This window comes from Hyaena hyaena, unplaced genomic scaffold, assembly GCF_003009895.1.
Source record: "Hyaena hyaena isolate Hyena2069 unplaced genomic scaffold, ASM300989v1 scaffold_968, whole genome shotgun sequence".
Classification (NCBI taxonomy): Eukaryota; Metazoa; Chordata; class Mammalia; order Carnivora; family Hyaenidae; genus Hyaena; species Hyaena hyaena.
The window spans coordinates 250,303-321,145 of NW_024081602.1; the positions used below are offsets into that span (position 1 = coordinate 250,303).

The 70,843-nt window shown below is 50.0% G+C and overlaps 1 protein-coding gene across 1 annotated transcript; it reads left to right on the plus strand.

Moving 5' to 3' along the window:
- Positions 1-11,285: 11,285 nt before the first annotated feature.
- RXRG (retinoid X receptor gamma) lies at positions 11,286-56,666 on the plus strand. Its single transcript, XM_039221247.1, has 10 exons — positions 11,286-11,341; positions 28,655-28,902; positions 38,279-38,423; positions 39,781-39,960; positions 45,722-45,882; positions 45,997-46,126; positions 47,410-47,542; positions 48,759-48,850; positions 50,709-50,814; positions 56,519-56,666. Exons 1-10 carry the CDS (start codon positions 11,293-11,295, stop codon positions 56,664-56,666), a joined length of 1,392 nt encoding a protein of 463 aa, XP_039077178.1. The 5' UTR covers positions 11,286-11,292.
- Positions 56,667-70,843: the final 14,177 nt, after the last annotated feature.

Consider the following 70,843-nt stretch of genomic DNA (forward strand, 5'->3'; position numbering starts at 1 on the left):
TTAAGGCGGGAGGGGGCAGCCTCAGCCTCAGACGCAGGCTTTCATTAGGCGTCAGAAAGGCTCCAGTCCTTAAATATCTGTGCCCAGCCTGCTGATGTGTCTGAAATTCCCCCATAAGAGTCGCTGGTGTTTGGGCAATTCCAGAAATAACGCTGTATTAACAGCTGCTCATGGGTGATGTCACAGGCAGCCAGAACAGCCTTCCTCTTCCCGCATGCCATCGCACCAGGAGACTGCTTCTAGATCTGCCCACCCCCCCACCCCCCGCCCCCCCCTTCAGACCCTGTAACCACGTCTCTAACTCGACATATCCTGAGACTGCTTTTTGCCAGGCTTTTCCTCTTCATCCGGTCCTTCGTATACTGAATGCTTTCAACTATTTCTTGTCTCTTGGGCCTGCTTTCTTCCAACTAAGTCTTTCCGAAACTTGTAGCTGCAAGCAAGCACCACTTCACCCCTACTTTACCTTCACACTCAACCCATTTTCCAGAATCTTTGTCTGACCAGAGCCCGGAACAACCTGCTTGCCAGACACAGGCGTTTGGATAGTTCAAGAATTGCATCTTCCACATTAAAAGCATAGGTTGGGGGGGGGGGTGCCTGAGTGACTTGATTGATTAAGTATTGGAATCCTGATTTGGCTTGGGTCATGCGTGATCTTGTGGTTTGTGAGGTTAAGCCCCGTGTCAGGCTCTAGGCTGACAACTCAGAGCCTGCTTGATATTCTCTCTCTCCTTCTCTCTCTGCCCCCCCCCCCACCAGCTCATGCTCTCTCTCAAAGTAAATAAACACACACTTTAAAAAATTTAAATATTGTGTTCTTTCTACCACGTTTCACTTGAAAGATGAAATTCTGTGGTTTTTTTTATAGTTTTTAAATGTTTGCTTTATTTTTGAGAGAGAGAGAGAGAACAAGCAGGGGATGGGCAGAGAGAGGGACAGAGGATCCAATGCAGGCTCTGTGCTGACAGCAGAGGAGCCCGACACGGGGCTCAAACCTGTGAACTGTGAGATCGTGACCTGAGCCAAAGTTGGATACTTAACCAACTGAGCCACCGAGGTGCCCCCGTTTTTTTTTTTTTTTAATGTGTATTTACGTATTTTGAGAGAGAGAGAATGTGTGTGAGGGAGGGGCAGAGAGAGAGAGAGGGAGAGAGAATCCCAAGCAGGCTCCATGGCTGATAGCATGGAGCCAAATGCAGGACTTGATCTCATGAACCATGAGATCATGACCTGAGCAGAAATCAAGAGTCAGATGCTTAACTGACTGAGCCACCCGGGTGCCCTGAGAGAACACAGTATTTACAAAAGTCAAAAGAATTTCCTAAGCTTGACTCCACTACTTACAATAACTGTGACTTTCAGGCAGAGAAGGACAAATATCATATGTTTGCACGTATAGAAGGATTAGGAGGAACTTGACGGAGGAACAAGGGGGAGAAGAAGGGCGGAAATGGTGGGGGAAAGGGAGAGAGGCAAACCATGAGAGACTCTTGAATGCTGACAAAAACTGAGGACTGATGGATGTGGGGGGGGAGGGGGGATGGGCATGGAGGAGGACACTTGTGGGGATGAGCACTGAGTGTTATGTGGAAACTAATTTGACAATAAACTATTAAAAAAAAAAATAACTGTGACTTTAGGAACCAGGCTGTAAAAAGACACTACTGTTGGCCTTACAGAGTAGCCAGGGGGCACGATGAGTAACCTCTAGCACTGAGACAGGGCGCACACTCCGGTTGAGATTTGGCCTTCTTTGGGTGCCGTTCCGTAGGCTGCACATTTCACTGCTTCTAGGAATCACCTGTGGGGCTTGTTAGAGATGCTCACGCCCAGGGCCCCTCTAGCTTCCGAGGCTCTGATTCAGAAGGTCCACACAGGGTCTAGAAATCGCTGGGTGTGACAAGCCCCGCAGACAAGTGCCTGGACCCTTTGAGCTACCCCTGCTGCAGGGGCTGGACATCTCAGACCCCGACTCCCTGCACTGATTCCCTTCAGTGTCCCCCATGGCTGATTCCCACTAAACTGGGCCCAGTGTGTCTTCTGAGACTATGCTCATACACTAAATACAGAGATTTCTCCAACTCGGTCCGATATTACTTAACATTGGCTTTAACACCTTCCTCATACCACACTCTTGCCCTAATCAACAATTTCTCTACCTTTATCTATTTTGATTCATTTTTGCCATTAGGCAGAGTTACCTGAATGCGGGTGGTTAGTGCAGCTCTCACTCAATTCCTTCAGAAACTGAATACTTTCTGGCCTTTTGGGATTAGCTGCCTGGATGATACAGTGTTGGCTTTTGGCAGTAAGAGGACTATATCTTGGCTGAACACTAACTCAAAAGGCCTTCCCTGTTACAGAGACCATCATGACAGCAAGATAAATTCTCAAGTCCTGATATCCAACATCCCTTCTGACTGCATCCCCCCGTGGGCTTGCTCTTAATAATATTTCATACCTGCTTATAAACAAGCTATAAAAGCATGTCGTAGACTATTGGGTGCTATACACATGAGAAAATTCCTTACCGTTGCCTATATAATTGCAAGGCCTTTCTGTGATATCAGTGCCTGAGAACAGAACAAGGTGGGCTTTGCCTAAGTCCTCCTTTGTGGCATCTCCATGCCCAGTGGATCTTGCAAGGGGACAAAATAGTGGTTTTGCTGCCATACGGAGCCCACGGCCTGGCGCTCATAAGTGAAAACCCCATCAAATATAACAGAGACTAGCCTTTATGTAAATATAGCTCTACAAGTGGTGAGGCCTTTGGGCTGTGTGGAGGGTAATGGTGACGCCCCGGACGTCATCATTGGCCCATCCTGCTCAGCTGCCAGGGATGATAATCTGCCTCCTTCAGCCACTGGAGGGTATATTTAGAGCCTCTTCCCCAGGAGTGAGCTGGATCTGAAAATAGATTGCTTGGCCTGCGTGCGATTGGGCGGCAGCCTCTAAATCTACACCTGAGTGTATGTAGCCAGTAGCCAGGTCAATACATGTCTACTCAACAGAATGCAAATGCCAGTGGCCTGGTCTTGGGGGCTGGGCTCTACTCTGGGGTCTCTTCTTGCCTCTCGGGACTGGAGTGGGTCTTCCTGAGGTCTTGCGCTGACATCCACCTCTTTGGCTGTGACTCCTTGGATCTGGACCCAGTCTGGATTAGAGTGTCCCACATTTGAACTCCTGGCCCTCTCTGGAAGGGACCAGATGTTTCCCTCTGGTCTCCGCTCTGTGTGATCACAGTTGTTCTGTGTCCTGAGAGCTCCCATGTGCTTTGCAGCTGTGGTCGGGCTGTTTATGACAGGGAGGGTTTTATGACCTTCATTTGACGGGGGACCAAGGCACAAAGTCATCCATGTAACTGTTTTTTTCTACCTTGAGGATTTTATGACAATGTTATTTAGTTTGGAGTTAAGGGCGGTTAAACGTTACCCTTAATTTCATAGCTTATGTCCCCACGAGAGCAGGGATAGAGTCTGTCCTGGTCATAGTTGTAATCTTAGCATCCATCAATAAGCATTTATTAAGCACTCACTGTGTACAAAGCAAAATGCTAGATTCTTTGATATTATAAAGATGAAGAAGAAGTTGTCCCTATACTTAAGAAGAAGACTCCGATTTAATAAGTAATTATGATACAAAGGGAAATTAAACTAGCGCCGTAATAAATATTTAAGCAAGTTTTTTTGGAGAATGGTGGAAATATTAACTATTTGTAAGGGCAGATTGATGGAGGAGACAGCCTTTAGGTAGTGCCTTTATTTTATTTTTTATTTAAAAAATTTTTAATGTTTTATTTATTTCTGAGAGAGAGAGACAGCGTAAGCAAGGGAGGGTCAGAGAGAGAGGGAGACACAAAATCTGAAACAAGCTCCAGGCTGAGTTGGCTGTCAGCACAGAGCCCAATGTGGGGCTTGAACCCACGAACTGCGAGATTATGACCTGAGCCAAAGTCGGACGCTTAACCAACTGAGCCACCCAGGCACCCCTCTTTTTTTAAGGTTTATTAATTTTGAGAGAGAGAGAGAGAAAGTGGGGGAGGAAAGAGAATCCCAAGCAGGCTCCATGCTCAGTGGGGAGCTGGACGTGGGGCTCGATCCCACAATCCTGGCACCTGAGCTGAAACCAAGAGCCAGATGCTCAACTGACTAAGGCACGTAGGCGCCCCAGACGCCTTTAATGAGTAAGATTTTGATGGCACAGGGGGTGGGGTGTGAGCATAATACCAGCAAGCCTCAAGGCAGTATATGCTAAATCCACACAGCGGCCAGCCTCAGCCGCCACATATCCTGCTAAGAACTTCTTGGGTTCATAAGTTCCAACTGTGGGTACCAGCAAACGGGCAAAGTGGATCTTCCTGGTTCCTTGGAACTATCCTGGGACGCGATTTCTCATTTTTTGCTGATGAGTCCTTCTTAGCTTCTGGTTAAAGGAAAGTTCTCTTTCTTTAAGTCAGTATTTCCCAAATTCATCTTAGCTGCGCATTGAATCACCTGGGGTTCTGTAAGCAGTTCCAAAGCCTAGACCCCAACCCCAAGCCAATTAAGTAATCTCTGGAGGTGGATAAAAGCTTCTGTAATTTTTTTTTAAGCTTCCTGGGTAATTCTAATGCCAGGTTTGGGAACAACCCCCTTAGGGCAAATTTGACTCCCCTGGTCTCGCTAGTAACTGGAATAATTAGCTACGATACAAACTGGTTGCAAAGCCGTGGATGACACCTTACAGGTAGAGTGTGGGCCTATGGACACATCTGAGGCCTTATGGAAATGGCTCACTTGTGGGTGATAGCTGAGACAGTTTTAAAGCTGCTCAGTGTTCTTTCTTAAAAAATTTTTTAAGAAAAATTTATTTTTTATTTTTTATTTATTTCTGAGAGAGAGAGAGACAGCGTGAGCAGAGAAGGGTCAGAGAGAGAGGGAGACACAGAATTGGAAACAGTCTCCAGGCTCAGAGCTAGCTGTCAGCACAGAGCCCGATACGGGGCTCGAACCCATGAACTGTGAGATCGTGACCTGAGCTGAAGTTAGACGCTTAACCGAATGAGCCACCCAGGTGCCCCTTTCTTTCTTTCTTTCTTTCTTTCTGTCTTTCTGTCTTTCTGTCTTTCTGTCTTTCTGTCTTTCTGTCTGTCTGTCTGTCTGTCTGTCTTTCTGTCTTTCTGTCTTTTTTTAAATTTTTAATGTTTTTTATTTTACTCAGTGCTCTTTCTGACTCAGGCACCTCATTTCTGTCCTCGGAGGCTCTCAGTCGCCACGACAGATGTATTGTAGGAATGCCAGGATCAAGCCTGTCCACACATGGTGAACGGCTCCAGGAGAAGGAGCCCGTGCAAATGAAATTTGGGTTGTAAAAAACTGTTGGAGCCTGGGAACGCTCACCTCCTCATGCCTAGTGCCCTGGGAGAGGTCAGCATAATCAACAAATATTTATTCATTCATTCATCAGTAGTGCAGTTACTGGGTTTCTATTAGGCGTGAGACTCTGTTGTGAAGGCGGTTGGAGCTACAGAAATGACTCATGCTCTGATGCCAGTTATTTAGGGTTTCCTGTCTAGTAATTAGGCTTTTCAGACGCATTCATGATGATCATACAAGAAGGAACATGTTGAGCGACTCAAGAATGGTTCCAATCACAGGCTGTGGGACTCGGGAGAGAGTAATTCAGACGGAGGGCCACCTAAAATTGCCCATGAGAATGGCCTTGGGGAATGGTGACATTCAGACAGAGAATGGAAAAGGGGGAGGCTATTGTGAGCAGAGGGGCTCTGCTCACAATATGAATGAACACATCCACGAAGATGGATTACTGGGGTGGCTCCATTGGGAAACAGTGAGTTATCTGAACTTGACCAGCAGGTGAAGGGGAGACAAAGCCAGGAAAGGAGGTTTCTAGAAGCACACAGTTGACATGGCATGTTGAGCACAGAATCAGGGGTGAGACTTTGCACACACAGAACTGTTGGAGGCTGGATCCTCTAAAGAGGAGCCCCAAACATTGTACTCACTGGCTTCTTGAATACACTGAGCTCATTCCCTCCTCAAGGCTATTAGCTCTATTGGTATACCCTCCCTCCACCTTCTCCTTTCTCCCCAACTGAATCTTATTCGTCCTTTAGATCTGAGTACAACTGTCATTTCCTCAAAGAAGTCTCCCTGACCTTTCAATTTAAATTAGATTTCCCTGCCAGAGTCCCTCATCTCATCCAGTTACTTTCCGTCAAAGCACTTACCATGGCTTATAATGATATATTTATGTCTGTGACTATTTGTTTGATATCCATCTCCTCCATCAGCCTGCATAAGCTCCATGAGGTCAGGGACTTGATGTATCTTGTCTCATGGCGTATCCCCAGTGATTGAGAGGCAAGACACTCTCAGTAAGTATCGACTGAATGGTAATTGAATGAGTGAGTGACAGCGAAGGGAGAAAAAAACAATATGGAAGTCAGAACCTCCCACCCTGCAACACACAATACAATACTAGAAACACATTGTTATTATTGTTATTTTTTAATGTTTTTATTTTATTTTTGAGAGAGAGAATGTGATTGAGGGAGGGACAAAGAGAGAGGGAGACACAGAATCTGAAGCAGGTTCCGGGCTCTGAGCTGTCAGCACAGAGCCCGACGTGGAGCTCAACCCCAAGAACTGTGAGATCATGACCTGTGCTGAAGTCAGCTGCTCAAGTGGCTGAGCCACCCAGGCCCCCATAGAAACACACTGTTGATAAGAGAAGGATCAAAGTCTACTGAAAGACATGATGGCTGAGAGTCAGAATTGGGGGCCTGGTTTCTATACTCATTTCTGTCGCTTCCTATTTGTGAGACTGCACCTGAAATCAGACTTCTGAGAGTAGCTACCATTCCTTCTCTGACTTCACAACCTTGGATTCGAACGCCTCATTTATAAAATAGGGTAGCATGCTCTGTCCTGTTTAACTCTCATATTTGGGGAAACACATTGAAACTTTACATGTTATTATGCAGGTGAAGCACTACATAAATATAAAAATTTTAATCCATATAATTAGCGTGGAGTTATTGGTGTCTAAATTTTATATCTAATAAATGGCTTTGGTTTTTTATGTGTATTTACTGCAAAATATTATTTTCTGTTGCCATTGGTCAGAAGCGCATCTGCGCGCGCGCGCGCACACACACACACACACACACACACACACACACATATACAGAGACCAGCGATAAAGCTATATCCTTTTATTACCAGGGTGAATATGAGATATGCTGAGTCTGTGTCAAACATACTAGTGAAAACACATGCCCTTTTCATTTACTCAAAGGCACTAATGGCTTTAATAAAAGCAGAACATATCACTTAAGAGGAATAGATAATTAGCCTTGACAAGAAGTGAGATCAGAATTCTTATGAATGAATTAGCTAATTCCCACTATGGACATCGAGTCTTTGGGTTTTCATTTGACATCCTAGTGAGAATCCAGTAACAGCTGGAGGCGGTGGAAAGCCTGAAGTCAGTGGGGTTGTCTGGGAAGGGCTGATGTTGTTATGTCCATAATGGTCTTAGACAAGACACAGTGGTGCCCGCAAAAAACGTGGATTAGAAAGAAAAGCCACGTTCATGTTTCTTGTGCTTGAGGCAAAGTGTATGGCTTGCTATAGAATGTTAAATCCCATGGAAGGCATCACAAGGAAAACATGCCGGGATATTTTGGTATGAGCGTATCTAGCATGTTTTAAATGCGAAAGCATTTATTGAGCACCTCCTGTGTTCTAGCAGTTATGTGGAAAAACCATTTATGTGGCAAGCGGGTGGGAGAAGGTGAATGGCGTGAGCAACGGAGCGGGCGTCGGGATGGACACGCTTGCTCCCAGAGTGAGCAAAGTAGCCAGACCAGAAGGGCCCACTGGCGAAAGGAAAGAAAAAAGAACAGCAACAACAAGCAAATGAACAAGAACATATGACTTTCTCATATGTGTATAGAACACTCTAGAGTGTAAAACAAAAATCCCCAAACCAAACCCAAACATGGCACATATACTCCTCTCGTCACCTTGGATCAGGAGACACAAGCCGCAGACACGTCAGGGAGGTGAGGGGTGTGGTTATTTCCCCCCAGAGAATACATGAGCTTGCCCAAGTTCACACAGCTGGAGGGTGGGGGGGCTGGTGGCCGCTCTCCCAGGGCACGTTCCTCCGGGTAGAGCTTCAATGGTAAGGATTTTGGTCTTTATTCTGTGAGGAAAAGCAGACAGGTACCTAGCTTAGCAAAAGGGGAAGAAAATAGAGTCTCCCTCAAACTGCTGACTGAGCATCTTGACACCGACCTTGAACAAAGCTCTAAGGAGCACTTTTTTATTATTTTATTAAAAATTTTTTTAAAATATTTATTTCTGAGCACGCGTGAGAGAGAGAGAGAGCATGAACAGGGGAAGGGGCAGAGAGAGAGGGAGATACAGAATCTGAAGCAGGCTCCAGGCTCTGAGCTGTCAGCACAGAGCCTAACGTGGGGCTCAAACCCATAAACCATGAGATCATGACCTGAGTTGAAGTGGGACGCTTAACTGACTAAGCCACCCAGACACCCCAAGGAGAGCTATTTAAAGGATGGTTTTTGAGTACTTGGAAGGACCCGTGCCAGTGCTTGTTCACCAAAAAGCCAGTTGGGCCAGAATAACTCATTTCTTTCTCGGGCAGGCACATCTAGTACCAAGAGTACTTTTGTAAGATGCTTGCTTCAGATACTCCTGTGGATAAAACGGACCATTGTGGAATGTGTGGTGGATTCATTTGCATTTAATTTTAAAGCTGAAGGAGATTTGGGAACTCATCTGGCCCTGTTCCGTCATTTTACAAATGAGTAAAAAGAAACAAGGGATAAAGGGACCTGCCTAAGTTACATTATCAGTCGTCAAAATAGCAGATACATATTGAGTGTTAATTATGTGCCCGGCATACTCTAAGTGATTAACACGCATGGACTTAGTAATCCTCATAACAAACCTACGTGGTCACCCAGGCGCAGGGAGATTCAGTAACTTGCCAATATTATGAGGCTGTGAGTGACAGAACAGAGATTTGTACCCAGCAAGGCTGAGCTGCTTCCTCTGCAGACACAGCCTCTCAACTAGTTGCTCTATGACTAGTGTTATCTGAGCAAAGGGTCGTGGAGCTAACAGACGTCCTGGTGGTGGGCTGTAAGATGTCCTTCCTATGTCCTTTCCAATATTTTTGTCCACGAGTTAGACAAAATGTAGAAACAGTTCATCAGATCTTCAGGAGTCATGAACCGGGGGTGGGGGTTAGGGAGGGAGACAAACCCACTGGACGGAAGAAGCAGGACCCGGGAGGATTCAGGGTGATGAATGAACCCAAATATTTTCATTGCAGGGGAATATAGAACAATATTGCCTGTGGATCCCCAAACCAGTCGCCCAAGAATAGGCTGGGGAATGTGTATAAGGGAGAATACAACTGGGTGGGGGGGGGGTCACTTGTTAAGTTTGTTCTATGTGGATTAATATGTGCGGCTGCCCGGAAGCCCATGCGGGTAGGCAAAGAGTCCACCTGTATCTACACTGCCCGTGTTTACGCTGGTTCTCAGCCGATGCCCTGAGTCCAGCACCCAGCCAAGGGAGCCCCAGGCGCACCAGCCTTCGGTGACAGCCTGCACCCATCTTCCTCTTTCCCGACCAACTTTTGCTCTGATCTTCATCTTGGCCTTTCTCCTCCCTCATCACCCAGGTGCCCTTCCCATCTCTGGGCCTTTATTCTTAAGGTTTTTTTTTTTTTTTCTTTCCTGGGTTCTCTTAGCATTTGAATCTTGATTTTTTTTTTACCTTGGGGCCTTGAATTGGCTCGGGTCTCTGTGCCATGTGGCATCCGGGGCAAACCCCTCACCCGGTCTCAGCCCCTCAGAGCCCAGCCCAAGCCCCGGCTGGGTGCCTTCCGACAGCACCTCCGCTGCCCTGCTGACAGACCCCACGAAGAGGAGATTTGGGTCATATCTGATGTGTTGTATTCAAGTCTAGCCGACCCCCCTCCATGAGGGTCTCCATACATTGAAGTCTGTTCCTAGAAAAAGAGTAGGTTGTGGCTAGGCTGGAATTCTTGGTGATGCATGGAGGGGTTGAAAGATGCAAGAGTGTCTAGAGAAGTCGGTTATCGGCACGGGAGATTGATCTGTGAATTTGCAGAAGGTCCCGCCGTGAAAGACTCCACGGGCTCCTCCGCTGTGGCTGCAGGGATCGCCCCAAAGCCTGCTGGCAGTAGCTGCAGAGAGAAGGCAGATTTCAGCTCAATAAAAAACTTTCTTACGGTAAGAGCGATCCAGAAATGGAATGGGATAGTAGTGAGCTCTCCGTTATCGGAGGAGTTCAAGCAGTGGCTCGTCAGGAAAGCTGTGTAACAGCTCCAAACAGCAAAGGGATACTTAGGCTCTTTGATGTGTAGCTGAGTTTCACCCACGAGAGTCTCTGGTTTGGTGACGACTCCGTGGTGTTTTTTGAACGGGTGGCTTGATGACAGCGGCATATAAGGTGATTGTGTGGCTTCAGTGACCCACCGCCATGTCTAGCCAGAGTGTCCTCCCTCCTTGCACACTCTCCGTGGGAGCGAGCGCTGGGTCCCAACTGCACCTGTCTGCTTGCCCGGCTGCAGCCCAGACAAATGTTCCTGGCCACCCCGAAGGGATGCTTGGGCTGACTTTCCACAGCTGGGGACACAGTCTCGCACTTTCCCAATGTTGCAATTACGGAAGGGGATCTGTTCTCTCTTGTCTCCCCCCGCCCCCCCCCCCCAACCAAGTGCACCAGACTGACGGGACAGAAGCCGGAGTGAGAAAAAGCGCTGGAATCAAACCCCATTGGATTTGTGTGTGGGTGGGTGCAGGGCAAGGAGGAGGCCCCCAGCCCCCGCAGCCTCCCCCCTCTCCCCCTCCCCACCCCGGGGGCGGTCGCACAGGGATCCTCTTCCCGGGATAATAGGAGTGAATCAAAGCATCAAGAGCCCCTGGTGGCGGGCGCGCCGTGCGTGGTTACTGACAGGCACCAGCTGCCGCGCAGCCCGGACGCGCTATGTGGCCGCTCCGAGCGACAGGCGGATTCCAGACTAATCCCGGAGGGCTGGCCCAGCCCGAGCTGCCCGGGCTGCGAGGAAGCGATGACCACTCCTGTTAGCCCAAGTTGAAGGCAGCCAGGCTGCGCTCCGGAGCCCGGGAGGCCGTGCTTTTCGGAAAAGGCAAGAGAGAGAGCGAGCGAGCGAGCGAGAGCGAGCGAGAGCGAGCGAGAGAGGAACATGAACTGAAGAGTAAACATGTATGGGAATTATTCTCACTTCATGAAGTTTCCCACAGGCTTTGGCGGTGAGTGCTGCACTTGGGCCCCGGGGTTGGGGGTGGGGGCCTGGCTGGACAGAGCCCCCGGGGGATCCGGCAATGTGGACAAGGCAGGGTGGTGCGTTAGCAGGAGGGCATGGATGTAGATAAGCGAGCGGTGGTGTTTCCCCTGTGAGTGTGTCTGGGCTGTGCAGGAGGGAGGGAGGGAGAGGGGATGGTCAGAGGTGAGGGTCTGTGCAGATCTGCATGAGGGAGCAGAAGGGAGGGCGTGCAAACATTCTAAGGAGCCTTCAAACCCACCTGCTTGAGAATCTGTCTGAGACCCAGACGGAATAAGAGCATTGTTCGAAGCCAGTGTGTTTGTGTGAGTGTGAAAAGTGCAAGAGTCAAAGGGAATTACCATGATGTACCTGTTATCCAACTGGTCATGAGAAAAACGTGAGCGAGGCTTCGCCAGTCGGTTGAGGGTCCCTGGGATACTTCGTAAGGAGGGCGTGCTTGTTTTATCTAAAAGCAAATCTCCCTATAATTGGATTTTTGCAAAGAAAACGTAGCACTTTCATTTGCCAGGGTGTTTTCCTTCCTCTGCGGTCTTCCCTTTTGATTTGCTAATAGCCTCGCGCCCCCTCCCTGAAGCTGCTCCCAGTGCCGTCGCCAGGGTCCGGCTGTCACTTGTACTCTGAGGGTGGGATCTGGGGGCGGGGGTCTGGGCTCTTGGAACTGGGAGACTGGAGATCCGAGTTGCCAGCCAGCCAGGGCAGCCCTGGGGCACCCTCCACAGGGGCTGCCTCAATGGGAGACCTGGGGCTCCGTCCATTCAGCGGCAGAAACTGCCCAGCCGCCCAGCTTTGAATAAACGGAACCAACAGCTGACCAGCTGGCCTCTCACTTGTCAGCCGGTGGCACGTAGCTTGTGTTCTCGGGAGCCGAAGAGAAGCTTTCGCCCTGCGGATGCTGGCAGACAGGACAAAGCAGAAATTCTTGTTAGGTCTTGAGAACCGCCAAGTCCCTGCTCTCCCAACCGACCCCCTGCGTGGACAGATCAGCAATTCATCTGAGGGCTAGGGAGTAAAGCTTGCCCACTTCGCCGGGCAGAAGCCTCTGTGAGGCGTGGAGGGGCCTTGCAAGGTGGATGTGGGTCCCTGCCCAGGAGGCGCGGGGCCAGGGGGCTTGCTTGGTCATTTAGGGCGCACTGGGTAGTTTTGTGAGCCAAGCATGGTGTTAGGTTCTGGGAAGACAGATGGGAAGGAGACAAGGTAGGCTTATTACACAGACGCGTTGTAATATTTCTTGCTGTGTGTTCTCTCGGAAGCAGGAGGAGGCTGTTGCTGGGACACACCGGGTGGGGGGCCACGGAGATGTTCCTGGAAGAGGTGATGGTTAAATTACTGGGGTCAATCTTGTGATCTGACCCAGTTAGAGTGGTGGCCAAGGCTGTGACCGGGACATCTGATCTCCGGTTTATAGTTGGGTCCTGGGTGTGAAAAGCCTTCTCAGCTCCCATCTTGGTCCCATTCACAGCTGAGAAACACTTTTTCCTTTTCCTTCTGAATTCAGTTGGCTGAGGACCGTGCTTGTCCGTGCGATTCTTGGCGCCCTCCACCCCCCCGCCCCCCGCCCCCACCAAGGTCTGTGAGGTCATGGCTTCATGAAAGCCATGGAAACCCCTGAGACAGTGGGAGCGAATGACAGGGTGGAAGGTGGAAAGGTCTAGGGAGGAAGCTGAGAGAAAGGCTGGATAAAGAGGGTCTATCCCCAAATTCAGCGGGGGCTGCCTGCTGGAATCTTGGAATGTTAGCCTTCCTAAGGAACCTCGGAAGAGCTTCTGAGACCTCTCATTTTACAAGGTGGAAACTGAGGTCTCCAGAAGGCAAGGACTCATCTAAGGTTATGTGGGGTTGAGTGGGAGAGAAAAGCCCCCGACTCAAACTTACCCTAATACTCCCTCAATCTAAAAAAAGCACGAGAGAGAGAGAGATATTGAGAGCTGTACTTGGTTCATTTACTAGCTGTGTGACATTCCACAGGATATTGAACCTCTCTGAGCCTCAGTGCCTTCACCTCTAAAATGGAGTTGATCAGCCCAGCATCGAAGTATTGTTTGGAGAATTAAATGTGCTAACACTCGGCAAAGCAGCCCTATAGTGTTGTCCATATATTGGGTACTTAATAAAAGTTAATATTTTCACCCCCTCCATTTTGCTCGAGGTAGTAACAGGCAAATTCATGTAAAAATCCAACATTCCTGTAGAATAATGAATTAGGAATCTGGGGAAGTAAAATTCAAACCACAAGGACCCACACACTTTGTGGGTCCAGATTTCAGCATGGTGGAAACTCCAGTATTGAGCGTCGTAAGTAGGGTTCAGACGAAAGGAAGCGAGCACAGCCAGGGAGGCTGATAGGACCCAGGAACAGAGCCAAGAGGGCAATGAGGTTGTTGAACTGTCTCCCTCTGATGCGACTTTTCCTTGTTCCTGACGGAGGAAGAGAGTGATTTTGTTTAGTTCTGTTGATGTTTTCCATTTGGTTTGCACGCGCCCGTGGAGAGGCTGCTGAGATGTTGAGCGGAAGCTCAGCCCCCGCTATGGGGAGGTCTGTCTGAGAACTTGCCTGTGGTGAGGGAGAAACACCCCCCCCCTCCTCGCAGGAACGGGGGAAACTGAGGACTGCGGTGGCTGTCACCTGCACCCTCAACACGGAGAGCCACCCTGGACACATGCAATGATTTGGCACACGCCCCCCTCCTCCCCTGCCTTTTTATATATTAACAAATGGAACTACAAGCAGCTCCTGCGATTTGCATGAGGCTCTCTGGGGACCCAGAGTCACCCTTGGGAAATAACACAAGGGTTTGCGTCTGAGGCTGTGCTTACCAGATGTGAGATCCTCAGCCCCTCAGTGAACAAGGGACTGGCCAAGCTGCCAAAGGGTGGCGACTCCCTGGGCAGCAGTGACCTCCCAGAGGTGCCCAATCTCCATGCTCTTGGCCCTGCCCTGTGATGAGGAGAGAACCCTTCTCTCCTTCTCTGCCAAGTCCTGGCTTTTCCAGCTGCTCAGGAAGAGATTTGTTTGGATGAGACAGTCGCTACCTCGAAGAAGACGGCAAGACAAAGCCTGTAATTCCCCCACCGCTTGTGCGGTAATCCTCAGGGCGACAAGTTGATCAGGAGATGGGACGTGGGGAGGGGACTCGCAGTTCAGTCACCAGGCACGCTGGCCGCGGCACTCGTGAAGGGCCAGCTACCCTCATAAGCATGTGCACTCTCAGCTCGTTCAGTCCTCAGGACAACCTTCTGAGTAGCCACCGTGATTATCACACTCCTGTTACAGACGAGGAAACTGAGGCATTGCACAGTGAAGTAACTTGCTGAAGGTCTCGTAGCTAGAAAATAGCCCTGCTGAGGATTTAACGTTTATTTATTTTTGAGAGATAGAGAGCGAGTGAGGAAGGGGCAGAGAGAGAAAGAGAGACAGACAGACAGAATCTGAAGCAGGCTATAGGCTCTGAGCTGTCAGCACAGAGCTGGCGACGGGGCTCGAACTCGGGAATGGTGAGATCATGACCTGAGCCGAAGTCGGACGCTTAACCGATCGATCAGGGGACCTCTGGAGCATAATTGGTGCTTCTCCTGGAGGCCTGCTGATTTGCAAGAGCCCTGCCCAGCTGACCTTGAGCATTTGTGTAGAACACTGCTTCTTACCCAAGAATAGCCATGGTGGGGTGGTTTGGACATACGGGTACACATGAGCACATGTGTATGAGTGGGGGGAACAATACAATGTGTGTGGATGTGGGAGAAGGGTGTGTGTGTGTGTGTGTGTGTGTGTGTGTGTGTGTACAGATGTGTGCCCCGGAACATCATTTTCCCCTCCGCAAATGTGTGGGTGGCTATTGGGGACCCTACCATGGACATAAGTGGTTTGGGTTTATGTAGGAAGAAGTGACTGTTTATGAGACTTAGGAAGGAACATATTTAGTGTAAACTGTTTCTGAAACATTTACAATCTTACCAGGAGATAGAGAGCTGAATAGCAACTGGGGAAAGAAATCGTGCAAAGAGTTATCTAAATCCTCCACCTCTTCCTTCCCCTCATTATGTAGCTTCTGGAGCCACGGAGAACTTCGCCACCACAACTGGGTGGCTGGGTTGTCGCATGCTCCCAGAGGAAGCAGGCCTTTTCCCTGCTTATTTGAAAGAAGACTCAGAGGCGCAGGGAGTGCAGAAGTTTATTTTCTAACGGGCCTGGGTTTGGGCGGCTTTCAGGAGGCTGCCCCGGGTCCTGGCTCAGTGATCTTCAGAAAAGAGTAAGAGTAATAGCTCATATTTATTAGGCACCTACTGTGTGCCAGACCCTCTTCCCCGGATATGGCAAACATCATCTCGTTCAATATTCTCAAGGATCCCTGGAGGTCAGGCACTATTATTATTACCATCCCCATTTTACGGATGGGAATGTAGAGCCTCGGGGAGGTTCAGTAAACTGCTCAAGGTCACCCGGCTGGTAAGGGGCGGACCCAGGATCCAAATCCAGGCAGGTGCAAAGGCTGCTAGGGTTAAGCCCCGTGTTGTGCGTGCTGCTTGCTGGGGGTGTAGGAGGGGGAGGGCGACGAGGGGGTGGGGTGGGGCGATGGGAGTCCCATACCTGCCACCAATGGGCAAATTATATATTAGAACAACAACTGCCATATTCAGGTTTTAATTTAATTTTTATTTTTTTTAATGTTGATTTATTTTTTGAGAGAGAGAGACAGAGTGTGATTGGGGGAATGGCAGAGAGAGGGAGGCACAGAATTGGAAGCAGGCTCCAGGCTCTGAGTTGTCAGCACAGAACTTAATGTGGGCTCAAACCCATGAGCCGTGAGATCATGAGCCGAGCTGAAATCAGACAAAATTAACCGACTGAGCCCCCTAGGCTCCCCTGTTCTTACTCTGTGCTCTTCGCAACTTTCTTAGGGATCACAGTGCATTTCCCGGACCCTGCACAGTTGCAGCAGTGAATAAAATGACGGGGTGGGGGCAGGGAGAGTGGGCACCCGAAGGGACTAAGAAAATAAAAATCAAAAAATGTTCCAGGTGAGGGATATCTGGGGGGCATAGTTGGTCCAATTTCAGCTCAGGTCCTGATCCCACAGTTTGTGAGTTCAAGCCCCGAGTCAGGCTCTGTGCTAACAGCTCAGAGCCTAGAGCCTGCTTCTGATTCTGTCTTCTTTTTCTCTCTACTCCTCCCCTGCTCTCTCTTTCTCTCTCAGTTTTTCAAAAATAAATAAATGTTGAAAAAATAATTGAAAAAAATTTCCAGGTGGACCCCACTTTATTCCAACATGTGGAACCCTGTTTTACATTCTAGGATGCGATTCGGCAAACTTTTCTCTGAAGAGCCAGATAGAAAACATTTGGGTCTTTGCCGGCTACAGGGTCTCTGGGGGAACTGCTTGGATCCTGGGTGGGGGGAGAGTATAATTAAAGTCGCACACACTAAGGCACCGGGATGTGCTGTGTCTCAGGATGTTTGCTGACCCCTAGGAAGTCGTTCCGGAGAAGTTTTATCACCATTTCTGAGTGGTCTCTGGTTTGCAGTGTTGTGTGATCATTAGCTCTGAACAGCCCCTCCCCCAGCTTCCCTGCCACAGAGCGGCATCCTCCGAGGTGGACAGAGAGAGGGCTGTAGGTCTGAGGGTGACCCCTTAGTGACAGGTCAGGACACTTGGGGAAGCAGGTGTGGCTTGCTTGTGGTCTTGCAGTTGCTTGTGGTCTTCAGACTGGGTTTCCCTGGCGGCCCCCTGGGGTGGCAGGAAGGTGCGGGGGTGGGGGTGGGGTGGGGGGGAGCCCTCCCGCCCTTTGGTAAAATAACTCAATACTACTTACCACATAGGGTCAGTGTTAACCTTCCACAGTGTAGGGGTTTAGTAAAGCAAAGCCTGGACACACACACAGTAAAAGGTCCCTTTTCCCATTTCAGAAAATTTGGAGACTATAGCTCTAAAGTATGGAGGTTTTCCGAGGGGAGGTGTGCCTGTCCCGAAAGTGTCAGATGGCACATGGTGACACGCTGACAAAGCGAAGACAGACACGGATTCTGTGCCTGTTCCAGAAAGTTCTAAGATCTGTGTTAAGGCCGGGAGATCTGGCAGGAGGAGTCCTGACGTGGGACCTCCAGCCCCTCCGGTCTTCAGGAGACCCTGGCCCCCAGCCAGTGACTTTGATGAGTCCTCAGGCAACCTTGCTGCATTTATCAGATGCTGTGGCTGAGAGAGGAGGAGGGAGATGGGGAGTCTCTGGGTTCGAAATCAAGCTCAAATTCCTGATGGGGATTCAGAATTCAACATCTGAATTTAAAAAATGGAAAAGCTCGTGATCTTTAATTCAGAAAGCGTTGACAAGAAGTCAGAGGAGGGACCAGGAACGTGCTGAACACGTATGTTGGGATGTTTCTTCTGGGCTGGTTTGCCTGGGTTTTGTTTCTGTGACTCAGTATCTCCTTCGTCCCTCCTTTGCTGGTTGTCAGTGTCATGCGCGGCAGTCTCTTGGAGAGTTTGGGGCTCAAGGTAACTGTGTTTGCTCAGTCCCAGCGATGAGGGGAGTAGAGCAAAGGTTAGAGATCATCATCAGGGAGAGAATATTCTAGACCATTCTGGGAATGCCATCTAGTTGTTCAGCACACACTGGTGAAGTATCTGGCTTGTGCAAGGCTTGTGCAGGACACCGAGAAGTAGAATCCATCCCTTGTCCTGAAGGAATGACAAACAAGCTACAAGCTCTGAAGTCTGCATGATGTTTGGAGATGATTTACTTCTAGAAATGTTTCTTGGGACTGAGGTTCAGTGAATGGGTCCAAGGAATTCAGGCATTTAGAGCCTGAGAACAAATGATACTATGATAATGTGTATTTATTTTTGAGAGAGAGAGACAGAGTGTGAGCGGGGAGAGGCAGAGAGAGAGGGAGACACAGAATCTGAAGCAGGCTCCAGGCTCTGAGTTGTCAGCACAGAGCCCAATGCAGGGCTCGAACCCATGAACTTTGAGATCATGACCTGAGCCGCAGTTGGACGCTTAACCGACTGAGTGCCCCAGAAAGCCGTCCATATTTTGAGGTTAGGGAGAGCAGATCTGAAAAAGAAGTCCAGAGAGACAGAAACAGGGATTGAGGTCCTGGGTTCAAGCACTGGATGTGGACAAAATTGATGTTCAAGGACTTTAGGAACAAGGGGTGAGGCGGGAGCATCCTCAGCAAATGGCTGAAACGCTCACTGGCCGTGTCTTCATGGACCAAACTGGCACACTGTGGACCAGTATATGGGGCTGGTTTAAAGGGACAGGCAGCTCCTGGTTAGTGGAGTCCCCGTTCCAGGATCCTCACGTCCCTCTTACGAGCGAGACAAAGCCTGATATCCACCTGCACCATCAAGGTCCCTAACTTGGTCCTGAGTGGGAAAGGTGGTATGCAAGCAAAATGCCATTAATGACATGCAGAGAAGTCGACAGAAATTGTGCCAGACTGAACTCACATTCTAGGTCTATAATGATTCCCAACAAGCACTTGAAAAGGTCACTTTATCATCCTGAACCCGTTTTTCTAACTCTGTCTAATGGGGATCATTTCTGCCCTACTGACTAGTCTGAGTCCGTTTGAAGCTTATGTGAAATAGACAGTGGACCCCAGGAGGGACCACTCTATCTGTAGCACCTTGCCTGGGGTCTGGCACATAGTAGGTACTCAACAAATATTTTTTTGACTATGGCTGAGCCAAAAACTGACATGGAAATAAATAGCACATAGTTATAAAGAGTTTATGAGTGTAAGATGGTACATAGTACATGGAATGACCTTGAACCTGGGAGTCAGAAGACCCAGTGTTTTGGCCTTGAGCCAGTCACACAACCTCTCTGGGATTATTTTCTCTTCTCTAAAATAGGGTGGTTCTTCAAGTCCTGAAAGTCTGGCTTCTGACCCCAAACAATATTGCCTTATTAATTTATGACCTACTTAATTTGGAAAGGTGATTAAATTGGTTGTGGTATGAACTAGTTTCCATTTGCTCATTCACCAAAAAAAATAACCAAAGAAAGGTTTGTGGGACAAATAAGATGGTAGAAGTGTTGCCCTATTTAAGTTACATCTGTTTTCAAGCAATTTAAAAAGCCTAGTAGGAGCATCATTAGCATATTAACGGGGTGTTAATTACAAAAGAGTCTTTTAAAGCAGATTTTATAAAATCTCCACTTAATAACCATTAGCTTGTGGTACTCGAAATACAAACTCTTCACGTGCATTACTTGGAAGTAATAAAATTGTAAATTAAAAGTAATCTGCCAACTTGTCACGAATTTAGACTGACTTTTTTTCCTCTCAATTGATCGAAATGAGTAAGGTTTTGCTATAATTATATATAATGCTGGTAATAATGAGGCTGATTATCAGTCTTTGCCTGCTTTTCACTACCTCTATCACTGCAGATTTTAGGGAAGGTGGGGTGGAAGGGGCTGGGTTCACAGGGAGCAGAGTGGAGGGAGAAGGAAGAAGGGATGCCACGGGGCCCTCCCCTCCCCCAAGCACCGGAAGAGGCAACCCCATCCTCCACCCCCCACCATGAGCAGCCAGGAGCCCCCCCTTCAGGGACAGCAGGAAACCTGAGGGCTGTCCTGTGAGGCTCTGAAAAATGGGAGGGCGGAAGGCAGGCAACGGATCAGATGCTGGTCTCTGTGTCCCCACACTGCTGCTCAGGGGCCGGGGTGCTGAGCCCTTTGTCACACTCTTTCCATTTCTATCATGTTCCCTTTTTTTCCCCATTGAGAAACCCAGAAAACACTTCCGTAGCAGAGAAGGCTTCTCACAGAAAGATGTGCCTTCTGCTTCTTTTTTCTTTAATGCGTTTTTGTTTTGTGTGTGTGTGTTTTTAAAAAAATTTTTTAATGTTTGTTTTTATTTTTGAGACAGAGAGACAGAGCATGAGCACAGGAGGGGCAGAGAGAGAGGCGGAGACACAGAATGTGAAGCAGGCTCCAGGCTCTGAGCTGTCAGCACAGAGCCTGACGCAGGGCTTGAACTCAAGAACCGCGAGATCATGACCTGAGCAGAAGTCGGATGCTTAACGGACTGAGCCCCCCAGGCGGCCCTAGATGTGCTTCCTGCTTCTGCTCCTTATTCCCTGGGAGTTCAGTGTCTCCCGCCTGGGGTTGGGCACCTGTTAAAATGTAGAGCTCTGCGCCCGTACAACACCTTCCTGCCCAGCGTCAGGGTGGCTGTGAAGCACCGAGGTTTACGTGCAGGTGCTTTTGAACATGCTGATCATGACTCGAATGTAAGAGGTGTGTACCAGCTTGGTGGCATCTGAGTGCCCGTCTACCGCAAAAGGGAGGGGAAAAGTGAGGCCGAGCCGGGACCCTGCTGGAGGGAGTCCTGGCCAGCTAGGAGCTGTGAGGGGCCTCAGTCAGGATGGGGAGGGTCCTAGTCAGAAGGTGCCAGGGTCAGGGGTGCCTGGCTGGCCTGGTTATGGAACACGAGACTCCTGACCTCAGGGTGTGAGTTCCAGCTCCATGTTGGCTGTTGAGGATACTTAAACAAATAAAATAAAATCTTTAATGAAAAAAAAAAAAGTGTCAGGATCAAAGTCAAAGTCTAGAGAGAGGCTGCAGGGAGGTTGGGTTGGGGAGGGCAGGGCAGGGAGAGCCGTCTGTACAGCTGGTCTGAGGACTGACGGATCCGCTGCGGATCCGCTGCTTTCCCTTCTCCGTTCAGGTACCAGTTGTCTAACTCATTAGTCACATTCCCTCGGGCACTCTATTTAATCTCTCTGTCTCCCAGCTTTCCATCTGTCCAGTAGGGAGAGGCATACCAACCCTAACTGGGCTTGTAGGTGTGAAATGCGTCCGTATACACGAAGCGTTGAGACCCATGTCCAGCTCATGGCAAGTGCTCAGTGAATATTATCTGTCGTTGTGAGTCTGTTAGTCATCAAAGGAGGCGACGATTCAAGTGTCAGTGGAAGTGTCTTCCTGCAGCAAGTCTCTGCCTACCTCGCTCAGCAGCCTGCTTGCGTCTTATGAGCCAAGAGGCAGAAGGGATGTGTGAACGAGTTTCCCTTAGATTAGGAAGAATGAGCCTGTGACTCTGGGGCTCCTGCACCATGTCCCTTCCCTGGAGACAAGGAGGCGGGCCTGGGTGTGCCCTTGTGCCCAAGGCGGAGGGGGTTAAATGGGATTGGGTCCTGCCATGCTCCCTTGATATAAATGGAGAGTCCTGACTCTCAGAAACAGCACATCTTTCCCTCTATCCCCTTCCCTGGAGGGGTGTGTTTACCAGTATCGGTGATTCATTCCAACTTCCCATTGCATCCAGCAAAGGCTTGTTACTGCCGGCAAACTACCAGGCACAGCAGCAAACGGGTGGAAACACCAAGCCATTTGCTCCCTGGTCTGGCCAGTCAGAAAGACTCGTGCTTGACATTTCCCTTTCATTGGCTGAGGATGAGTTGCTAAGCAACTTCCTCACCTTGGTAAGAATTCTGTCGTTCAGAGTACCCGGGGCTTCTCTTTCTCAACAGCACCACCCCCCAACACATACCCGCAATTCCTTACTCAGAGATTTTAGTTTTGGTAAACACCAGGCACATAGATTTCTTATGCAAGTGATTTCTCTCTTTTTTTAAAATTTTATTTATTTATTTTGAGAGAGAGAGAGAGAGAGAGAGAGCATGAGTCGGGGAGAGTTGGAGAGGGAGGAGAGAGAGAATCTCAAGCGGGCTGTGTGCTGTCAGCGCAGAACCCTACACGGGGCTCGAGCTCATGAACCATAAGATCATGACCTGAGCTGAAACCACTTAACTAACTGAGCCGCCCAGGTGCCACTCTGCTGGTGGGCTCTATAGGGTTATATTCGTTAACAAAAAATCACCCCAAAGTGGATCCCACCCCATCGTCTAGGATGTTTTGAGCATCTGCTGTGTCCCAGGCACAGTGCTGGGCACCACAGTGCGAGTTGTGAGCAACAAGGGATAGAAATGGAAAGTGTGTGACACCTAGCACGACACCAGACGGTCAGACTGGAAGTCACGTGGAGGACCTGCGTGTGGCAGGCTGGATTACTGGGCGATCTGGGGGACTTGGGGGAAGGGTGGAGTGGCCGGGGGCATGGGGGTGCTCCGGGCTCAGAGCAGTGGCTATTTACTAGCTGATTCAGAAAATTCAATATTGTAAACAACTGGTATGTCTGTACCAGCGTATGGCAATGAGCATCCTTAATGGAGCATTAACTGTCGGCCTGGCTTCGGCTAAGCCCTGGACATACGTGATCTTCTACAATGGCCCTCAAGCCAGACACGGCCCCTCCCCAACAGCATCTACATGATGGTAGTTTATTGCACCTGCTACCCTGGGCCCATGCTCCCAGGTGCTGTGGTCAGTCTGCTCATGTAGGCATGTGTGTCTCCGTTTTGGGTGAGAAAACCATGACTCAGAGAGGTCAGCTTCCTTGCTCAAGTTTACAGGACTGAGGACTTTTTGGCTTCAGAGTCTCGTATTGCACACGGACTGTGTCCTGGACCCCGACGTGCCGCAACGTACACACAGACTTCAGGATTCACTGGAATCATCACAGTGCAGGCGCCCCGAACAGCTTGGGTTGCTGGTGATGCTCAGCATCTCAGACTGAAGGTCTAACGTTGTCCAGGTGCCGATGACAGGGACCCCTCAGAAAGTGGTCCAGATTCAGACCATGTCAGATCACTGGGACCCACGCTTTATCTGTGAGATGCCGGTGGGCCGCCTCCTACCCCCGTGCTCACGGAGCCGCGCTGTGAGGGGTCTTGGAGACGCCTGGACAGAACGAGGCCCAGAAATATGAACGGTGTTTTCTTAGATGTTGCCAAGAGAGGAGAGATTTCTGAGAGAGGGCACTAGCCCTTTCCCATCAGATGAGTCAGTTTGTATTTAAAAAATCACTGCGGAGCAAAGAGAATCAGCTCTGCGGAGCAGAGGGTTTGCACATTTCCCCAGCATCCGGCGGTGGGCACGAGTCGGGTGAGGCTAAGGGGGACCAGGAGGGTGTGGGTCAGGGGCGAGCAAGGCTGCCGGGGTGTGGGGCCGGGGCAGAGGGGGCTGACGGGACAAGTGGAAGCCCTAGAGGAAACTGTGGCCCTGGATCTGGACTAGAAGGTTTCTGGAAAACGTGTGGCACCTTTTGGCACTGGCTGTGGCTGCCCCGTGGCTACGAGAAAACGGGGAGAGGGAGAGAGGCCGATCAAAGTGTCCTCGACAGCTATGCTCTGGTGTCTGTTAGTGAGAACGGGTTACGTTTCCACTGAGAAACACTTTTATCATTAGAGGCTTTCTTTCCACCTCTTCTTTAAATGTTTTTGTTTATTTTTTAGAGAGAGAGAGGAAGAGAGAGAGAATGAATGAACAGGGGAGGGGCAGAGAGAGAGGGAGACACAGAATCTGAGGCAGGATCCAGGCTCTGAGAACCAGACAGCACAGAGCCCAGACTCCGGGCTCAAACTCATGAACTGCGAGTTCATGACCTGATCGGAAGTCGAATGCTTAACCAACTGAGCCACCCGAGCGCCTCTCTTTCCACCTCTTCTAAAAGCAAAGCTATTCATGTCAAAGAACCACTGAGTCATGGGAGAGGCAAAGATCGCATCTTACATGCGATCATGTAAGATGTTATCTGTCTTTTTGAATTTTATTGAGAAAAAATTTTTAAGTGTTTTTATTTTATTTTGAGAGAGAGCAAGAGTGAGAGCGAGAGCGAGAGCGAGAGCGAGAGCTAGAGAGAGAGAGAGAGAGAGAGAGAAGGGAAGGGGGAGAGAGGGAGAATCCCAAACAGGCTCTGCGCTATCCGGCTGTCAGCCTGGAACCCGATGTTGGGCGAATTTTTTTTTTTAAGTGCAGTTTTAAAGTAGCCCACCTCTTCCCCATCACTGACTCAGCAGAAACACACTACATTCAAGGCCGTTGCAAACCAAGCTTTAACTCTATGTCCTTCTGTCTCAGCCATGCACCATTCTTTTTTTTTTTTTCAATGTTTGTTTATTTTTGAGAGACAGAGACAGAGCGTGAGCAGGGGAGGGGCAGAGAGAGAGGGAGACACAGAATCTGAAGCAGGCTCTGGGCTCTGAGCTGTCAGCACAGAGCCGGATGTGGGGCTTGAACCCACAAACCGTGAGATCATGACCTGAGCCAAAGTCAGACGTTTAACTGACTGAGCCACCCTGGTGCCCCGGCCATGATGCATCATTCACAACATGACTGAGCAGTCAAGGCATATTCTGATTGTCCTAATATTTAGTATTATTAAAATAAAAGCAATATACTTTTCATTTCAATCGCTCTCATCTCATCTCGTTTTATTCTTGGGACAACTTGTGAGTTCCCCAAAGTCCATGTTTTCTATATTTTTGTGCAGGTCAGTGTTTCTCTTACCCATCACCCCTCTGCCCTCTCTTCCCATGATATTCCATATACGGAGTACCCTTTGTCCTAGGTCAATTTACTCTCTTTTTGAAAACTTAAATAGCTATTTTTAGAAAGGTAATCTTATACAAAAATAGAAGCACAGTCATCTGCTATAAATAGAAGGAAACAGTAAAAATATTCCTAAAACGATTAGTATTTTGTATTGCCCACACACCACTCAAAATACCCCCAAAGGTGTCCGTCACCACCGTGTTATAGGCTGCACACCTTGGGAACTCTTGGGTCGAGAAGTGCATGTGAAGCTGTGTGGCTTCTGTCTGTCCCACTCTCTGGGCCTGCTGTTGGGGTACAGGACTGAAAAAGCAAGGGCTCTCTGAGACCCATGCAAGCGGAATAAAAAGGAGAGTAGCGGGATCCTTTGGTCTGAAGCTGAAGCCAGAAGGGAATGGAGAGGGGGTTGGACAGCCACTGTCCCAGCAGAGAGCAGGGCTCCTGGCCCTTCAAGACAGGCTGGCTTCCAACTCACCTGTCACATGTTATCTTAGTAACGGGCTCTAGATATACATTGGCCTCTGTAAATGTCACAGCCTTCCAGGGCCTCAGAAGAGTTTAAAATTGTTCTTTCCAATCAGTGGCCATCTGGGAAGATTTTTGGTTTTTCTGGCTTGAGTTCTTGGAAGCTGCCCTTTTCTCTCTCTCCTTCAGATAAACTTTCAGCTTGAGATCACTTCATAATTGAGTCATCTTGTACTTTGTGATATGATGGCTCTCCAAATCATCCTTCCTGTCCTTGACGGCATGCACAGGAGAGAGCATGGGCTTCAGACTGACAGCTTGAATCTAGGTTCTGTCACTTATTACCCAGGCAGTACCGGGTACCACGCTCTGGGCGGGGGGGGGGGGGGGGGGGGGGGAAGCGAAAATGGATACTTCTCTCCTTCTCTCAGTTTAGTGGAAAAGACAGGGAGATAAATAAATATGGTGACACAGTAGAATAAGTGCTAAGATAGGAATAAACACAAGCTGTTATTAGAAAACAGAAAAGTACACCCAGCTAATCCAGGGAACACCAGGGAAGTCTTCCTGGAGGAGGTGACACTTGAGTTAGACCTTGAAGGAGGAATAAAAACTTAATAGAAATGGAGGGGTGAGCAAATCATCCTGGAACAGAGGACAGCAAGGGTGGGGTGGGGGTAGGCTGAGTACCTGAAATGGTCCTCACAGGCTTACAGTCAGGATGAAATGAGTTCATGTATGGAATTTGCCTAATGCTATTCAGGATACATGATATGTGTCTGACATGTTCATTTGAACCCCTTTGCTACTCCTCCGTGGACCCCTGGAATGTGGTTCATCCTCAGCTGCACTACTGAACTTTTTATAACGTTTATTTATTTTTGAGAGAGAGAGAGAGAGAGAGAGAGAGAGAGCACGAATAGGAGAAAGGCAGAGAGGGTGAACAGAATGCGAAGCAGGCTCCGATATGTCAGCACAGAACCTGACGCGGGGCTCGAACTCACGAGCTGTGAGATCATGACCTGAGCCGAAGCCGGGTGCTTAGCTGACTGAGCCACCCAGGTGCTCTGTCAACTGAGCTACTTAGAACAGGGTGATTGGGATTTATCTGTTCGTGAGACGTGTGTCCCTGATCAATGCAGACTCCCTGTGTCGGACAGCAGGAGGGTCAGAGCTTCTTTGGATGTGGGACTGACTATTCTCTCCACAGAGGGACCTCAGGCTTGTTAGCAGAAGCTCAAGAGAAACTCTAGGCTGACATTTTTTTCCGGTGGAGTCTTTATGTTTAAGAGTAGTTGCACCGAGAAAACATGAAGTCAAGAAAGTATATCCACCCCTGTGTTCATTGCAGCATTATTTACAATCCCCAAGATGTGGGGGTAACCGAGCTGTCACCATGAAGGGGATAAAAGTGGTATCTGTGATGGAATGTTATTCTGCCATCGGAAAGAGTGAAATCTCATTGTCTGTGATAATACGGACGGACCTTGGGGGATTATGCCCAAGTGAAGTAAGTCAGACAGAGGAAGCCAGATCATGTATGATCTCACTTATGTGGAATCTAGTAACAATAATTAAAGAACACTGAGCTCATAGCTCCAGAGAACAGATTGGTGGTTGCCAGAGGTAGGGTTCGGGTGGGACAAATGGATCAAAGCAGTGAAAAGCTACAAACTTCTAGTAACATAAATAAGTCCTGGGATGTAATGTACAGCATGGTGACTCTTGTTAATAATACTGAACTGTATATTCAAAAGTTGCTGGGAGTAGATCTTAAAGGTTCTCATCACAAGAAAAAGAATTTCTGGGGCGCCTGGGTGGCTTAGTTGGTTGAGCATCTGACTGACTCAGGTCATGATCTCACAGTTCATGAGTTCGAGCCCCGAGCCAGGTTCTGTGCTGACAGCTCAGAGCTTGGAGCCTGTTTGGGATTCTGTGTCCCTCACCCCCCCCGTCCCTCCCCTACTTGTACTTTGTCTCTGTCTCTCAAAAATAAACAAAACGTTAAAAAAAACAAAAAAAATTCCTATCTGTGTGTGGTGACGGATGTTAACTAGTCTTATTAGTGGTGATCATTTTGCAGTATAAACAAATTATGTTTATGTCACATTATGTTACACCACTGAAACTAATATAATGTTGCGTGTCAATTATATCTCAGTAATGAAACAATAATTCTCCATTTATAATTCTGACGTGCTCTGCTTCCCCCCAGCATTCAAAGGGGGCACATCCCCCCCCCCGTATCTTTCTCCTAACACTACCCTTCATGGCCCCTCATATCTCCCAAGGCTTTGGAAAGCATCCTGAATGTAGAAGATACTCAAGAGATACTCCTTGAGTGAACAGTGATAGAGCAAGGAAGTAGCTCTGTGACACAGGGTGAGCTCCTCTATCATTTTTCCAGTCTCTTCTTTGCTGCTACGGATTCCGAGGTGTATAGCTCCTCTCTTAGGGTGAGAATGTTCTGTGCTGGGCGCCTGAGATGACAGTAGGGCACCCTCTTTCTCTGTCATCATGAGCTGTGACTGACCGTAAGGGAGCTTGCTGTCAACTCAACCTGGGAAAAATGGTACCAGATATCCACGTGCCCAGGGGCTGTTCCGTGGACCCCTGGGACCACAGCTCCCTGTGCCTCGAGGTAGGAAAGTATGGACCTGACTGTACTTGCCTTCCGGGGCTCCTGTGGCCACGAGGCCACGCGCATCCATCCTTAGTCTTCTTCCCGGGCTATAGAGATAGGCAGGGCAAGAACTTCATGAGCACAAAGCTGCAAAAGATACAGGCAGTCAAGGGCATGACAGTGGCGTCTGCTGTCCCATTGTCATGGTGGAGTGTGACCCCTGATGGCAGGGATGGTGTTCTCTTGGGCTCTGAATCCCCAGTGCCTGGAATAGTACCTGCACCTTAGTCAGTGTTCACTGCACGTGAGTGAACAAAAGTCTCCTGACTGGCAGGCTCAGCCCTGCCCCGACTCTCAGAGCAACAGGAGTGTGAAGCCGGGAATTCGGGAGCAGCTGGGCACCTGTTCGCTTTACCTCCACATGGGGGTTTGGAGTTGACTCACCTTCCCTGGCTGGCTGGCCCCAGCTGCCGTTTCCCAGGCCTGGGAGCTCATGGGCTGTGCCTTTTGTGGCTCTGGCTATGGATGTGACACAGTCCAAGGTAGATTCCAGGCAGGCAGCAGCGAAGTAAACCGTGGATGGGAGTTCTGTCCTAGAGAAGGCCTTCTCCCTCTTTCTTCTTCATTTGCCTTTATTCTACCCACTCAGTAGGGGCGTGAGCACCTGGGGTTCACAGATATGCAGTGGGGCTGGAAGGAAGCAAGATGGGGGTGGGCTCTGTCCTCATGGCGGCCATCTCTGTGCCCCCCAGTCTGCCATCACCTATGTTCTTCTCCTTACAGGCTCGCCCAGCCACTCCGGCTCCACGTCCATGAGCCCGTCGGCAGCCTTGTCCACAGGGAAGCCAATGGACAGCCACCCCAACTACACGGACACCCCAGTGAGTGCCCCACGGACTCTGAGCGCAGTGGGGACCCCCCTCAATGCCCTGGGCTCTCCATATCGAGTCATCACCTCTGCCATGGGCCCACCCTCAGGAGCACTGGCAGCGCCTGCAGGAATCAATCTGGTTGCCCCACCCAGCTCTCAGGTAGGTGCCCAGCCTCCAGTGGGACTTTCCAGCCACCTTATATAGTGTCACCCATGCCAGTCCTGGAGCCGAGCTAGCATTCGGTGGGTGCTTCATGTGTACTTTCTGGGTCGTCTCTGCAGACGTGTCTCCTGCAGGACCTTCATTAAGGGTGTCCTTAGGCAGGACAGCCCCTGAGAACTGATGAGGCCTCATGGTCAAGGGAACTGTGGCCTAAAGGCCACCCCTGTGGCTTAATGGTTCAGCCCTGGCGCTGATCTCACCATTTCTGAGGGCCGTTTGTCATCCTTGGGACAGACCCCATCTGTTCTTCTCAATCCAATAATGAGTGTTTATCAAGTCAGTGAAGTGCCTGGTGCTCTGTTCCATGCCTTGGGGGGACACGGAAATGCTCTCCTGTGAGAGCAGTCTTTGCTCTCCAGGAGCTTATAGTTGAGAGGGGAAATGGGCAGGGATGGCACGCGGATAGATAAATCCAGAACACAGCAGACTGTGTTATCTACATGTTGTCTCTGAGATAGAGGAAACTACTGGAAACTCAGGAAGGAAGGAAGCCACACCCAATTCCTAGCGCTTCTGCCACAACAGAGGAGAGGAGGCGTGTGCATGGTGGACACTGCTGTGGGGTGGCCAGTTGCCTCTCACTTCCTTCTAGCAGGGTCACAGTGAGCTCATCAACCTTCCCTTCTTGTAATGGTCAGCTGTTGCTGCAATGATGCTGTGTAACAAACAGTCCCCAAATTGTCACGGTGCACAAACACACACCTTTTTGTTGTTGTTGTTCCTCACTCACAAATTGATGTTGGCTGGGATGGCTCTGCTTCAGATGGTGGGAGCTGGGCTAGGCTGCAGGCTGGTTGTAAGCCTGCTCCTCGTGTCCCAGGCTAAAGGAGCTACTTGGGGCATGCTTTTCTCGCGGTGTCTCACAGGAATGCAAAATCAAAACAAAATCAGAAAGGTACAGCGAAGTCTTTGCCCACATTGTGCCCTCTTGCATCCCCTTGGGATAGAAACTGTGGCTGACAGAGTCGCAGGGCAGGGAAATAGGTTGCGCCTGTTTTAACAGGAGGTACTACAGGACACAGTGCCAAGGCTGTGAAGAATTAGGAGCAAGAATCCCATCCACCATGTTCTCCACTTACGGGCATCTCCTTTTTGGGCTGGCGCCATCTTGCTCCAACCGCCAGCACAACTAGAGGCAGAATCAGTAGGTCCTGAAGCTTCCTTGGGATTTGTAGTTTTGGAGAGGAGGCAGGACTCCTCTGGGAGTTGGGTCAGTCTTTCTACCACAGAGAGAACTTCGAGACTGCCTCTAGACCATCCCTTTCAAGAGGCTCCATGTGCTTAAGGTCTGAAAGCAAAGCCATGTGGAGTCACAGAACTCTAGGGCGAGTAACAGCTCCAGAAAACTATCGATCCAGGGATTCAAGAATCTGGAGAAGACCTTGGGGATCATTGAGTATGGGATTGCAAGAGCGAGGGCCAGGTGCACATAGGTCAGCGGGGCGGGTGGGGTCTACAGGGAGCTGCCCTCTTCCATTGAAGCCATTCCAATTCAGAGATGTGACGCTTGCACAGGCCAAGCAAAGTACTTCTGTGGGTCACATCTGGCTGGCCCTTTGCCCCCCAATTTGTCATCTGATGGTTTCACCTATAGGATCTTCTTCTGAGTGTATGTTTCTCCTCTATCCCATAGCTTGGCCCTTGGGGAGCTGGTAAAAGCCCAGCTGAGAACCACTAATTCTGTCTAAGCCCCCACCCCACAAATGAAGTAACAGAGCTCAGCTCAAGTGACGCGCCCAGCCTCTCACAGCCAGTCAATGGCAGAGCACGGGTTCAAGCCCAGGTGCCATGACCCCCCCCCCCACCGCTCTGTGTTCATGATATTGCATTCACCTGCCACTGTGGTGTGTGCTGACTAAATCTGTGACCCTGAGATCTTCTGTTGGCTGCCAAGCATTAAAAGGTGGCCCAGTTGGTTAAGTTTCCAACTCTTGATGTCGGCTCAGGTCACAATCTCTCAGTTCTTGAGTTCGAGCCCCGCATCGGGCTCTATACCAACAGCGCAGACCCTACCTGGGATTCTGTCTCTCTCTGCCCCTCCTTTGCTCACTTGCTCTTTCTCTCTCTCAAAACAAACAAATAAATAAATTTCTTTAAAAGATAAAAGATGACTAATCAGCGCTCCTATGGTGTCTCATATGGAATGTGGCACATCATGCGGGTAAATTTCAAGGCAGTGTCCCCTGGGCTAAGGCAGGTGCAAGGGCAGAACTGAAGGAGCAGAACAAAGGGACTCCTGAGCCTCCCAGGTGTGTGTTCCAGGAGAGAAGTGGGGACGAGACGGCCGTGGGGGATGGGCAGGTATTTACGCCACTCTCACCTACTGTGGCCAGCAATGCTGGTGACATGTAGCCTTCAGAATGTGAGGCTCTGAAGAGATTGCTTTATTCATGTTCTGCCTGGTGAATGGACCCCAGGAAGGCAGGTCGTAGCCAGTAGGCTAGAGACAGAAGGACACGTTGAAGTTCTGGGTGAAAAGGAAACTCTTGCACGGGCGTTCATGCTCACTCACATAACTACTCATGAGGACTGACTGTGTGCCTGGCGGTACTTGACGCTATCGTAGGTTCTAGGGAAAAGCACAGAACAAGGCGGCTAACGTCTTTACTTTCACGGCAGCAGGCAAGACCAAGACCAAACAAACACACGTGATAGTTTCACGGAGCAATCGTTCTATCTGCGAAGAAGTGAGGCAGGGTGAGGTGATAGACAGTGACAGGGCCTGTGGGTGGGGAGTGGGCAAGGCACCATCCTTCAAGGCTGCTTTTAGCAACCATGCTCCGGTCTGATTGAGCCAAACCTAGACACGTTCAGCTCCACAGCCGTGCGAGCGTCAGGGCCGCTCGCTATTCCTGGACTGTATGTCTGTACAGAGGGATTGGGGTTGAAAGGTCAGCTGAAAGCTCTGGTCCTGGCCAACTGGGCTGTGTGCACAGGCCGAGGCCAAGTTTCACTCCGGGAGCTATATTAAGCTTGCCAAGCTCTGGGGGAGCTCAGCAGCCCTGGGACACTGAACAGTGTCGTGGGCTCAGGCTCTGGACACGGCAGACACATTCTGCCTAATCAACCGGATGACTCAGGACATCTAGACCCCTAGGTGTTAGCTGCAGTGAGTTGGACTCTGAACCATCTGGATAGACTGTCTATGCATCCCGCCTTCCTCTCCCAGGATGGGTCTGAGTGGGGCTCGCACGGGAAACATGTTCCTCCTGTGACCTGGGTCTAGGGTAAGTACAGTTGGGGGGGAGGGGAAGGGGCTGCTCTGGTGTGGAAGCAGCAGACAGCGTCTCCCCTTCCCTGCCCTGTCGCTCTGGTGTTTGAACTTTTCTTTCTGCTCTTGTTGGGTTTTCATTTGTGAGGAGTAAAGAGAACTGAATGGATACTATGGAGGTGGGGACTGTATAACCTTTTGCAAACCACTTAAACTTACATCTATCTCAGTTCCCTTTTCTCTTTTTCGAGGTAACACACTTTTCCCTTGGCTACCCTACAGTGGTATTTATGAATGTTACAGGGGCTATGGATCTGAAAAATCACTTCTTAAGTGCTCTATGGCAGTAAAGTGGCATTATTATTATAATTATTATTATTATTAATTATACCTAGGTGATATTTTGCACCTCAGTGATTTACATTCTACCCCTATGGGATCTTTGATTTCAAGGTACTTTCTTGCTGAGAGGTTCTAGAAAAGTTCATTTCAATAAGCATTCATTGAACCAGGCCCTGGAAGTAAAAAAAAAAAAAAAAAATTATAAGGCTCCGTCTCTGCTGTGGGGTCCCCGGCTGGGTCAGTCAGCAGAGTGCACCACTCTTGATCTCTGGGTTGTGAGTTTGAGCCCCACGTGGGGTGTAAAGATTACTTAAATAAATAAAACTAAAAAAAAAAAAAAAAAGGAAAAAGAATCAGGCCCTGCTCTGGGGAGTATTTCAGTCAAGGGAGCAATTTCCAGAAACACTAACTATGTAGTTGGGAAGATATTTATGTGGCTTTCAGACAAAATGATTGAGGCCACATTTTCCTGATTCTGTGTGTGTGTGTGTGTGTGTGTGTGTGTGTGTGTGTGAGAGAGAGAGACATCTGCTGCCTACACTTGGACGCAAGCCCTGAAAGTCCTTCGAAGGCCCCCACCTCTTTCTCAGACTTGGGTTCTGTCCCTGATAATTCCTGTCCCTGTAGTGATTGATAACTGAATCACTTTCCTCTCAGATTTTTTATAGAGAATACTTAAATAATAAAAATTACAAATGTTAGAGTTGGAACAGACCTTAAAGTTGTCTTGTTTAATGATTTAAAAAAATTAAGCCATGAAGTCGTTTCTTCAATAGAAAGCATGTTTGGAAAGCTAATGTTTTCTTTTCTTTTCTTTTTTTTCAAGTTTGTTTATTTATTTTGAGAGAGAGAAAAAACATGAATGGGGGAAGGGCAGAGAGAGAGAATGAGAGGGGAGAGAGAGAGAGAGAGAGAGAGAGGGGGAGAGAGAGAGAGAGAGAGAGAGCGCGAATCCCAAGCAGGCTCCACACTGTCAGTGCAGAGCCCGATGTGAGGCTCAAACTCACTAACTCTGAGGTCATGACCTGGGCCTGCCGGCCCCTGAACCGACTGAGCACCCCCAGGTGCCCCTAATGTGCATGTTAAATTCGAACAGGTATGGGTGACCTGGGGCGGGGGAACCGAAGCCTTCTTATTCACCGCCCCCACCCTCCCCCAACCCTGCTGCCATGCCGCACGCACACACTCTGAGTCGGAAAGACCACCGATCTAGTCTGTAGATGAGGTGATGGGGTCTCTAACACAGTGACCTGGTCAGGACCACGCGATGAGCAGGTGGCTGGTCTCCACCAAACCCAGGGCTCCTCTCTGTCCGGTAGCAGGTGCGTCCTCCTTACTCATCGTGATAAGATTTCCACTGGATTAAAGGAGCACCGGGTGCCTGGGTGGCTCAGTCGGTTAAGCATCTGACTTCAGCTCAGGTCACGATCTTGGGGTTTGTGAGTTTGAGCCCCGCGTTGGGCTCTGTGCTGACAGCCTGGAGCCTGCTTCAGATTCTGTGTCTCCCCCTCTCTCCCTGCCCATGCTCTGTCTCTCTCTGTCTCTCAATAATAAATATAAAATAAAGAAGCGTCCCCCGTACAGAGTTGGCTCCCTGGGAAAAGTGCCTGTCCGTGACCTGGCACGCCGGCCACATATCTGCATTGAGTGGGATAATTTTGGCTGAGAGCAGCTCAGAAATGTGGGGCCTGATGTTCCGGGATGGCTCCAGAGCACCCAGAAAGCATCTGGTCCCGGGCTGAGAGTCTGCAAATGGAAGCCAGGCCAGTCAAGTGTGCTTCTACCCTGTTCTCGAGGAGCAGCCAAGCCGCCTGGTGAATCCCGGCTCTAAAGTGCTCACTTCTGTGGAGTGGCTTCTAATGCAACCAGACAGCCCGGCGGGGGGCCTCGGGGGGCCAGGCAGCTAATGGGTTTGCACGCTGGCAGGGGCCGTCCGTCCCGCCTACACTTGCCCCCCAAGCCAGCGAAGAGGCCGGTGACGAAGGCTGGTAATATCAGTCTTTCTGTCCCCCCCCCCCCCGCTGCTTCCCCTGACCCAGGAAGAGAAGGGGTGGAGAGGGGCTGCTGGCTCCCAGAGGGGAGAGACTGGGCTCCTCACCAAGGAGGGGGGCCAGGAGGCTGAGAGGCTCTGAGGGTCGCCTGCCACAGCCGGACAGACTTTGTGGAAAGGGGAGTGACCCGGGAGCCCAGTGCTGGAGCTCTGGCCGGCGAGCCCGGCACCTAATCCCCCAGGGCAGCTCGGTAGGCCTGGGGCGGCTCCCCCCCAGGCTCGCCTGGTGCTGCCCCTCATTGACCTCTCCGAGGCAGGGTTTCCAGAGCAGGGTTCCTCGGCCCAGAACCTCCCATGGCTGCTCGTAATTGCTTCTCAAGGTTAGATCCACTCTCCTTAGCTGGGCAGTCAGGCCCCAGGCTCTGCCACCGCCTGGGCCCCAGCCCGGCCTCCCACCCGTGCACCCCACGGGAACCCCGGGGCTTCCCCTCAGGCCTTTGCTCTCAGACCCTTTAGCATATGACAGCCCACCCAAATCTTACCCACTTTTAAAGGAGGTCAATGGGGCGCCTGGGTGGCTCAGTCAGTTAATCGTCCGACTTCGCTCAGGTCATGATCTCGCAGTTTGTGGGTTCAAGCCCCGCATCGGGCTCTGTGCTGACAGCTCAGAGCCTGGAGCCTGTTTCAGATTCTGTATCTCCCTCTCTCTCTGACCCTCCCCTGCTCACACTGTCTCCCTCTCTCTCTCAGAAATAAATAAAACATTTAAAAAATTAAAAAAAAAAATAAAGGCGGTCAAGTCCTAGCAAGGCCACAACCTTCAGGAAGTCTTCCCCACATCTCCGTTGCTCGGGGTCTTGCCTTCCTAAACCGTCCCAGCTGACTTTTAATCTCGTCCATGGCCAGTTATTTGAGGTGGTCCCGGCATCTTCCTCCTTTCGGGATCCCCACGGTGTTTCTGAACAGACACGCAAATAAGCCGCTCGAGGGCCCAGTGTCCTCACCTAGAAGATAGAATGATGCCCTGGGGTTGTTGTGAGGACTAAGAGAGCAGGGAGAGGCCGGGTGAGCTTTCTGTGGACAGTAGGGCTACTGTTCGGTGACCGCTGTGGGCCAGACGGAGCCAGTGAGGCTGGTTCCAAGGGCCTGTGGCTGTGGGAGGAGAAGGTGAGCGAGCGCCTCCTGAGCCTCAGGTGACGGTGGCCTCCTCATGCCCACGCCCGTTCTTCTGCATCTGAGGATTTGGGGACACAGGCTTCTCAGGCAGCCAAAATGCTTCCTAACATGTCTCCATTGCATGGGTGGGTCTGAGTGGTTAGTATCCGTGTCAGTGAAGCACTCAAGAAAAGTTGTTGCCTTGGATTTACATCAACAGAAACCCCCTCAACTGATTTCTTAAAAATCAAGACACATCGGAATATGTCTCTTACCTGAAGTAACGATAATGTAGTATAATGACAGCATTAAATATTAATTTTCTGACCAACCTGAAATGGAATCATTTAACCCCTTTGGTGAACATGGCCTTATTTACTACAGAATTCCTAATACCTAGTAAGCCGTTGGCTTATAATAAACACTAGAATTCTTGTCTTGACCAACCAGATTTTATGGGAATGATAAGGACCACAATCGTTAGACCCCTGTTGTGTGCCAGGCACTGTGATGGGGATTCTACATCATTATCTCATCGAATCCTCCTGGTGACTATGTAAACTAGGTCTTACTAGGCTCGTTTTCCAGATAAAGAAACTGAGGGCAGAAGAAGACTAGTAACTTCTTTCAAGTCATGCAGCCAATAAGGGCAGCCTGCGAGTGAGTCCCAGCTCGGTGGGACCCCCAAGCCATGTTTTCCCCACCATACCAGTGATTCTGCGCCCTGGCTGCCCATTAGCATTACCCAGGAAGCCTGAAGAGAGGTCAGTACCAATGGCCGTTGGACCCATTCACTCACAAAATTTCTGGGTGTGGAGCCCTGGCGTCAGTTTTTGTTCCAAGCCCTCATGTGTACATCCAGGGTTGAGAACCACCACATGACACCAAAACAAGCCAAATACTGGATACAAGTTCTAGATGTCCTGTCTTAGCCTTGTATAGAAAGGGGGGAGGGGAGAGGAAGAGAGAGAGTTCTCCTGTCCCGTGTGTGTTTTCATCCTTCATACAAATTAATTTTTAAAAATTCCTGGTGACTTTGACTTCAGAGCAAGAAGCCGAAGGCTGTCTTGTCTTTTCTGCATCCCATATAGCACTTGACCCAAGCTTTTGCCCACCCCCTGTGCTCAATAAATATTTGCTTAGTGGATTGAAAAGCTGGTAAATTTAAAAGGAACCTAACTCAGGCTGTGTTGTGTTTTATGTTTTATTGATTACTCCTTCTGTCCCAAAGGTCTTGAATAGAGAAACAAATCCTACCTATGGTTTAGTTTGGGAATTACAGTCACTTCGGTGAGACAGTATGATTCAAAATTCACGGGGACCATACAGAAGTCTGGAATCTCTCTTAAACTCCCAGATCCGTACCAGGTGCCTCTGCTGGACATTTAAACATACTCCCCACCACCTTTGTTTGTGTTTATTTAACTAAGTGTTTTTCGTTTTTGCACATGCCCTGACTCTTCATGAGAATGTGCAGTTATGAGGCAGTGCTTAGACTGTTGAGCTGTGCGCATGGACACTGAGAATTTCTGCTAATTGGATGACCTAGTCATGTTCATTTAAGATTTCTTTGATGAATTCAGAACACTTAGCAGCTTCGTGGTGATCTCCCAGACACTGGGGGACTTGGCGGTGGTGGTGGTAGTGAGGAGCTAATGTGAACATGTGGTAAAGGACGGGGGGATAGGAGGCACATAAAATTCATTTCTTCAGCCGTCCAAACACACCGCCTCCCCATCCCGCATGCTGGGACCACGTCAGCCACAGGGAGGACATAGCAGCCCGTCTCTGACTGTGTGGATTTTCCAGTTTCACAGGAAAATGATCTGTTTCATACATTCAGGTTCAAAGCCACCAGCTGGGGCTTTCTGCCCAACTTTTTTGATGCTACTGGAATAATTTGGACATTTGGCTTGGCATCTCTGTGGATTCCTTTAGATGACCACTACTCATATCTTCTCTTCTGTTCTATGGTAAACTCTTTAAGAGTATGCGTTTCTTTAAAAAAAATTTTATTTTTTTAAGAGTGTACATTTTTAGACCTTCCCTCTGTACCCCAGCGCCTGGCACAGCGCCTGCATGGTGAGTACTCAGTGAGTGTCTGTTGATTGACTAAATGAATGGATTTGCGTTTTATTCTTGGTTTCTTGGAGTCTGAGACTTTTTTTTTTTTTTTTTTTTTTGCCTCAGAGCCATAGCCCCTCTTGGAGCACTGATGGATAGACAACCAGTAGTCTTACAGAATCTAAAAACACACAGCTGGTCTTGTCCTAAGCGTGTCTGAAGTGCGTCCCGGGTGGATTTCTAGCTCTAACGAAACACATGAGTAAAATGAGAAAAAGCCGAGCACTCGATAATGTGCTGTGATTTTCAACTGAGGTTTTGGTGTCTAGAAATGACTTGGCTCCTCTGTGCCCCTTTTTCCCTTCCCTCCCTTAAATTCATATCCCCCACGGGCAGTTTTGGATACTCTGTAGTTGGAAACTGCTTCTTGAAATAGAACTTGTTTCCCAACCCCCCCGCCCCCCCACCCTGCGAGGATACCCCTGTTGCTTTTGGTCTCAGGCATTGGGGCTGCCCTGGCTCTGTGTTTTATTGCATGTTTTCTCTTGCAGCTAAATGTGGCCAACAGCGTCAGCATTTCAGAGGACATCAAGCCCTTACCCGGGCTTCCTGGGATTGGAAACATGAACTACCCGTCGACCAGCCCCGGGTCTCTGGTTAAACACATCTGTGCCATCTGCGGAGACAGATCCTCAGGTACATGTGGCAGCAGACGTCACTCTCAGGTGTGGGGATCCCAGAGATGGTGCCCTGCTCCACTGCCCGCCTGGTGCTTTGTACCCAGTGGGGGATAAAAAGGGCCTTTTCCATTGGTCCAGCTCAGGGCCCAGGCTATACATTTCTGTCACTGGGTTCATAGCCTGAAATCTGGATGAATTTAAAGTTTGATTTAGGTTTTAAGGGTTGGGTTTACAGGAAGCCCCTCTGTGGAGCTACCGTGTGGCATGTGTATCTGGGACAGAGAAGCTGTGCTGATTAGCAGGTGTCTCTTTAATTGTTTTTATTTTATTTTTTATTTTTTAATGTTTATTTTTATTTGAGAGAGAGAGAGAGAATGAGTGGGGCAGAGGCAGAGAGAGAGGGAGACACAGAATCTGAAGCAGGCTCCTGGCTCCGAACTGTCAGCACAGAGCCCACTGCTGGGCTCCAACTCAGGAACTGTGTGATCATGACCTTGGCTGAAGTCGGACACTTACCTGACTGAGCCACCCAGACGCCCCTCTTTAATTGTTTTTAAATGTTTATTTATTTATATTTAGAGAGAGGGGGAAGGGGCAGAGAGTGAGGAGAGAGAAAATCCCAGTCTACTCCCTGTCAGCACAGAGCCTGACTCAGGGCTCGAACCCATGAACCACGAAATCATGAACTGAGACAAAAATCAAGAGTCGGACACTTAACCACCTGAACCACCCAGGTGCGCCTCCCTCCACATAATCTTTATGTCATAAGCCTGCATCTGTAGAGATCAAATACTAATTTATTCCTCCAACAGGCAGTAGCATTTAGAAAATCTGTAACTCCAGTTCCTCATCTATGGTGAAGGAGAATACTTTTCAGTGGGGCTCCCATGTCCTGGGGCCTCAATTATGGGGAAATATTGGGAAAGCTGAGGTTTTCTCTCCCCTACTAGATAATACATAACAAGCATAAATATTTTTATTTATTATGTATACTAATGTCTTGAATTGAGACAGAACGTTTTGCTTAACTAAACACAAGAGTTGCCTTAATAAAATCAATGTAAACAAAATCTTGGGTCAGGACTTTTCTAATGATGCTCTCTGGAAGTAGCCATTCCAGAGAATGCCTTCCAGCAAGAAGACACGAGGAAGGGCATATTTACTCTGCCTTAGTTTTGTTCCTGGTATCAAGCCTGCGTTCCGGGCTGGTTACTCTTTGCTGTCCCTCCTGGTATGTTAGGTGATGTGTGTGTGTGTGTGTGTCGGGGGGGGGTGGTGGTGTGGGAAGAGCCTAGGGGCTTTTTTGAATGAAAGTTCCAAGTAAACACAAAGACAGTCTCTGCTACATTCATTTTCTCTTTCCCCGTGAGCAGGAAAGCACTATGGTGTGTACAGTTGTGAAGGCTGCAAAGGGTTCTTCAAGAGAACCATCCGGAAAGACCTCATGTACACCTGCCGGGATAATAAAGACTGCCTCATTGACAAGCGCCAGCGGAATCGCTGTCAGTACTGCCGCTACCAGAAGTGCCTGGTGATGGGCATGAAGAGGGAAGGTGAGGTCCCGGTCCCCTCGCGGGAGACTGGTTTGCGTACAAATCACGGTATAAATCCTCACAAGTTCTCGAGGACCGTGGCTGAGTGTCCCCTGCCTGGGCAGCGTGCACCCCAGAGCACAGAGAACAGCATCACTCCCTCCTCCTCCACGTTCATCCATCCTGCTCTGGAGCTCGGGGGATGGTCCCCCAACCGGACCTTCTACCTGGCTCTTCCAAGTGCCTGGAAGCCAGTCTTCGAGTTGGTCTCTGGGTTCTAGATGGAGTGTCAGTGCCTTTTTTGGGAGGAGCTGGCTTCTCGCCTCTAATCCTCCCTGGGGAAGGCTGCTGGAACCCTCTCTCTAGGCTTTTATAACCTGGGGCTGCTACAGATCCTCTGAGATAGGTGTACCCCGCGGTCTTCAGGGGTTGTTGGCATTGCCAGTAATCAGACTCAGCCTCCTCATTCAGAGAGACCAGCATTTGTACATTTTTGCCTTCTCAGTTTACAGTGCGGCTTAGCTGGGCTGGTATGGAGTGAAAAAAAAAATCTGCAAGTGCTTTCTGTTCATTTAGAGAATCGAAAAGTCTTTCTGTTACATAATGGAAAGAAATCGAATTGGGCAGTTGATTAACACATGAACTCAAGGAAGTACACAGCGTACATGGTGATCTTACTAGATTTCAGAGTGAAGAAGTCCTTTCTCTGTCTAGGAAATGGGAACAAGGCATTTAGTCAGTCGTAGGAGTCTCCTCATTCTTGAAGAGCTTCTTTTCTCTGAGGAGAGGGAAGCTGACTGAAAGGGTCAACAAAGAGAAGGTTCTTTGAGCCCCTTCTAGGAGAGAATGCTACCAAGAAGGAAAGAAGTGACAGGCTTAGCATGTCTGAAGTAGATGGAGGGGGCCCTTCAGTATAATTAATAGCGCTCATTGTTCTATACCAGAGGAAAACAGTGTGGACTGGGGAGATGAGTTTGCCAAGGTCCCAGAGGTAGGTGATTAGCCTGAGGGGTCTTTGTACTCCCAGATCAGAGCCCATCTTGAGTCTCCCCTCCTCACAGGGTGCAGAGGGGCTCTGGAATGAAGATGGCCCTCACTCTGTTGTGTGACAGCAATCTCAAGTGAGCGGACCCAAACCTGGGCTCCTAATAATCTGCGCTCTTCAGCTGTTTGTCTCTCAGTCCTCTCCATTTTAGGAAATAGCCATTTTTTTCAGTTGCTCAGATGAAAAACCAAGGGACTCCTTTTTCTTCCATGTGGGTGAGGAAACCTTGTCTCTTCTTCAAAATATGTACAGAATCTCACCATGTCTCATGACTCTAATGCGACCAGCATAACCCACACCATTGTTACCTTCTGTATTTATCTACACAGGCTCCTAAGAACCCTCCTCCCCATATCCATCTTTGTCTCCCTACATTCTTCAGAGCAACCAATGAGGCTTTGAACAAGTGGGTCAGGTCAAGCTCTTCCTGCGTCAGAACCTTCCAATGCCTTCCCTTCTTACTCAGAAGAAAGGCAAAACCTTGGTTATGACTTCAAGGTTTTACATGGTCTGACTGTCCCTGTCTCTCTGGTCCCACCTTGCTGGCCTCCAGGGATGCTCCTTCTCAAGGAGCTTTGCACTTACAGCCTCTCTGCTTTGAATGTCTTCTTCCCAGGTACCTTCATGACTCCCTTCTCTACCTCCGGACCTTTACTCCATTGTCACCTGTCTAGAATTGCATCAGCCACCCAGGACACTTCCTAGTCCCTTTCCTGCAGTGGTATCACTGTCTAACATGCTTACTTATTTAGTCTACTCTGTTTCCACCAAGGCAAGATTTTTTTCTGCTTCTCCCCCGACTGCTCTATCACCAGGGATCAGCACAGAGGAGGCACTTAATACATAATTGCTGAATGAATGGTTGTGTACTTTAAACTGAATATTGGAATCAAAAGTTTTAGTAACGCAGGAGCTTTTAAAAGGACTCATCCCTCCATCATCCATCCATCCATCCATCCATCCATCCATCCATCCATCCAGTATTAACTGAGAGTGCCTGCTTCATGCTCATGTCATCCTTACTGTCAAGGAGTCAATGATCTTACAGTTCAGAACACATGATGAGAAAAATCAGCTGGTGGAGGCCGTCTTCTTTTCACCAAGTTAGAATTGATAGTCCTCATAGCTTCTGCCACCATGATGGTCAAACATAAAGTTAATGACCCCAAAGAACGTCTTGCATCAGCAAGAGTTTGTTTACTGCAGGGGTCATTTTTGCCTCTCAGGACAGATAAGTTTCAGGTTGACATGGAAAAATAATAATTTTCCTGATGCTGATGAGATTGAGTTAAAGGAAGGTGAAAGTCTTCAGTCAGAGAAGCCACCAATTCTCTTGCTTCACAATCTGTCTCTCAAAACTCAGTCTTGGCAGCCCGCAGCTCTGTACGGTCAGATTGGTTGGTACACAGGTCCCATGGCGGGAAGTGTGTCTCTTCCATTAAAGAAAAAGCAAGTCAGAGAGGAATATGTGAGTTTTAAGGGCCTGGGCAGTCCTTCCCTTAAACTTAGCATTATTCTGATTCTTTAATGGGTAGGTTTCTAGTTTTGGCTTCTCCATTTTTGAGAAGAATGTGGAGAAATGAGGAGTGATGAAAAGCTGAGTAGTAAAATGTAGGAGGGGAAAGGGACTCCTAGAGAAATTTCTGAAGGAATTGGTACTATTTACCCTGATGAAGAGAAGGCAAAGGGGTGAATCAATTCCTCATCCTACTGTACGAAGGGCCACTTTCAGAAAGCTATCTGACAGCCTTTCCTTCACCCCTATCATTTCTGACCTCAATTTACAGAACTGGGGGCTCAAGTTGGACACTGCCTTGAAGACAAGAATAATAAAATTCTAGAACAGTTAGTTGAGAGAAACTATTGAATTTATACTCCTGGAGAATCAGACGGGTAGAAAAAGATGGAAGTATCTTCCGGGAGCCAGCGGTCAGGGCCCATTGCCTTTTTATACATAATGGGGAAGCTGGAATGGACACTGCTATTCTCTGATGTAACACCTTTGTTTCCTCAAAGAAGAAACACAGATTCTAAGAGTCTGGGGTCCTGCCTCAGCTTCTCTGGTGAGCTAGTGGCAGTCCTGATACGGGACTGGAGCCCTCTGACTTCCAGGTTACCAAACAATCCTCAGGCATCTTAGCAGAAGTCTATTTCCAAGCTATCTGGTCATTTAATATTGTTTGGAAAGATAATGGACTATTTTTGAGGCACTTAGTGGGTAGTATTTGATATCCTTATGAGCCCTGTCTGGTCTTTAATAGTACCACTAACCCAGATTCTTGGAGGTGGTATGGGGCAGGGGATGGGGGAGGTGGGGAGAGGTGGCCTCAGAAGGCCATCAGCCTAGGTCTACATGTTGGTGCCATCTTTTCTTAGCTCTGTGACCTCTGGCAGGTTACGTAACTGCTCTGTGGCTCACAGTCCTTGAGAGGGTGATTATGGGGATTAAATGAAATATCTGTATAAAGTGTTGAGCATAATTCCTGACAGAGAAGAAAATTCAATAAATGTTGGCTATTGTAGAGCATGTACAATACATACACGTTGGGCTAATGGATAAAGTTCTGTCGCAAGGCAGGGATTGGGTACCATGTTAGATCACCCAGCATCCCCTGGATATGCCCTGAAGTACGTTGTAGTGCAGGCTCAGAATGGCTGCCACGTTGTAGGTTTCTTCACGTTGTAGGTTTCTTCCAGCACGAGATATATGACTCCTCTTCTAGGACAGTAAGATTTACGGCACAGAGTGGAGAGGGGAAGAGCAAAGGATCTCTCGGTTAATGGCAAGATTGGAATTAGAATCTAATTCCCAGAAGCCAAGGTGATTTTCTTTGAAGCTTGAAGGTTACTCTCCTTCCCGTGTTGCAAATCTGTAGAAGAAATCAATTGAGAACCACAGGAGGAACTTCGCTGAGTTTGCTTTTACCTCGTCTTTTAAAATCAAGATGAAGAGAAGGCTACTAACCTACCTTAAAGAAATTAATACCAGAAGCATTCAACTTTAACCAGTAAATCCAGCTGACAATAAAAATACATATGCATTTGTATGCTTTCAGTAAATGAACACTAACAGAGTGGACAGGAAGGAAGGGTGAGAGAGGAAGAGAAACTAGGAAATGGAGGGAACATCCAAAGAGGAGACAGAGAGAGGAACAGAGAGACATCCAAGAGCACAAAGGCAGACAAAGGGAAGGGAAAACAGCTACCTTTTTTTTTTTTTTTGGAACTTTTGGTAATTATTTCATTTAATCCTCACTTAACAGTCTCAGTCAAGTATGATATTCCTCACTTCATATTAGGGAAACTGAGGCTTAGCAGGCTGAATAATTTGTCCGATGTCCTTTAACTAAGAAGTGGTAGAAACCATTTTGCAAAAGGCTTCTTGGATTCCAAAGTGCATGACTTATGCTCTTTTCTTTCCTATTTTCTCTTCATTCTCTCTCTTCTGTTTCTTCTTTTTGTCACTTCCCTCCTTTATTCTCTCTTCCATTTCTCCCTTCACTCTTTCCCACCCGCCCTCCCTCCCTCCGTCCCAGCCACCGAGTATCATTCTCATCTTGAGGCACTTTGGTGTGTCCCTACGGGAGACTTTGGAGTGTTAGTTGTGTTTTTGTGGTCACAACCTTCTCTGACCTACCTTGAAAGGTCACTGATACCACTTGCATGACAAACCGGATGTCCAGCATCTGGTTCCAGCTCATTCCACAGACTTTGTGCCTCGTTATTCCCTCAGAGAGTAGGAAGCGCCATTGGGGGTGGACCCCAGGGGAGGAAAGGACAGAAACTGAGGGGTAGAAGTTGGTAGAAAAGTAGCTATCACTGAGTTCCAGATTAGACACATGCTTCAAGTATAATTTTATTGATTCTTGGGATTAAAAAAAAGTGTACCAATATTGAATTTTGCTCCTTAATGCTGGGAATAGGAAGATGGAAACCACAGCTTTGTAGATTATGGAAACTAACCCAACAGAGAATGTTTGTCAGTGAAGAGGACAGCATTGGAAAGGGGGTCTGCCTGGCATCCTAAGGCATGGACGGTTAGGGCTCTGAGGGTTAGAATGAACTTTGGTAAAAGACCCTAAGTTTGGGGAGGCTGAGATGAGCCCGCACCTCTGCCTGTCTACCCTTCCCCACCCCCCAAACCTGCCGCCGATTCTGAAATGTCATCTAGGTGACATTCCTCCACCTCTTCACTTACTAAATAACCTCATGGCTCCCTGAAGATCTCCCCTGACAAGTCGGATCAGGTGATGTTGTGTTCAGGCTGGTGCATTAGGGGCAGACCTAATGGGACGTGAATGCCAGGGCTGATGCACAGGACTTGAGAGAGCGAGTTTTCCAAGTAATGTCCTTGCCACTTAACTACTGCATGCCCGCAGCTTCTTAGAGGTAACAGGTAGAGGTAAAATTCAGGAAACTGAAGAGAGACCAAGAACGTGGCTCATTAAAAGAGAGGGCAGAATCAGAGGTTATTAAAATTTTAAATGCAGAATTTAATTTAGACTGGTCACTACAATGAACTGGAAAGGATGCAGAGCTCAAACCCCACATGTCTGCACATGCATAAGCCAATCACTCTGCTTCCTCTGTTTTGTCTGTCAACATCACAGCACCTCTGGTCCGGGACCACGAGGATGCCCATGTTACAGATGAGGAAACGGAAGCTCCAGTAGGTAACTCGCTTTTGCACAGTTGTCCTGGGTACGTGGTAACATCTGCATGTCCCCCCTGTGCCAGCTGTGCAAGAAGAAAGGCAGAGGAGCCGGGAGCGGGCCGAGAGTGAGGCGGAATGTGCCAGCAGTGGCCATGAAGATATGCCTGTGGAGAGGATTCTAGAAGCCGAGCTTGCTGTTGAACCAAAGACGGAGTCCTATGGTGACATGAATATGGAGAACTCGGTAAGCCGTCTTAGAACTCCACCTACCTCCCACTTCTCTCTTGGGTGGAGATGGGCGAGCGGTGGATGAGAGTCCTGGAATGTGCCACTCACAGGACCTTGGGTTTGCTTTTAGACAAACGACCCTGTCACAAACATCTGCCATGCCGCTGACAAGCAGCTCTTCACGCTTGTTGAATGGGCCAAGCGCATCCCCCACTTCTCTGACCTCACCTTGGAGGATCAGGTCATTCTGCTCCGGGCAGGTAAAGGAGAGTCGGACTCGGGTTTCCTTGGGCCAATCGCTTGGGGTGCCATTTTGAAATTACCTTTGGGGTCCTAGGACAAGTCACCCAATGAGACTGTACCCATCAAGCTGTGTGCCCCGTTGATGACAGGATAACTCCACCCAGGGTTATTCTTTATATAACTTCCGGTGGCCCTCCCCCAAAACTTTTATTCCCAAATGAAACATTGTTAATGGACAGTGAGACTCTTTCTCCGTGTAAGTTTTACCGTGGTTTTAGAATTTGCATTTAATTTTCCAATACAGTTAAGTCATTTTTATTGAGGACAGTCTGAAGCAGTGTTATAAAATTGGAAAATAGAGGTTTTCTCATTTCACAGGTGAGATAAGAGAAGCCAAAGATCTCTTTTTGCTCAAGCTTATTTATCCAGGACCCCTTCCTTTTTTTTTTTTTTTTTTAAGTTTATTTATTTGGAGAGAAAGCGTGAGCAAGGGAGGGGCAGAGAGAGAGAGAGAGAGGGAGACACAGAATCGGAAGCAGGCTCCAGGCTCTGAGCTGTCAGTACAGAGCCCAATGTGGGGCTCAAACCCACAAGCTATGAGATCATGACCTGAGCCGAAGTCGGATGCTTAACCAGCTGAGCCACCCAGGCGCCCCCAGAGTCCCTTCCTATTTTCAGATTCTGTGTGCTATATTCTCTCTTGGCTTCCATTTCTGGGACATTGTGCAGCTGACATATACCTCCTCTCTCCTCTGCCACTGAGCCAGCAGGGAAATTCCATAAAGATTGACTGAGCATTGGAAGCCAGTCCCCTCATTTCATCCCTGTTAGATAATGAAGCGTTTGAGTGTTGACTGAAAGTGGCATGCTGTGCTAGGTGCTGCTAGCAGCGTTAAGGGAATAAAGCCGGGCTGTCAGGTCCTGAGGGCAGAGGCTGCAAGGTGTCCTTGCTTTATCTACCGTGGCAGCTAACATGTTGACTATTCCCTGTTAAATCTTTAAACCGTATTTGTTAATTGACTGGGGGTGGGATGGGGAAGTGTCCTTATCCTCAAGCTGCCATTCTGAGCTGTCCTGGGGACACTCTGGGGGACATACAGAGCCATGAGTCAGGGGACCCCCCATCTCATCCTGTTTCTTCACTCATCAGCTGTATTATTGTCTGCAGCTGGTGTTTAACCTCCTTGGATTTCTGTTTATGCTTTCATTACATGAGGGCAACAAGACATGCCTGGGGTGGTTGTTGATGAAGCCAGAACACAACCAGTTTCCCCTCAAAGCCTCCTTTTTCTCCTTGCAGGGTGGAATGAACTGCTAATTGCCTCCTTCTCCCACCGCTCGGTCTCCGTGCAGGACGGCATTCTCCTGGCCACGGGCTTACACGTGCACCGGAGCAGCGCCCACAGCGCGGGGGTTGGCTCTATCTTTGACAGGTGGCTGTCTTCTGCTTCCGTGCGTGTGCACATGTGTGTGCATGCGTGCGTGCGGATACATGTGTGCATGCGGGCGTGTGGACCTGTGGGCAGTGCTGGGGTGTGGGATGGACCACCCACACCGCTGCGCGGGGCAAGAAGCAGAGACCCCGGAACACAGAGGAACATAAACCAGGAAAGCAGAGGCAGATTACAAGAGAGGTTGAAATGATGAGATGGAGATGGAGCCAGTTAGGGGCCAGCACGGTTTTGGGGCAGAAGAGAGAACCAGTTACCTCTATGGGTTTCCAAAGAAGGGACTGGACCATTGGCATTACCCAGGGGGGTTGGAGCGGGGAGGTTGAACTGCTTGTCCCAGGGGGGTGGGATAGAGACAAGCAGCCAGGATCAGACGTCCAGAGTCAGGAAAGCTGAGCTGAGGCTTCTGCTGGGCGCTGTAGCTGGTCTCTGGGGAGGGTGTGCCGCAGGAGCCGACCCACCCGGGTCAGGCAGCAGGAGCCCCAGTCTGGGATTCTGTGCCTTAAGTGGCGTGGAAGGAAAATGAAGGCATGTGATTTAAAGAGATGAATGGAATGAGTAGGGGCGAATGATGTGGGGCAAGGGGATGGGGGTAAAGATGAGGATAGTGTTGAAAATAGCCTCCATGCCCAGGGCCAAGGTCCCCTGGCCCCTCTCCACCCCCCATCGTAAATGGATCCAGGCCACGTGCATGTCCACCCTATGCCCTCCCTGCCCTTTCCCACAACGCATTCCATGCAGAGGATGACATGGGCTTTGGTTGACTCCGCCCCCTTCATGGTCCCTGGAGATTTCTACCCTCTCTCTGGAGGCTGCCCTCTGCTCTTCCTCTAGGCATGCACACCCTCGCCCTGCTTTGCCTGTTGCATTTCTACTAATTTCTAACTCCCCTAGGCCGCCTTTCCAGCCCTGCCCTCCCCCCAGTCCCCAGAGATGCCCGCTTCCTCCTCCGTGTCCCCTTGGACTTTGCTCACGGCTTTGTGTTGCTGCGTGTTGTTTCCATGTCTGTTTCTTTAATTAAACCATGAGCTCCTTGAGCTCGGGGACGGCATCCTCTTCATCTCTGTGTCCCTAGTACCTGCCGCATAGTCGGGAAAACGGGGTGGGTCCATAAGAAATACCGGTTGCGGTCATTTTATCTGCCCTTGGCCTGGTACCCAAGGTTTTCTCATCACCTGTCATTGCTTCCTGTGAACAGAGTCCTGACTGAGCTGGTGTCCAAAATGAAAGACATGCAGATGGACAAGTCAGAGCTGGGGTGCCTGCGAGCCATCGTGCTGTTCAACCCAGGTGACCGGGCGGCGGTTTGCCCTCCTCCGTGCTCCCACGCTCCGTGCTCCCACGCCCTACAGCCCCCTAGCTCAGCTGAGACGGAGAAGGCAGGGCCGGGAAACCTGTCCTTGCAAGGGCGGAGAGTCGATTCTTCGTGGTTTCTACTCCGAGGGCCGTCTTGCAGGCATCTTGAGTGGGCGTGGAGTGTGCATATGTGGAGACAAGAGGGGAAGATGACAGTCGCCTGGGGTCACGGTGAAGGAGGTGGTAGGAAGTGTCAGATTTTGCATATAGTTTAGGCAAAGCCAGTGGGGTTTGCTGATGGATTAGAGATAGAGTGCGCAGGAGAGGTGTTAAATATAATTCTCAGGGGGTTTTGTTTCCTTTTCCTGAGTGATTGGGAAAATGGAGTTTTATTCGCTGACATGGGGTTCTAAGGGTAGGTGGGTAGGAATTAGGATTTTGTCTTTGGACACTAAAATCTCAGATATGTGACAATGTGGATGGAGCTAGGGTGTATTATGCTAAGCAAAATAAGTCAGTCAGGGAAAGACAGATATCGTATGATTTCACTCTTATGTGGAACTTAAGAAATAAAGCAGATGAACATAGGGAAAGGGAAGCAAAAATAAGATCAACACAGAGAGGGAGGTAAACCATAAAAGACTCTTAAATACAGAGAAGAAACTGAGGGCTGCTGGTGGGGTGTTGGGTAGGGGGATGGGCTACATGGGTAACGAGCATTAAGGAGGGCATTTGTTGGGATGCACACTGGGTGTTTTTAAATTAAGGGAAAAAAAATCTCAGGGGCGCCTGGGTGGCTCGGTAGGTTAAGCATCTGACTTCAGCTCAGGTCATGATCTCATGGTTTGTAGGTTCGAGCCCCGCGTCAGGCTCTGTGCTGACCGCTCAGAACCTGGAGCCTGCTTCTGATTTTGTGCCTCCCTGTCTCTCTGCCCCTCCCCTGCTGGTGCTTGCTGTCTCTGTCTCTCTCAAAAATAAACATTAAAAAAAACCTGTTACTTAAAAAGCATCTCAGGTGGATAGTAGACATCTAAGAGTAGCTGGCCAGGAAGCTAGTGTTCGTGAGTCTGGGATTCAAAGAAGTCAGGACTGGAGATGTGCATTCGAGAGCTGTCCGCCTCCACCGGGCACGTGAGGCTCTGAGACAGGTGTGAGCTCATGTAGCGGGTCGATAAAGTTGGGCAGAGAAGGGGACTGGGCAGAGATGGGCACTGGGGTATGCCCTCACATACCGGCAAGGGAGAAAAAAGAAGAGCCAGCAAAGGAGGCTGAGAAGGGCAGTGAGGGGCAGGGAGAGAAGCAGAGGAGTGATGTCCTGGTGGCCCAGGGAAGAAGAGCAATTCAAGAAGGAGGAAGGGATTAGCTTCATCACGTGCTGCTGGGGGTCAGAAAAGACGACCGGTCAGAATTACGTGGTAATTTATGCACAGGCTTCATCCCATGAATCAGGGATAGTTAGCTGATGCAGCCTGTGAGTGGATCTGACTTTTGTACGTCATCTCGTCCTTCAGTCTGTGCTGAGCACACGAGAGGCACTCAGTAAATGTGTGAATGTCGTCTTTCTAGAATGAGCGGATAAAGTAAAACTCTCCTCCTTGGAGTCAATAGTGGCTGCCTTTGGCTATGAATAGGGTTGTAAGCATTTGCTCCAGGAGTCTATTGGGTGGACTGGGCACAGAGAGGGAGTGCTGGGGGGCCCAGGGGACCAGCCTTGTGTCTTTCACTGTCGTTCCCCATCCAGTGTGTCCCTACTGACTCTTGGGGCAGAGGCCAGAGTGAACGGGGACAGCCTCTATGGAAGGGTGTCCACCCAAGATGTGTCACCAGAGGCTAAATCAGTCATCTTTTTCAGATGCCAAGGGCCTGTCCAACCCCTCGGAGGTAGAGACCCTGCGAGAGAAGGTTTATGCCACCCTCGAGGCCTACACAAAGCAGAAGTATCCGGAGCAACCTGGCAGGTGAGAGAGCGCGCGAGGAATCTAATGGCCGCTGCGAGGCTTCCTGTTCGCCCTGCCTGTGTGGCATCATGCAGCAGGTGCCATCTAGGGTTTTCAGATGGCCTTTCGTCTTTCTAACAAGCCGAAAGCTGCTTCAACATTTCTCCGTTCACCAATCCCCGCTGCAGTGTTAGAGCCTGAAGCAGTGCCTGGCACATAGTGTAGAGGTGTAAATGTTGCCTGAACCAGCATCTGCACACGTGAAGGTGGGTCTCATTATCTCCAGTTTCTTTTTTTTTTTTTTAATTTCTTTTTTTTTAATGTTTTTTATTTATTTCTAGGAGAGAGAGAGATAGCGTGAGCAGGGGAGGGTCAGAGAGAGAGGGAGTCACAGACTGAAACAGGCTCCAGGCTCCGAGCTGGCAGTCAGCACAGAGCCCGACGCGGGGCTCGAACCCACGAACCGCGAGATCATGACCCGAGCGAAAGTCGGACGCTTAACCGACTAAGCCACCCAGGTGCCCCTCATTATCTCCAGTTTCTAACGAGGCCCCAGGGCTCAGAAAGGGTAAGGCCCTTGGCCAGGATCACAGAGCTGGTGTGCAGTGGGGCTGGGAGGTGACTCACGTCTGTCTGACTTTCAAAGAGCCTGTGCTTTCCAGGGCTACTGCCTGGCTCTCTGCTCAGCCCCCCATGGGAGCCCCTGCGGTAGAAGGTGCAGACAGAGCGTGGCAGCCAGGAGACGTGACCGCTGTCTCCCACAGCCATCTGGGTGGCACATGGCAAGGTGCTGGCTGGCTCTGGCTCTGGGACAATGAGGAGGACATTGGTCAGAAGATCTCTGAGGCCATGATCCAGTTTAGGGATTCCTGAGTTGTTAAAAAAAAGACTTTTCTCAAATGTTTCTGCCAAAGCACAGCTAAACAAAAGTTTTCCTCCTCGGCTAACTCTAATTAATTTTTTAAGTAATTTGTTTATGTTTATTTATTTATTTATTTTTAGAGAGAGAGCAAGCTGGGGAGGGGCAGAGGAGGGGAGGGGAGAGAGAGAATCCCTAGCAGGCTCTACACTATCAGTGCAGAGCCTGATGCAGGGCTTGAACTCATGAACCGTGAAATGAGATCATGACCAGAGCCAAAACCAAGAGTTGGATGCTTAACCAACAGAGCCCCTGCCCCCCGCCCCCAGGCTCCCCCTGCTAACTCTAGGTAAATAGGGAGAATGCAATCCTAGGATCCCACAGAAAACCAAAAATAAAACCAACGAAGCTGCCTTAAAGACATTAGTTTTGTTTTTAGGATTAATACTATGTGCTCTGGGGGCGCCTGGGTGGCTTCATCGGTTGAGCGTCTGACTTTCGCTTAGGTCATGATCTCGCGGTTCATGGGTTCGGGCCCCACGTCGGGCTCTGTGCTGACTGCCAGCTTAGAGCCTGGAGCCTGTTTCAGTCTGTGACTCCCTCTCTCTCTGACCCTCCCCTGCTCACACTGTCTCTCTCTCTCCTAGAAAAAAAAATACTATGTGCTCTGAAGTCTCACTCATGACTTTTGTTCCTCTGTGAAGTCTCATTTCTGTTTAAGCTGCTTTTTATCCGTGGCTCTGAATAACTCCCAGTGGGTGGCTTCACCCCTTCAGGAGGACACATACGCAGGCCTTGGGTAGTCTGGAGCCTAAGCTGGGATAAGAGACCTCCCGACTTCAGTAATTGAACATGACAGAAATGTATTTTTTGCTCACCTGTGGGCCCTCGGTGGGCGGTCCGTTCAGAGAGGTAGCTCTCTTCCACATCGCCGCTCGGGGATCCATCTCCTTCCTTCTCGGGGCTCCACCATGTCCCAGAGCCACACTGGGTTTGCATCCAGATGATGGAAGGGGAAAGAAGTGGAGGAACACAAGGTGAGGCTGCCTGGGCCGACCTCGCCCTGGAAAGGTCCTCCAGTCCTTCACGCACTTCGATGGGCTGCGACTTAGTCACATGGCCCGGGAGCCAGCTGGAGAATGGAGGCAGCTGTAGGTGGAGGAAGAAGGGGAGAATGGATTTCGGGGGACACCTGGCAATCTCACCTCTACTTGCAATCAGTGAGATTAAAGAACTTTACCCAGCAAGCCGGGCTGGCTGCCGGCATCAGCTCAGCCCTGGCCGCCGGGAGCTAACGGAATGCTGATTTCTACCGAATCTCCTGGCTCAAAGGCAACACTGAGCATGTTGTTTTTGGGCCCCTGTTGCGTGCAGGGTGTTAGGAATAAGAAGGCTCATGCTCATCCTTTTCATAGAATTGGCTCTAGGTCCATTGTTTACCTCTTAAGACAAACGAAACTGATCTTTTTTTTCTTTTTTTCTTATTGCAAAAGCAGATCATGCCTCTGTGGGAAATAAGGAAAGTATTTAAGAATTAAAGTAGGTAATAGAATTAATTGATCATACGTTCTGGGGGTATATATTTTTCCCGAATTTTCACGCACCAGTGCACGTGCACAGAGAAATGTGTTTGCAGACATGAAATCGTACAGTTAGGGGTGTTTTCCTCTCTTAGCTATTGTATCAGATACTGAAAAGTACAGAATTATCATTTTCAGTGATTCTGTAATGTTTCAGAGGTTGGACGGGTCTTAAGGGATTTAGCCATTGTCCCGTGGAACGTTTAGGTTGTTTCTGCTGAATTTTGCTTTAAAAACTTTGGAACTTGCCCGTTTTCCTAGGAGCGGGACTATCTGGGGTTCTGGCTGCCTCCCCCTTAGCCGGACGGGGGAGGGACCCGGGAGTGTGGGGCGGGGGGTGTAGAGGCGGGACCCCCTCTTGTCCCTGGGGTGTGTCCAGCACAGCCTGGACCGAGGGGGACCGCCCTGAGGCTGAGCAGGTGCATGGGGGGTGATCACTTGGCCAGGGCAGGTAGGTAAGCGTGCCGAAGGCTGGTCACCTCCGCTTTGCAGAAACTGGTGGCGGGAGGTGCAGGCGCAGCCGGCCAGACACTGTCCGCGGTGGTGAGCTGCCACCCCATGGAAACTCTTCAGAAGGGCACCCTGCTCCAGCGAAGCAGAGGTCACAGCTCAGGAGGATGCAGGCACGTGGTCTCTCACGTGCGGCAGGTGCCTGGACAGCTGTGGGTGCGGAGCACGTGAGTGAGGCCCGCGGGGACTGTCCCCAGGGGCGTGGCTCTTCATGGGCGTGTTGGTTTCCACAGTCCCCAGCTCAGTCCCTAGGTCAGGGGCAGTCAGCGAAGACAGCAGTCCCCTAGGGAATTTAGCATTTTGTGGGGTATAAATCTTTAGAGTGAACACTACGTTTTCAGAGTTCTATCTCGGCCGTTGTACTTTACAGAGAAGCCATCCCCTTCGCCTAACTCCACAAATGCCTTTCCTGGTAAGAGTCAGGACCAGGAGCTCAGCCTTTACCTAAATGCCTCTTCCTGCTTGGGGACACTCTGCAGATACACTCTGAGGTTTTATAATCAAAAGTTTCTGAAGGGTTGTGTTGGCCGGGGTATAGACTTTAATTTTTCTTAAAAAAAATTTTTTTTTTATCATTTATTTATTTCTGGAAGACAGAGAGAGACAGAGCAGAATGGGGGAGAGGCAGAGAGAGAGGGAGACACAGAATCAGAAGCAGGCTCCAGGCTCCCAGCTGTCAGCACAGAGCCCAACGCGGGGCTCGAACCTATAAACCCTGAGATCATGACCTGAGCCGAAGTCGGACGCTTAACCGACTGAGCCACCCAGGCGCCCCAGAACCTTTAATTTTTCTAGGTAAAGAAGTAATCCCTACCTTTTTAGCTGGTGCCATTTTATTTTTCTTATATTGCCCCATTTCTTTAAAACTTCATGGGGCGTGAATATAGAATATAGAAACATACACATTCTCCAGGAGCGTTAAAATTCTGACTTGAAAGTCCCTCGTGAACTGATGTTGTGACGCCAGTGAAGAGCCAGCCTGACCCAGAGTCTCTGATTTCGGGCCAGAGGGACTGATAGGATTTCGCCCTTGTTCTTTTATTGGAAGTCATGAGTTACTGGATTTCCGGTTGGTATTAAACATTAAAAATAAACTTTATCGTCAAAAAAGGATTTTGAGAGATGGAGAAAGGCCACCGAGGCGGGCTGGAAACCAGCAAATCGAGGGGCCTAAGGAGGACGTGCAAGTGTGAGGCTCGCTTTCACACACTGGCCTCTCTTCCTGCGGTGAGCCTCACAGCCAAGGTCCTTCGCACAGGAGTGTGCAGGAGAGCATGCACGCACATATGTGTGTGCACACACGCCTGTGAGAGAGTGCGTGTGTGTGCGGGTATGTGAGAGTGAAGGGGGATGTGTGAGTATATGTAGGTGTGTGTGCGTGTGCACAAGCTCATGTGAGGGTAAGAGCGGGAGTGTGTGCACATACACTCACGTGTGAGGCCTGTGTGTGTATGTGTGTGAAACATGTGAAGCAGGAGTGGCGAGTGTGTATGGGAGTGTGTGCGTGCATGTGCACACACCCGTGTGAGAATGTGTGTATGTGTTTATGTGTGCACACGCGTGTATGTGTGACATGTGTGAAGCAGGAGTGGCGAGTGTGTATGAGGGTGTGTAAGTGTGTGCGTGTGCACACACCCGTGTGAGAATGTGTGTATGTGTTGTGTGCACACCCGTGTATGTGTGACATGTGTGAAGCCGGTGTGGGTGAGTGCGTATGAGGATGTGTGTGTGCACGTGCACACACCCGTGAGAGAATGTGTGAGTGTGTATATGGAACATGTGTCGGGCACGAGTGTGCGGGTGTGCACGTGAGTGTGTGTGCATGTGTGACAGTAGTGGGGTTGCGTGCACACACAACTGTGGGAGTGTGTGGGTGTGTCTGCACACGTGTGCGTCAGGGGCAGAGACCAGTGTATTCGACCCTCACTCTCCTCCATCCAGGGAAGCACATCCTGGCGTCGGTAACTGCTTGCGAACTGGTAACAAGCCGCGCTAACTGGGCGGACTGTGGTGGGGGGGGTGGGGGGATGAGAGGAGGGGCGGAGTCGCCCCGCCCACGCTCTCCTCGTGTTCCAGAGCCTCCCGGGAGGCCTGGCGCACAGTAGGTGCGCACCGCGTGGTGACGTGCGCACGAGTGGTGACGTGCGCACCGCGGGTCAGCACATCCGTGCCCCCCGCTCCGGTCTCGGCGATTCGCAGGCAGTTGTCGGGCGGGGACGTAAGGACCCCCGCTAGTTGGTGGGCGAGGAGCCCGCACCACCAGGACCGGCTCTGCCACCGGCCCGCGTGCAGGAGGGACAGCCGGCCACCCTGGGACGTGGGCACAGAATTCACAACATTCTCAAGAGGCCACGGGGGGGGGGGGTCAGCTTCCCCTTTAAAATGTCCAATGAGGGGCGCCTGGGGGGCTCGGTCGGTTAAGCGTCTGACTTCGGCTCAGGCCATGATCTCGCGGTCCGTGGGTTCGAGCCCCGCGTCGGGCTCTGTGCCGACAGCCCGGAGCCTGGGGCTGCTTCGGACTCTGTGTCTCCCTCTCTCCGCCCCTCCCCTGCTTGTGCTCTATTTCTCTCTCTAAATAAAAAAACATTTAACAGAAACGAAAAAGCCCATCGCGGAAGCTTCCAGGAGCGTGTGTAGCCGCCTCAGCACCCCTCCCGGGCCCCCTCTCCTGTGCAGGCTGGTCTGGGAGACCAGACGAGCTGCCTGGCGCCTCGGCTGCCCCATCGCCCCCCGCCCCGCCCCCCCGACGCCCATCTGCCGACCCCTCCCCCCGCAGGTTCGCCAAGCTGCTGCTGCGCCTCCCAGCCCTGCGCTCCATCGGCCTCAAGTGCTTGGAGCACCTGTTCTTCTTCAAGCTCATCGGGGACACGCCCATCGACACCTTCCTCATGGAGATGCTGGAGACCCCGCTGCAGATCACCTGAGCGCCCGCCTCACCAACCCGGGACTACCCCTGGGCGGGTGTGCGTGCCCCCTCCCCCCGTCCCCACCCTGCACACGCTCCTCCGCCTCCCGCCCCGCCCCCTCCCGTTCCCAAAATGTGATGCTTACAATAAAGAAACCTTTCTACACGCGCGACTTTTATAGGTGGTTTTGTACAGGTGTTAAAGGAAACCCTTCTTTGCAATCCGAGGGGCTGGGGATCTTTCTGGAAGTTCTTGGAGAAACTCGCCAAGCCTCTGTACATATAATTGGTTTAAATTATTTTTTCACTTGCCGTGGAAAGCAAACGAGCGAATAATAAAATAATATATATGATGTTGGCATCGCCTGGAGCACGGGCTGTGTTATTGTGCTGGGGGTGGGGGCTGTCTCAGCTGCGGGAAGAACGTTGTTGGGGGGCCGGGGCTGAGGATTGGGGGCGTCCTGAGACAGTCAATCCCACAGTTAGGCAGCCTGAGCAAAGCTGTGCACGGCCACCGTAGACTCAGCACAGCCCCTGGCGACAGCGGGAGGAAGCATTGTCTGAGCGTCAGCTGGTTTGGTTTTTATCTTCTTCCTCCTAAGGACAATGAGTACAAACAGCCCCGTCCTGTTCAGGAGCAAGTGAGCGTTAAGGCCAAGAGAAGATGTTCTCCTGATGGAGGAAGGTTCTTGGATCCTGGGCGCTGACGGGAGGTAGTAACAAAGAAAAGGAATTTTCTGTTGTTCGCTGGCAACATTAGCAACAGGACCAGAGCACATCTAATTTGTTTTCCATCATTAGCTGACCCTACATAGCCTGTTCTTAAAAGGGAAAGAGAAAATCTCTCCCAGCATCTAGCCTATGATTTCTTCATGGTCCTAGGGTCCCAACTGTCTCCTGGACAGGGAGCTCCTTGATGGCAGAGGCTATGTCTGATACCACAGCTAGGCTCTCTCTCTCTCTCTCTCTCTCTCTCTCTCTCTCTCTCTCTATATATATATATATATATATATATGTCACCTTCCTGCCATCTGGAGGACTAGGACTTAATGGATACACAAATCTATGCTATGCTTTACATGACACCTGCTAAGGGTTGTATGGTGTACAACATGAACAACTGCACATGGCAGGCCTACTTACCTTCTCTGTACACTAGAAACTGACCCAGGGCCTTGCACACAGCAGACACATAGTAAATGTGTGTTATTGAATTGGGGTCCATGTAACTGGAAAGAACTTCCTAACGGGCACTGTGGGTGATAGCTGCCTCATTCCCCATCAACTTGTCCTCCCAGAAGACCCTAGGGCTAACTGTCCAGTCCAAAGACATCCATCAGTGGTCATACAATTTTGAAAAATTAGCTTTGTTTATTCCTGGGGAAAGTTTAGGGATCCCGTATCCCTGGACATTAAGCAATGGAATTAAAATCTTAACTATGCTGTGCTTTCCCCCGCTTTTCTTTTTTATCTACATTATCTGTGAAGCATGATGAAAATGACTGGGGTTGTGGGGAGACTAAGATTTAACTGTAGGCTCCCTGACCCCCCGCTTCGGCCAGCATAGCTCACTGGAGACGTTCAGCGGCGTGTGCCTTCCGGGGGAACTCACCGTGGCCGCCATTCATGGTCCACCATTCATGGTGCCGCGTCGTCTTCATCTTTGATTTTTTCCGCAAAGGACCCTGGCTGTTGCCTGGAGCAGAGCACAGCCTGATGAGGGCCCAGTGGGGTGTCACGCACATGCCGGGCAGTGTCTCTCTGAACTGCCGCCACAGACATTGAACTTGGCCAGAGATGAGTAGGTGTCTCTTCCCAGGCTGGCTCCATGACATGTGGGGCCTCGAAGGCCACCTCCTTCCTGACCCCAGCCCCCTCACACTCCAAGATGTGCAGCTGAGTGGATGTTCGATCTTCCTTAAGGCTCGGGAGCCGCAAGAGGCGTCCCCAGAGAGAAACCTCTCCTGCCTCCACTTACCTCACCGAGCAGAGGGGTCCCCATTGAGCCATCAGTGCCCACTAGTGTTTCCCGAGCGCCGCACCCCAGGCTGATGACACAGGTAACAAAATCAAGGGACTGAAGGTTTAGCGGTGTCTGAAGGGATTGTCACAACGGGGGAGGCCTTGTGGGTAGAGGCCTCCGTGGGCACAGGCCAGCATCCCTGAAACAAAGAGGCCTCTGGCCCCGAACGTCCACAGGGCCGAGACTAAGAAACTCTGCTCTAAAGCTTCACTAATGGATCAGAAACTCAAATGGCTCTTTCCTGTTGTTTCAGAATTTTGGCTAAAGCCCCAGGGTGAGGCCAGGAAGCTCCCGCGTGTTTGTTCTAGAAGAGTTACGAGATGCACCCACACGACCTTATGAAGATAGGAGAACTGATTCTGTCACTTTTACCTTATATTTCTCCTTGAGTCCATATTCACAGAAGACCGACATTCAAGAGGGACGTTCCTGAGAAGGAGGGGTACCTGGGGGGCAGTGCTGTGGCTTTCACCCTCTCCTCTGGGTCGAGGGGGCCACCCCCTTTCCCAACTCGAATGAGGAGCACAAAAGATCCCTCCCTGGGCCTGGACCTCTAGGAAGGGGGTACTTACAGGAAGGGAGGCCGCCCCCTCCTCCAGACTGGCTGCTTGGAAAGTGCCAGAAAGAGCAGGTCGCCCTGATGGGAGTGAGCGACTCGGGGATACTTGCGAGCGTAGAGGCCGAAGCCTTCCTCTTGACGGGAGGGCTCAGGAATCCACCTTGAGGGTGACATAGCACAACGGAGAGGGGGCAGCGGTTCGCACTCCCCCCCCTGCACTTGGTCTGGTCGGGATGTGGCATCTTCCGTGAGCCAAATTAATACTCTGCGAGGTAGTTGTGCTTAGAATATCCCGAAGGCGCCAAGGTCAAGAGAACACCTGTCAAGGCAAAGGGGGGGGGGGGGAGCAGCCGCAAGAGGTTGAGCTATTGTGGGCAGTGACTAAGGGGTCAGAGGGGAAGCTACGAAAGCTTCTATAAGACTTTTGCTGCGATGCTATTTTCCTTGGGAAGCCCTGTTTTACATTCGTCTTCAGAGGGGCTTCAGAGCCCACCTGGGAACAACGATCTCACGGTCCTGCCTTAAAAGCTCCTCTAGTAACAAGGACAGGAGCTACCAGGTGACCCAGATTCACAGCCCACCCCCACCTACCCCCAAACCTCCTGGGCTCGCAACTTTCACACCCACCTCCCCAGCTTTATTCCATCTCTTTAGTAGATGAGGCTCCGAACGATTCTTGGCTGTTTCCACAAATGAAATCTACCCCCGAGGGTGAGAATTTGCCACGGCCACTGCTGTAATCCCAAAGACCGGGGTTCAGCCTCTGAAGGGTCCTTCCCCCCAAATGATCTCAGGGCTTCAGGCAATAAACCAGTAATGTCTTTCCCCCTTGGAGGAAGATTGGGGGTTCCTCCCCCCATGGGATGAATTTACGGCGACACCGGGAGGGACTGAGTGGCCGGTGCCGTGGAAAGCACGCCCCTCCCCCGGAGGCCAGCCTGCAGGGTGGCTCTGGGGACCCAGCCTCTGCAGGTTTGAAGGAGAGGACTGGGTCACCAACCTTCCCACCCGGGGAAGGGCAGCCTTCGCCCCGTTCCGTGGGGGAAACAAACAAACTCCACGGAAATGTGTCCCGACCACACTGAAGTGGGGGTGGGGGTGGAGGTGGGGGAGGGGCCAGGCCCCCAGGGGCAGCCCCCTCGCGGTCCCTGCAGCTGCTGGGACGCTTTCGACCCGCCCGGCCCCAGCGGGAAGCTTGGTGCCAGGATTGTGAGGCGCGGGCGCCCCCTGCTGCCAGCTCGGAGCATCACACCTTCCTGGGAGCGCGGAGGCCAGGGAGTCTGGTACGGATGGAATTTTCAAAATGGAAAAAAAAAAAAAAAAAAGGAAGAAGAGTTTGAAAAATGAGACTCAAATAGACTCAGAAGGTCAAATATGCCCCCAGGCAGATACTCGGTGGCGCTTTGCGTTTCTGGAGATATGGGCTAACAGGAGGAATCTCAGAGGACAGCATGGAGAACTCATGGGCGAAAGGCTTAGAGGCAGCAGCGGGTCTAAGCCGGGAAGGACCACCTCTCTCGAAGCTGCCAGTCCCTCACTAGCTACACACTAGCTAGATGACACCTGCCACTGGCCCGTCACCAACATCACACAGGCGGCCGAAGGGTGACTAACGCCCCAGCAGGGTGGTTCAGAGCCGTCACCACCAGGTGTGACGGCAGATTCTCCCTGGGCGGTGCTGCCCGTTAGCCTGCTTTCTCAGAGGCACAGCGGGGCCTTGTGAGAGCGCCTGCCTGTGCAGTTTCAACGGGACCGGGTTTCAGGGAAATGTTCCGTTCTTCTTTGCTTGTAAAGGCTGTGAGCCAGTTGCACTGAGGCTATGAGCCAGTTGCACTGCAAACTGTAAAAGTGCTGGGTCAGCCCTTCCCGAGTTCATAGAGCCAGATACGGCGTTCACAGCAGGTGAGGTCGCCGCACACTTGTTACCTGGTGGAAAGAGTAGAGGAAGAGGAGTCAGGGGCCTGGGGTCCTCTGCTGGTTATGCAAAGGCACCTCGTCTGACCCTGGACAGGTCCCTGGGCTCCTCAGGGCTCCAAAGCCCTGTCAGCAAAGTCAAAGGTGCTGACTACATGATCTGAGTTCCCCTCCACCTCACTGAGTCGGTTGTGTCATTTAGAAATTGATTGATACCCGATTCCATGACCTTCCGCACGCTGGGACACCCTGACCGCGCAGTACTGATTCCAGAGAAAACCCCGAAAGATCCTATTCCTTAGAAAACTCAGAATCTGAAGGGCAAAACAGGTTAATCGTTGTTAAAGTATCAGCTGAGCAGTTGCTATGGGTTTAGAGTTCTGTTAAATGACAGAGATGGGAAGTTCCGGGGAGAGACCTGACCATCCAAGGCATCTCTTTGGCTTATTTTTTCCCCCTTTATTTTCTCTCTCAGATCAAAATCTTCCCCAAAGTACCCACTTCTCATGTATTTCTAGTAGGTCCTTGAAAATCCACCTTCCGTTTGTTGATTTCCACAGATGACAGCCGTGAGAATTCCGTAGTACTCTTTTCTGCGGGTTAAAAATGTACATGAGTCATTTTTTTGGCGCTCAGTCTCCCCTTGAGTCACTCTTCTTTGTTTCACTCTGTGCTCTGCTTTGAGGTCCTTTGGTGATGCTCTCGGTAATTCCGGCTGGCTCCTCCTGACTGCGGCCCGTGTTGCCACACACTTCTCAGCGACCTCCCGCTCTTTACCGGGATGGGCACTCTCGCCTGAGTCTCCTTGCTTAACATGCAGGGCATTTTCTGGGGCATCAGCAGGGTAGAGGGTTTGCCTAGATTGTAATCACTTACCCAAGTCGCTAACATGACCACACGGCTCCTTGAGACGTTTGCAGCAATATAGCCCAGCCACACTTGAGGGGCCCATTTCTACCTGTCTGTCGTTCCTGGCATTTGCTATATTCAAGTGATCACCTCTGTGTGCTGCACCTTGAGTGAGACTTTTCTCTGATCAGTGTAGACGTTGGGCTCCTCTCACTGTCTTCATTAGCCTTTCAGATTTCCTATTCCATGAGTTTCCTCTTCATAGTGTTCTAAGGGACTTGACCACACCCTTTAGTGACCTGAAACCCCACAACGCTCCCCAAATTTATTTGTTTTCTTTCTTGCAGGAAACCAATGGGCTCAACACATTGTTCCTGTTCTGTCTCCACTCAAATAAATCACGACACGATTGACAGGCAACTTCCGCAGAAAGATACGTTTCACACCTCGGCAACAATTAGAATACGGACTGCGTCATGTGTGCGTACGTCGTATGAGAAGTTTTGGGTCAAAACTTGGACTGGCTTGCCATTCAGCACGGCTGCTGGAAAACACAGCTGAGTCTGCTTGACTGAGGAGCCTCCAATGATCAGTGGGATTCTGACTGATCGTTATCACTGTCAGTCATGTCTACACCGAGGGGTGTGTTGGGATTACCATCTCTCACCTTCTGAAGCAGCCGCACAGACACAGGAAAGCCCCCTGAAGACTGTTTGGGGACAGGGTCCAGTTTGGCTCGGATATAGGAAAACAGAAATCTCAAGAAGAGAACACTGAAACGCACATGGTGGATCTGAAAGTTGTGTGATAGTATGTTGAGGAGAGTAAGCAGGGGACTGGATTACAGTCTGGAAGAGTGCTGAAGTTTCCACTGTGTCGCTTTTCTTAATTAAAAATTAGGCTTGGCCCCTAATAAAAGGGGTTGTTGCCCTTTCTTTTTTAACGTTTATTTATTTTTGAGAGAGAAAGCACACAAGTAGGGGAGGGCCAGAGAGAAAGAGAGAGGGAGACACAGAATCCGAAGCAGCTCCAGGCTCTGAGCTGTCAGCACAGAGCCCGATGCGGGGCTTGAACCCATGAACCATGAGATCATGACATGAGCTGAAGTCACACGCTTAACCGACTGAGCCCCCCGGGTGCCCTGGTTTGTTGCCCTTTTTTAGGGAAATGCCTAACATATACGTCCTTCTTTGTCTTTCTTTCTTTCTTTTTATTTATTTAAAAAAATTTTTTAAAATATGTATTTATTTTTGAGAGAGAGAGACAGAATGCAAGCAGGGAAGGAACAGATAGAGAGGGAGACAAAGAATCAGAAATAGGCTCCCGGCTCTGAGCTGTCAGCATAGAGCTCAACACGGGGCTCGAACTCATGAACCACAAGATCATGACCTGAGCCCAAGTTGGACGCTCAACCGACTGAGCCACCCAGGCGCCCCTCTTTGTCTTTCTTTCTATTGGATTGCTTGACTTCCTGGTACCGATTGGCAGGAGTTTCTTCAATATTCTATACAACACATCTTTGAAAGCTAGAGATGTTGCAAGTAGCTTCTCCCAAGCTAAAACTGTTTATTGACTTGGACAGAATTTTCCTTGTGAAGTAGGAGTCGAACTCATTCCCCTGCACTGAGGTTTGCAATTCTGGAGACTTACTGGAGAAACGCCCTTCATCTCAGGGTCTCAGGGACATGTTCTTGTTCTAAAGTAGGCACAGATGCAACCTCGCAAGAGACTCAGGGTGCAAAGTGCCTGCTTCGTAAGCGAAAGACTTGGTTGGACAGGAGAAGGCGGTGTTTAGACACCTCTCTCCCCAAATGAAAGGTGCCCAGACCCACTATTCAGGAGGAGGGGCCTGAGAAGGGCACTTCTGTGGCCAGAGTGACCTTGCTCGCGAGTCCATCCCGTGGGTCCCGGGAGCACATGGCTCACTGCACTTGAACTCACTCAGGCCCAGGCAGCCATTTGGGACTTCACTGATCCACCTTTTGGGTCTCCCCTCCCCCTTGAGGGGAAAACATGGCTCAATGTCTGTTCTCCCCATTCTCCTCAGTCAGATCAGTCACTTCCTTTCCATGAGGAAAGGGTGGGAAGGGAAGCCCACTGGTGTCTTCAGTATTTGTGTTTCCAGTGAAGTAGCTGAAGTCTTTCATCCTGGATTGAGTTGGAAATGTGAGATCAGGCAGAGAGTAAAACAATTCCTTTCACCAGGCAATCTGAATAGCTTCATAGCATAGTTGAAGAGAACGAGGCTCAGAAAGGTTGAGTGACTTGTCCATGGTCACACAGCAAGTAATGGAGCCAGAATTCAAAACCAGTCGCTAGAGTCTGCTTGACTCTAGAGATAAGCTCTGAGTTTCTCCTCTGTTACCCCAAACTGGAGGATGGACTCTGACCTCTTCCGTGCTCTGTGTCTCTCAAATCGTAGCTGCCCAGGATATGGGACTCCAGTGGCCACCTCTCAGAGTGCCCTGATCACATTGCTGAGACCCCAGCCAGCAAGAAGGCTTATCTAGAGCTGCCAGTGAAATTGGGCCAGAGCATGGGCACCTTCCAAGCACCTGGTGCCTCCTTCCTGGATGCTTTTAGCCTTGAGCTCCTGTTCCAAAGAGGATTGATGCAAATAGCAGAGACCCAACACAAACCAACTTAAGCAAAGAGGGGAATGTATTGTCTTGCAAAACGGAGAGGTCTGAAGGCAGGACCCAGGCACCTGAACAGCACCTTCTGGATTCCTCAGGGCATCTCCGGGGCCTGCTTTTCTCCTCGTGAGTGCATTCCTGGCAAGCTTGACCAACGATGCCTATGGGGGGGGGGGGGGCTCTACATTGGCATCCTCGCCCACTCGTGCCCACGGCTGAAAGAGCAGACTTTCTCTCCCCGCCGTGTCCCAGCAGAAATCCTGGTGTTCACAGGCTCTACTCTGTCGGTATCGTGTTCCAGATACATCCCTGGGGACGATGGCAGGGACAGCAACACCAGAATCACATGGGCTGAGCGCATGAGGCGGCAGTTTCCTAAAATGAAATGAAACACGAAGCAGAGTCCCCCGAAGAAGTCGAAATGCAGGCTGGGAGGCAAAACAAGCAACATGTCCACACAACTGGCAAATTCCATACGCAGTCACTCGTGCGCATGTCTCCACTGCTACCTCCACTCAGCTTCCAGGAGACGGTCCTGCACGCACGCGGGGTGCCCGACACGGGTACATCCCTGCCCTTCATTCCCAGTGCACCTCTGTGGTGTGCGGACCACCATGACCCCAGTTTTAATGATGAGGATATCAGAGCTCTGGGAAGTTCTATAACTTATTCAAGGTCACATGGAGAGGAAGGGACGGAACCCAAGCGCAAACTCAGGAAACGCCTTGACTCAATCCACATGAGATTCATCACTGCACCTCCTGCCAATCCCAGAGTTCTTCCCAGGGAAGGAGGACTCCCTGCATTCTGCAGATAATAGAACATAAATCCCCCCTTCTCCCCTTTCCCCCCCCCAACCCTTGTAGAACAGAAGGCACAAATCCATACTTTCACTGCCTATGATCTCTTCGTAGAAATTCTGGATTTCCGCTCCCCTCACACACACTTCCTGCCTTGGCAGATGCTGACCACCCACACAAGAGGCTGCTGTTGTAAGGGGACAGCTGTTTGGGGATTGTCCACAGCCAGAGGGACACTTTTTTATTTGTTTTCAGCTGAAGAAAGATATATGCTCCCCCAAGTCACCCGGTTCCAAACTGGCTAAACCACTTTCGTTGAGACTTCCCCGAACAATTTCATCCCTAGGGTGGGAACAGAGCATGGAATGATTTGGAGCAAACGGACAATTTCTGGACGATTATGAGTGAGTGAAAACAGGAGGTTATAATGGATGCTGCTTCTCCACCCTTAACTCCGGCGTTTGTAAGCAGGAATTCTGTCCTTCAGATTTTGGTGGTAGAAATGTAATGCCGAGCAGTTGTCTGAAAGTACTTCTCAATGTTCAGTAATTAGAAACAGTGGCCCTGACTCAGAAGCCTATCCATCGGGGCACGGAGCACCCATGCCCATAAGAGAAAGAGGGACGTGGGGCGCCTGGGTGGCTCAGTCGGTTGGACCAACTCAGCTCAGGTCATGATCTCACGGTTCATAGGTTCAAGCCCTGCGTTCAGCTCTGTGATGACAGCTCAGAGCCTGGAGCCTGCTTTTGATTCTGTGTCTTCCGCTCCTTCTACCCCTCCCCTGCTCACGCTCTGTCTCTCTCTCATAAATAAATAGTTAAAAAGAAAAAAGAAAAAAAGAGAAGAGCTCTTATTGGAAATGTATAAAGATAAACACAGAACAGAAACGAACAACTGTGTCATATATATTTTAAGTGTGACTTGTATTTCTCCTTTTAAAACTGCGATGTCAGATAACTAACATAAAGAAGATTCTCTAAGAGGAGTGGACTGGGATGCAAGATGAACATTTCTCGGTAATGACAAGAAGCCAGAACCTCATAACGGGGGGGGGGGGGGGGGGGGGGATGTGCCGTCAGTGGAAGGAGACAGTGTGGTTTAGGAGTAAGTCAGGGGACGCAGTCAGGACGTTAGTTTGTCTGCAAAAATGTGTTTTGAAATTGGGTCCAGGATGGGATCCGACGTGTTCCAACTTCCTCGAGCGGCTTTAAAAGCTGGAAAACACCCAGCTATTGTCCATGACTTACACGTAGGGCTTCCTGGAGGCAGAGAAATGCTTTTTTGGAGGGTCCTTCCAGCTCCGTGGTTTCTCAGGGCCTTTCCGTTTTACAGGGTTGTGGAAATAAGGAGCACGTGCAGAGTCTGCGTGTGTGCGCATGCACGCACACACACGCACGCACAGTGTGATCGTTTTGGCAGCCACGCCGTGTGGGATGCATGAGAAGGGAGAACAGAGGAGGTAGGTGGAAGTAGGAAAATCTCGCACAGCGGGGAGCAGGGAGCCATGGGGTGGCCGAGTCGGAGTCCCCACTCAGCCATGAGAGAGGGCATCAGTCACAGACAGCACAGCCCCTTGCTTTCCCAGATGCCTCAGGACCGAAGAGGCCAGCTCCAAGTAGGATGCTCCCACTTCATAAGCCCCTCTGCTCCTCCCTCGGGACGATTCGGGGAGCAGCTACAGCGTCTGCCGTGTAACCCAGTCTGTAAATGTCTGGTGCGGTAATAGCGACACTTCTCGGACCCGGTGAAGGGCTTGGGCCAGAGGCTGTCACAGATCTTCAAGGCAGGGTCTGAGCAGTACGGGGCCTCCTGCTTCTCCAAGGAGTATTTATTGGTGGATGGAGTGCAGATTGGGGGTGGGGGTGGGGGGTAAGGCGTCTACACATTGAACTCCGGGGGGCTGAGGGGAGCCCCTACACCTCCCCCAGGTGGCTGACAGATCTCTTCTCTGTACCCAGGGCACAGGCCCATTAACAGGGGGGCCCAGAAGGACCAGGTGCCAGCCTCGGACCTGGCTCCGATGCACAGCGTCAGGTGGGCTTTTCGAGAACTTTGCTCATCAAACACAGACTCCCTGTGGGACACTCAGTCTATGTGAAACTCCGTGCCAAGTACCAGTATATATATGGTACTTTTCCATTTATGCAGAATGACCAAGCATGGGTTTACATGGTGTATATAAACGCATAAAAGAGGGACGGGAGGGACTCACTTCAGGACGGGTGGCCTCTTCCGGGAGCACAATGGGGCTGGAAGTGGAGCTCTGTGTGCTGTTCTTCTTATTCGATTTCTGTATTTCTTTCCAAAACGAGCGTCCATACGCATTCATACGTCACTTCTGAACTTCTTGAAAACTTTTGTCATTTCTTGGCATCAAATAAATATAAATGCATTTCATTTTGTTTCTTTTCTGTCTCTCACAAGATCAGGGACTCTTTGGGGATGTCACGGACGAGGGGCATCTATTTTGTTTCCTCTTGTGTCCCTAGAACTTGGGTTCTGGCACAGAGAAAGTGTTCAGTATATATTTATTGATGGAATGAAAGAATGCTTTCCAAAATAAACAAAATTTGCAAAACTGTATGTATTCCAAACAGAGGGTTTAAGTCTCTGGAACAGAGCCTGACTTAACACAAAGTACTTTATATGTGAATTAATTAAATGCTTTGGTATGTAAAGTTTGGTGCCTGCTCCTGGAGATCTTATTTTATTTATTTATTTTTTTAAGGATGTTTTATTTGAGAGAGGGAGAGAGCATGAGCGGGGGAGAGGAGCAGGAAGAGAGAGAGAGAGAGAGAGAGAGAGAGAGAGAGAGAGAATCTCAAGCAGGCTCCATGCTCAGCCTGGCGTGGGACACGGGGCTCAGTCCCACGACTCTGGGACCATGACCTAAACCGAAATCAGGAGTCAGATGCTCAACTGACTGAGCCCCCCAGGCGCCCCAAGATTTTAAAATCCAGACACTCACTTATAATCATTTTGCAAAATTGAGAGAGATAGGGAGGCAGAGTGTAAATGGAAGAGGGGCAGGGAGATTTTGCAAAAGTCTCCTAAAGAGATCGAAGCAAAGGGTGAAAGGGGTCAGTAAAGAGAGGTTACAGTTCTTATCAGAGGTAATCAGAGCAGGCTTCATGGAGAAGGCGAGATCTGAGAAGGATTTTGAAAGGTGATATAATAGTTTCCTGGGTGCCGAAACACGTCACCACAGTGCTGGAGTTTGAAACAACAGAAGTTTATTGCCTGACGTTTCTGGGAGCTGGGAGCCCCAAATCAAGGTGCTGGAGGGACTTGGCTTCCCCCGGAGGCTCCCGAGGAAGACCTGTTCCTCCGCGTGTGCTGGTCTCCTCTACCTCGGCCTCTCTGACAAGGAAGCACATCACTGCACCTGGAGCCTGCCCCGATAATCCAAGATAAGATTTTTTTTCCTCAAGATTCTCAATCACGGGGCGCCTGGGTGGCTCAGTCGGTTAAGCATCCGACTTCGGCTCAGGTCGTGATCTTATGGTTCATAGGTTCGAGCCCCGCGTTGGGCTCTGTGCTGACAGCTGGGAGCCTGGAGCCTGCTTCAGATTCTGTGTCTCCCTCTCTCTCTGACCCTCCCCTGCTCACGCTGTCTCTCTCTCTCAGAAATAAATAAAAAACATTAAAAAAAAGAGATTCTCAATCGCTTCCTTTTGCCGTAGGAGGTAATATCCACAGGTTCTGGGGATTAGGAGGTAAACGTATATTTAGGAGGCGTGCTTCCTGTCCAGCAGAGCTGGAAAGAACTCAGCGAGAGAAGAAACCAGTTCTTTGCTTCCTCACAGGTCTGCCTCACCAGTCAACCTGTGTGTGCTCTTCTCCCCCCGTTTAAATGTTTCCAGATGACCCCGACCCACACTGGGATCAACTGGGAATTTTATTTTGTTTTTAAGTCATGTTTCATTAATTTTTAATGTTTTTATTTATTTTTGAGAGAGATAGGGAGGCAGAGTGTAAATGGAAGAGGGGCAGGGAGAGAAGGAGACTCAGAATCCGAAACAGGCTCCAGGCTCCGAGCTGTCAGCCCAGAGCCTGACGCGGGGCTTGAACGCACCAACGGTGAGATCATGACCTGAGCTGAAGTCGGACGCTTAACCGCCTGAGCCACCCAGGCGCCCCTTTTTTTGTTTTTAAATGGAAGGGTGGGTGGCAGGTGAGAAGTGCGACACGGGGAGATGATCTTGACACGTCTGAGTCGTTGGAGAATGAGGGAACAGAGGCAGGAAAACCATTTGGGGTCCCCTCAGAGGAAGCAAGGGCCTGACGTAGGTGCTGGCAAGAAAAAGGAGAGAACGGATGGAAGAATCACAGGGGGATCCGCCAGAGAGAAACTTAACTGGGTAGAGGCAGTGAGGCGGCAGTGAGCTTCTGAGACAGTGGCCTTCACGGACACGGGCATGCGGGGCAGAATGGAGATGTGGAAGCCGAGGGGGTGTGGGGCGGTGAGTCTGGGATGCTGATGGACCTCCTGGCACACGGACAGTGAGAAGAGAGGCCACCATGGAGGCTCCCCGGATGAGAGGAGACTCAGGAAGGAAGTTTGGGCAGAAAGAACCAGTGAAGGAAGGCGTGTGCAGCCAGGGAAGCTCAAGGGAGAGCTGAGGCTACACTGAGGACTTGGGAGCCCATGGGTGCGCTTCTGTGTTGCTGGCGTGTTAGCAATTTTTCCCAAGTAGAACACAGGTGCGTGTCCCCGATAGAGTGGAATCTGGTTCCAGAACTCTGACTCCTCAGCCCCTCTCCCCTAGACCCCACCAGCCCACACCCTCAGCTTCAGGGGACTTTCACAGTTGGAAACTCAGATGACCGTCCTTGGTTAATCCCCATAGAGGCCATTCTATGCCCCATAGAAGCCATAGACATATATTAATAGTGATAACAACCCAGCCCAATCACTACAAACTACAGTCCTAGAATGTATCACTCCAGTTTCCCATAGAAATATCACCGCAAAATGATAATTTATTATTATCCTTTCTAGATAATAAATTTATGCAAAGGTCTAGAAAATAGAATGTTCTTATCCTTTCAGAGCTGAGAAGCGTCTGCCTCTCTATACCATCAGGCGCATTCCCTCCAGACAACAAAGGGGCATCGTCACAGAACCTTCTTCCTCGTTCTGTGCTGGCGGTCAGGACGCTGAGGCCCAAGCGTGGCAGCAGGTTACCCGGACAGCTCCTGTTTGGTTTTCCGGGACCATCACTCTTACTGCTGGCCTTCGTTCTTCAGCCTCGTCCCGTGGTCCCTTTCCCTGTCCCTTGGTTTGATGGGGAAAGACGCCTCCTACTGCATGTGTTTTCAGATCGCTTTATGGAGGTGGGTAAGATGTGGGAACTAAATAGGTAGGATGATGAAGGGAGACTTTGTACCATGGTGGGAAGACGGGTGAGTCAC

Bases quoted from the DNA above. Each gene is read 5' to 3' on its own strand.
- RXRG (XM_039221247.1), top strand. From the start codon at position 11,293: ATGTATGGGAATTATTCTCACTTCATGAAGTTTCCCACAGGCTTTGGC. The intron at 38,424-39,780 runs GTACATGTGGCA...CCCCGTGAGCAG, and splicing joins CTGCGGAGACAGATCCTCAG to GAAAGCACTATGGTGTGTAC. The intron at 50,815-56,518 runs GTGAGAGAGCGC...CTCCCCCCGCAG, and splicing joins TATCCGGAGCAACCTGGCAG to GTTCGCCAAGCTGCTGCTGC.